This window comes from Odocoileus virginianus, chromosome 29 (assembly GCF_023699985.2).
Source record: "Odocoileus virginianus isolate 20LAN1187 ecotype Illinois chromosome 29, Ovbor_1.2, whole genome shotgun sequence".
Classification (NCBI taxonomy): domain Eukaryota; kingdom Metazoa; phylum Chordata; class Mammalia; order Artiodactyla; family Cervidae; genus Odocoileus; species Odocoileus virginianus.
Window position 1 is genome coordinate 6,950,782 of NC_069702.1, and position 58,691 is coordinate 7,009,472.

General features: G+C 45.1%; 2 long non-coding RNA genes across 2 annotated transcripts; one reads left to right on the forward strand and one right to left on the reverse strand.

Annotated features, from left to right (window-relative positions):
* Positions 1-514: 514 nt before the first annotated feature.
* LOC139032021 (uncharacterized) lies at positions 515-24,937 on the reverse strand. The gene is made up of 3 exons (XR_011484555.1): positions 24,804-24,937; positions 16,572-17,836; positions 515-3,656 (listed from the first exon to the last, which is right to left on the reverse strand). It is a non-coding gene; the product is annotated as an uncharacterized lncRNA (long non-coding RNA).
* A 3,488-nt stretch (positions 24,938-28,425) lies between these two features.
* Positions 28,426-39,205, forward strand: LOC110135885 (uncharacterized). Its single transcript, XR_002313481.2, has 4 exons — positions 28,426-28,440; positions 31,745-31,859; positions 33,897-34,005; positions 37,960-39,205. It is a non-coding gene; the product is annotated as an uncharacterized lncRNA (long non-coding RNA).
* The last annotated feature ends 19,486 nt before the right edge of the window (positions 39,206-58,691 follow it).

Consider the following 58,691-nt stretch of genomic DNA (forward strand, 5'->3'; position numbering starts at 1 on the left):
AGAAAAGATATATCAGTAATGAAGATTCTGCAATGCAGGAGACCCAGGTTCCATCCCTGGGCCAGGAAGATCCCCTGGAGAAGGAAATGGCAATCTACACCAGTATTCTTGCCTGGAGAATCCCATGGAGAGAGGAATCTGGTGGGCTACAGTCTATTGGGGTGCAAAGAGTTGGAGACGACTGAGCAACTAACACACACAATGAAGACTATATTACAAAGTACTGATAGAGTAAAAAAGTTAACAAGGGGTATGGAAGAAAAAATTTTCAGAGGGAAAGTGAGTGAAATGCAAAGTAATTGGCAAAGGTGGCCCAGCCTACCTATGACCTGAGAAGAGAATCAAAACAATGGACCAGAACGAGTATTTAAAACTGGAAGTCCAGAAAAGTCCCATAACCTACATGCTGCTGTTGAGTGCATGCTCGGTCATGTCCGACTCTTTGTGACCCCATGGACTGTAGCCCGCCAGGCTCCTCTGTCCATGGGATTCTCCAAGAATACTGGAGTGGGTTTCCATTTCCTCCTTTAGGGGATCTTCCTGACCCAGAGATTGAAACTGAGTCACCTGTATCTCCTGCATTGGCAGGTGGATTATTTACCACCGGGCCACCTGGGAAGCTCTAATCTACAAGTGATAGAGTTAAAGATACTAGGAAAAATTTATCGGAAACAATCAACTGTGAACAATCAACTAGCTAAGTGAATGAAGTTCAAAGAAGAAATCTTCAAGTCTTTCAGGTAAAGAAAAGGATTGGATTCTGGAAGGTGGCTATACTATAGTTCATTTAACCAACTCTGTAACTGGACAATTAGGTCATTTCTCTTTTTGTTTTTAATTTTATTGGAGTAGAGTTGATTTACAATGTTGTGTTAGTTTCAGATGTACAGCAAAGTGAATCAGTTATGCATACGCACGTATCCACTCTTTTTTAGATTCTTTCCCCATATAGGCCATTATGGAGTATTGAGTAGAGGTCCCTGTGCTATATGGCAGGTCCTTATTAGTTATCTATTTTACACATAGCAGTGTGTATATGACAATTCTAATCTCCCAATTTATCCCTCCACCCCTTACCTCCTGGCACTCATCAATCTGTTTTCTACATCTGTAACTCTACTTCTGTCTTACAGGTAAGTTCCTTTGTGCCCCCTTTTTTATATTCCACATATAAGTGATATCATATGGTATTTGTCTTTCTCTGACTGGCTTCACTCAGTATGACAAACTCTAGGCCCATCCATGTTGCTGCAAATGGTAGTATTTCATTCCATTCTATGTGCATCACATTTTCTTTATCCATTCCTCTGTCAATGGGCATTTAGACTGCTTCCACATCCTGGCTATTGTAAATAGTGCTGCAGTGAACTTTGGGGTGCATATATCTTTTGGAATTATGATTTTCTCCAGATATATGTGCATTAATGGGATTGCTGGATCATATGGTAGCTCTATTTTTAGCTCTATTTTCTAAGGAACCTCCATACTGTTCTCCATAGTGGCTGCAACAGTTTATATTTCTACCAACAGTTGGGGTGGGGGTGGTACGTTCCCTTTTTTCCACACCCTCTCCAGCATTTCTTGTTTGTAGATTTTTTTGATAATGGCCATTATGAAAGGTGTGAGGTGATACCTCATTGTGGTTTTGATTTGCATTTCTCTCCTAATTATTGATATCGAGTATCTTCTCATGTGCCTTTTTAGGCATCTGCATGTCTTCTGTGGAGAAATTTCTATTTAGATTTTCCACCCATTTTTTGCTCCTTAGAAGATAAAGCTATAGCCAACCTAGACAGCATATTAAAAAGCAGAGACATTACTTTGCCAACAAAAGTCCACCTAGTCAAAGCTATGGTTTTTCCAGTAGTCATGGATGGATGTGAGAGTTGGACTATAAAGAAAGCTGAGTGCTGAAGAATTGATGCTTTTGAACTGTGGTGTTGGAGAAGACTCTTGAGAGTCCCTTGGACTGCAAGGAGATCCAACCAGTCCATCCTAAAGGAGATCAGTCCTGAGTGTCCATTGGACAGACTGACGCTGAAGCTGAAACTCCAATACTTTGGCCACCTGATGCAAAGATCTGACTCATTTGAAAAGACCCTGATGCTGGGAAAGACTGAAGGCAGAAGGAGAAGGGGATGACAGACGATGAGATGGTTGCATGGCATCACCGACTTGATGGACATTAGTTTGAGTAAGCTCCAGAAGTTGGTGATGGACAGGGAGGCCTGGCGTGCTGCAGTCCATGGGGTTGCAAAGAGTCGGACATGACTGAGCTACTGAGCTGACTGACTAATCCATTTTTTGATTGGGTGCTATTGTTATCATTACTGTTGTAGCCAATATCATGATTATAAGGAGACTGATCCTCAGCTGAGCTCCCCAGTCTCCCCAGAATAGGACTGAGTGGGGAGCAGGTGGGGCCTGGGGCAGCGCCCTCTAGAGGAATCGCTGATCCCACGAGATGTCACGTGTGGGTCTTTCCTCCTGGTTTTAGTTTGTCCTTTGATTTGAAACTTGAGACGATTCCCTGGCTTCAGAACGAAGAGACCCATGCCCTTGATTTTATCGCCCAGGTAGGTACTTCATTTCCCGCTCCTGCCTCCTGTTTCAGGTTTCACAGCGCTGCTATCATCTGACCTCTGCAGAGGGTGCTGTTTCTATGGGACGTTGAGGACCTTCATTTGAGATTGAGGGAAGGAATGATGTGTCTTTTGGGTCAACCCTGCATCCGGCCCACCCCAGCTGGGAAGACCCTGGTAGTCAATCCCAAGACACGCTCTACGGCCAGGCACTCCTAGGGGACACAGAGGCAGGAAACCCAAGTGAGGCGCCTGTCCAGCCCTCCGACTCAGTCAGCGGCTGCTCACACCACTCTCTGTTTTATCTCAGGAAAAAGAAAGCATGACCACATCTTCCTGTCAGCACTGTTCTGTCCTTCAGTTCTCACCGCCCCCACACAAACATTTCACAGGATTCTTGCTCAGAAATGTGCTCTGGGTGGGTCTGAGTTGTGTGAGTATTTTTTTTTTTTAATCTGGGGAAGAATTGGTCATTGTTGAGAAGCAGGTGAGGGTGGTGCTCATGCACCCTGACCCATCACACTTGCAGAACAGGCACCATCCTGTTACGCTGGGGCTGCGGGGCGGGGTTGTCACCCAGCACCCATTGACATGTATCTTTCTAGAACATTCAGGTCCATGGTGAATGTTGATTTCACTGAGCGAATCCCAAGGGCGTTGCTTTTATTTGTGCATGGTTCAGTCCCTAGGTTGTGTCCGACTCCTGAGACCCCATGGACTGTAGCCCGCCAGGCTCCTCTGTCCATAGGGATTCTCCAGGCAAGAATACTGGAGTGGGTTGCCACTTCCTTCTCCAGGGGATCTGCCCGGTTCAGGGATTGAACCCGGGTCTCCTGCATTGCAGGCAAATTCTTTACCGGCTGAGCTACAAGAGAAGCCCCATTTTTGTGCAAGGAAGGCAGCTATGACTTCTGTACTGTGCACACAGATGAGTGATGTGTTTTAGCATCAGACTCTGAAGCGTCCTTGAAAGCTGCTCCTTGTCCCGTTTCTGCTTTAGGTAATAGAAGTATTGATAAGGCAGACATCTTCTGATGACCATTGCTGTAAGAAGAGGCAGACCTCCAGGAGTACCTTAAAATAGAAACAAAACAAAAAGACATCAGAGAAATGGACATTTGCTCCTGCTATTACTTCACATTACCAGAAGATGGAGTCATATCTATTTTTCTATATGCTTTCCCAATCAACAGATACTGTAGGGAAAATCTGTTTGTAAGTTCATTCTGCAGTGTGTGATTGTGGTCTTGACTTTATTTTTGCTCTCTGCCACCCATCCTTCCCCTTTCTTCCCTCCTTCCTTCTGTCTTCTTTGTCAATTTTTTAAAAAAAATGAAAACAGCTTTATTCTTTAGAACCTGTTAGAGAAGTCCCTCTCCCTCCACTTAAAACACACACATATACACACACATAAAGGTTAGTCCTCAGGTTTGGAAAAGATTAATATAGGAGCTATGGCCTTTCTGCTTGGGTGTCAATTCCTTCAGTTTTCTGCTCAGAAAATAGAAGTTCAATAACATCTGCTCTATTTATTTAGTGCATGCGGGCTTCCCAGGCAGCTCAGTGGTAAAGAATCTGCCTGCCGATGCAGGAGACCTAACAGACACAGGTTTGATCCCTGGGTCGGGAAGATCTCCTGGAGAAGGTCATGGCAACCCACTCCAGTATTCTTGCCAGGAGAATCCCATGGACAGAGGAGTCTGGCGGTCTGCAGTCCACGGGGTCGCAAAGAGTCGAACAGGACTGAGTGACTGAGCACACATACTTATTTGGCAGGGCCTTATTCTAGGCCATTGAGAGCTTCAAAAGAAAGATAGACCTTTAGTCCTTTAAGGGCTATTATCTGTCCTTAAGAGTCTGGTTTGTGAGACCTCACCATCCTACAACCTCCACCTCAGGAGGTGATGTATCAAAAGGTACCAGAAGCTAAGGCAACTGTGAGTGTTTTGGGAAAAAGGAGGAGGTGCCTCCAAGGATGAGCAGAAGGAGGTGGAAAATGGGTAGAATTTCAGAGAAATGCCATTTCTTTTCTTTAAGCTTTATAATTTACTGTATTTATCCTCTGAAATGCTCTCTTGTGTTTTTTTCTCTGCTAAAGGCCTCATTTCCCCCATTCATTCAATTCCTCTGCCCTAGTTTAAAAAAGAAAAATAAGTAAATAAATGATTGATTGGAATCGAGTACAGCAATAATTTCCATAACAATACCAACAGTTTCAAAATCAGGCTCATGACTTCCCAGCAAAATTAAATCATGGCTCCTAGAACATCAGCTTCATGGAACAACTTTTGCTAAATAGTAATCTAGCTTCCAATCAAGCGGCACCCAGAGCACCCTTGTCGGCAGAGGGGAAAATGGTCTGATGGGCTTGATAGGCAGGTGGGCCAGCCTCTTTCAGACACCTTGGCAGCTCTACTGGGTACGTGGAACTTACAGATTTAATGTGTGATTTGGTTCCTGGTGAGGGATCTTAGGCAAATGGTCTGACTGTGGTTAAGTCTTGCTTGTCTTGAAACCACTCTCAGTTGGGAACCCGTTCTCTCTGAATCAAATTGCCAGTTTCCTTTTCCACATTTTCCATTTAAGATTTCTTAGTGTCTCTGGGCATCGGTAAAGTCTTGGCTTTGCATAGTCATGCATAAGGTATTCACTGGCTAGAAACACCTGCCTTGTGTATCTTGGTTTGTGGGCAAGCTTCCGAAAGGCTCTTTTGGGCTCCATTCAATACCTTGAGTTCTGAGCTATGCTGCGGTTTGCGGTTTGGAGAGGTCAGCACTGCTGCCAGAAATGCTAAACCCTTGGAAGGTCAGGTCTAGTTAAAGTCCTGCAAGCCCAGTTTTCCTCCAGACTTCAACCAACACAGTCAGAGAGAGAAGAATACATGCCAGCCATGGACATCACAGGCATTGCCATCCAAGCTTTCCATTCTTAGAGGAGATGTAGGTTGACCAGGTGGCTGACCCACCTTGACCAAAAGTTCCGCAGAGGTCATATGCCCTGCTTTATCACTTAGGCTGTCTTCTCATCAAAATGCTGGAGAAGTATGGGCATGCTCCAGCTCCTTACCTATCTCTCTGGACAACCCACAAAAGCCAGGTACAGTAAGTCCCCTACACATGAACCTCCAAGTTGTGAACTTTCAAAGATGCGAACATGCACTCCATCAACATCAGGCGTGAGTGGAATCACAGCTTGCCTCCGTCTCCTATTGCTGACCACCCTTCAGCTCTACCATCTCGTGTCTCCTCTCCCCTCTCCAGTCAGTAACTCTTCTTGCCTGTTCGGTGGGTGCCAGCCCCTGTATGCCAGCTGTTGTCCTGTATTACTGAACTTCTTAATACACTGTACTGTAAGACTAAAAATGTTTTCTCTATTTACATGTGTGTTTGTCTTGGATGTATTATTTGTGTGAAAAATATTATAAACCTATTATAGTACAGTACTATGTTTCAGGTTGTGTTAGTTGGGTACCTATGCTAACTGATGCTGAAGCTGAAGCTCCAATATTTTGGACACCTGTTGCAAACAGCTGACTCATTGGCTGCCTGGTGTGAACAGCTGACTCATTGGAAAAGACCCTGATGCTGGGAAAGATTGAAGGCAGAAGCAGGAGAGGGCAACAGAGGATGAGATGGTTGGATGGCATCACAGATTCAATGGATCTGAACCAGGGCAAACTCTGAGAGATGGTGAGGGACAGGGAAGCCTGGCATGCTGTAGTCCATGGGGTTGCAAAGAGTCTGACTTAATGGACTTACAAACAAATTGGACTTCTGAATGATGTCTCTCAGATGTGAACTTGTTCATATATAGGGGACTTACTGTAATAGCTATTGCACTGGGAATTTACATCTTGACTTTGTTTACCACCATGGGGCCTTAATGCAAACCCTCATGTCTCCTATAAAATGGGGTTAATCAGAGTGTCTGCAGTGGGCACAGTGCCCGGCATATAGTAAGACTCAATACATGCATTCCTTTCCTTTATCCTCAGCAACAAGCAAAAGATAGAAAACAAAAAGACTTTAGAAATAATTAGAGTAATTTTAAAATATTTTAAAACCATGAAGAATGCTTTGTAGGCATGAAACATAAACCTATGAAGTAGATTTAAGAAGAGCATCTCTGCAGAAGGAGTCAGGACCTGGAAGAGGTGGCCCCTACCTCCTGGCTTACCTCCTTTTTTACCCTCTCTCCCAGAATACTCTTGAAATGGTCTCTAGAACTTTAAGAATTCCAAAGTTTATACTCTCGCAGCCCCTCTGGACATGGAACAACTGACTGGTTCAAAATTGGGAGAGGAGTACAACAAAGCTGTTCATTGTCACCCTGCTTATTTAACTTATATGCAGAGTACATCATGTGAAATGCTGGGCTGGGTGAATCACAAGCTGGAATTTAGACTGCCAGGAGAAGTAGCGCCAGTCTCAGATATGTACACAGAAAGTGAGGAGGAACTAAAGAATCTCTTGATGAGGGTGAAAGAGGAGAGTGAAAAAGCTGGCTTGAAACTCAACATTCAAAAAACAATGATCATGGCATCTGGTCCCATGACTTCATGACAAATAGAAGGGAAAAAGTGGAAGCAGTGACAGATTTTATTATCCTGGGCTCCAAAATCACTGCAGATGATGACAGAAGCCATGAAATTAAAAGACACTTGTTTCTTAGAAGGAAAGCTATGACAAACCTAGGAGGCACATTAAAAAATAGAGACATCACTTTGCTGACAAAGGTCCTTATAATCGAAGCTATAGTTTTTCCAGTAGTCATGTACAGATGTGAGAGTTGGACCGTAAGGAAGGCTGAGCGCTGAAGAGTTGATGCTTTTGAACTGTGGTGTTGGAGAAGGCTCTCGAGAGTCCCTTGGACTGCAAGGAGATCAAATCTGTCAATCCTAAAGGAAATCAATCCTGAATATTGATTGGAAGGACTGAGCTGAAGCTGAAGCTCCGGTACTTTGGCCAACAGATGTGAAGAGCTGACTCATTGGAAAAGACCCTGAAGGTTGGAAAGACAGAAGACAAAAGGAGAAGAGGGTGGTAGAGGATGAGATGGTGAGATAGCATCACTGACTCAATGGACATGAATTTGAGCAAACTCTGGGAGATAGTGGAGGACAGAGGAGCCTGGCCTGCTACAATCCTTGGGTTCGCAAAGAGTTGGACATAACTTAGTAACTGAACAACAGCAACAACAACCCCTCTTTTAACCCAACTGCACCATTTAAAAATAGCAGGCCAAGAGAACAAAAGACATACCTGTGGTCATACGGCTAAAGAAAACCTAGTTGGATTTGGCCAATTTTTATTATATACCCTTGCATTAAGCACTGGAGATAAAAATGGGGTATATAGATCTTCATCTACTCTAGTTTCTGAAGTAAAATCAGGGCTTATGATCTTTTAACAAGCACAAGTTTTGATTCACTGTTGTCCTGGAAAATTAGAGATGTTTGGTTACAGCAAAGATCTATTCTGAGTATGTAAACTAGTAGCTGAGACCAGATAACATCGTAAAAGATGACTAAGGCATCCTGGGCTGAGAACCGAATGTGTGGTCCAGAAGCTATTAGAGGAATCAGAAGTGATGAGGATCTGGCTAGGCGGGGTGCGTGGGGAATGCTCCACGGGGGTGCTGTCCTGAAGGAGCTCGAGAAGACAGGCAATGCACTGGCCAGTGGCGGTGTGTTGGTGTTAGTGGCTCAGCCGTGACCGACTCTTTACAACCCTGCGGGCTGTAGCATGCCAGGCTCCTCTGTCCCTGGGATTTTCCAGGCAAGGATACTGGAGTGTGTAACCTTTCCTTTCTCCAGGAGATCTGTTCAACCCAAGGTTCGTACCCAGGCCTCCTGAATTGAAGGTGGATTTTCCTTTTTGACCGCCTGAACCACCAGAAAAGCCTTGGTGGAGAGACAGATCAAAACCATTAACTCCAGAGGAAACTCTATGGAAATGGGGTAAAAAAAATATATATGTTTTTTTCTTTTTCTTGCAAAAAGAAAGCATTACTTTAATCATAGGGAAATACCACATCAGGAAACTGAAAGGCATTTTTTAAAACAACCACTCTGTAGTCTTTTCAAAAGTCATCCATAAAGAAATGGCTAAGGAAGAAATCCAGGTTAAAGAAAATTAAAGATTAGAGATATGACATGGAGTAAGTTTCTTGGCTATTTTGGGTATTAACTTTTTTTTCTTTTTTTTCTTTCTTTCTTTTCTTTTCTTTTTTTTTTTTTAAACCAGATATACAGTTTGCAATTGTTTTCTCCCAGTTTGTAGGTTGCCTTTTCATTTTGTTGATCATTTCCCATGCTGTGCAGAAGGCTTTTAGTTTTACATAATCCCACTTGTCTATGTTTGCCTTTGTTGCCTGTGATTTCAGTGTCATATCCAAGAAATCATTGCCAAGATGAATGTTCCAGAGCTTTTCTAGGCATCTTACTGCTTCATGTCTTACATTTAAATGTTTGATCCATTTCTGAGTTGATTTCTGTGGATGGGGTGCACATCCATTTATCTGCTTGTGGATATCAATTTTCAGAAAAAATTAATAGGTGTCCATGACCACAGGAAGAGAAGCAGTGCAGCACACTGGTAACCCTTGTTGAACCTGCAAACTGTTCTTGCAAGCCTTTAAGTTTCCAATTATTGCATAATACAACGTTATGTCAATCTCATTGAAGTATCGAATCACCTCAGTTTGACCCAACAATATATGTTGAAAAAAGTTGAAGAAACACCCAGCTTGGTGGGAGATGAAGAATCTACTTGAGAAGTTGAAGGTAGATCACATTGGAGTTGCTGGGGAAGGGGGTGAAGGACATGGACTTTATTAAATGAGGCACCCCTGCAGAGTGTAAGCATAGAGAAGCCAGTGTGTGTGAAATGACCTTCTGGGAAGATTAATCACATCATCATAAATACAGATGGACGGAGGTGTCAGGAACACAAATTGGGGAGCAATTACAGTAGTTCAGAGATGATGTCATGAAGGACTGGGCTTGGGGGTGCCAGTGAGACCTCAAAGGGAGGGGAGGGTGTGGAGAACCACAGAAAGGAGGAAGCAGCCGCCTTCAGGGACTCAGCAGGCGCCGTGGGTGAGGAGAGGGAGGAGCTCAGAATGAGCAAGATGTGAGCTGGGTGGACAGCCCACAGGATGGACCTGAGAGTCTGTAAAGAGAGGTGGGCTTCCCTGGTGGCTCAGAATAAACAACACGCCAGCCAACGCAGCAGACGTGGTTCTACCCCTGGGCTGGGAAGATGCCCCGGAGAAGGAAATGGCAACCCACTCCAGTATTCTTGTCTGAAAAATCCCATGGACAGAGGAGTCTGGCGGGCTACAGTCCATGGAAATTCAAACAGCCGAAGAGCCGAACATGACTTAGCAACTGAAGGGAAGTGAAGGTCGTTCAGTCGCGTCCGACTCTTTGCGACCCCATGGACTATAGTCCATGGGATTCTCCAGGCCAGAATACTGGAGTGGGTAGCCTTTCCCTTCTCCAGCGGATCTTCCCAATCCAGGGATCAAACCCTGGTCTCCTGCATTGCAGGCAGATTCTTTACCAGCTGAGCCACAAGGGAAACCCTAGTAATTAAACAGCAAACAGATACACAGAGGCATTTAGGAGGCCCTGTGAGTTTTGGGCTGATTGAGTTTGTGGAGATGGCAGAATGTTAGATAGACCTCTCTAGGTATTTACTGCAGTGATTAAGAGGCCAACGCCAGGGACCTATCCATTCTACCACTCCTACTGGTGTCCCCTTGGACAACCAGTTAACCTGACTTGATGGCTGTGAGGATGAACTGATGTGAGGGATATAATGTGCATAGGACAAGACTGGCCCTTGGTAGGAGCATGCTCTCTGTCTCCCTGTCTATAGCTTTAGCTCTAGCTCTTGAGTTGCCTTGGAAGAAAGATGTAGAGCTATCAAATGTAACAAGGAATAAACAGAAATAATGGAGAAGGAAATGGAAACCCACTCCAGTGTTCTTGCCTGGAAACTCCCATGGACAGAGGAGCCTGGCAGGCTACAGTCCTTGGGGTCACCCAGAGTCAGATACGACTGAGCAACTGAGGATGAAAGATAAGTAAAGGGATGACTCATTGGAAAAAACTCTGAGGTTGGGAAAGATTGAAGGCAAAAGGAGAAGGAGGCGGCAGAGGATGAGATGGTTAGATAACATCACCAACTCAATGGGCATAATAGTGAAGGACAGGGAAACCTGGAGCGCTGCAGTCCATGGGTCATCAAGATTTGGACATGACTTAGCAATTGAACAATGGCATCACCAGTCAAGACCTGGTCTGGGCAGATTCCAGACTCGAATTCCCAGACATGTTCTGAAGTTACCAGCACCTGTGCTCTGGTTCAGGCCCCAAGAGCATCATCGCTCAGGACCACTCATCACCCGTCAGTTATTAATCTCACGGGGTTCACCATTTTGGCATTGGTCACTATTTGCTATAAGAAATGACAGTCATTATGGCAAATACAACAGAGAGTGAGTGTTACAGTTTGGGAGTGATTTAGAAACGAACGGCTACTAAGGCTCTTTATAAAACATTTCACATCTGAATTTTCCTTAATCTGTCTGAAATCTGGCTCCCCAGGTCATAAGATATTAAAACCCCAAGCGTTTTGGAAATTTGGGCCAGAAGGAAGAGTCCTTGGCTGGGAGTCAGGCTTCTGATCCCAGCCATGACCTACTCGCTCCGTGACACTGGCCAGGTGACGACTTCTCTGAGCCCCAGTCTTCTCCACAGTAAGCACAGCAGGGGACATGAATTCTGGGTCTTTCCCAGGTTTGTGGTGAGGAGCGAGCGAAAGAAAGAGGTTCGGGGGGTTCAGGATGGGGAACACATGTACATCCACGGCGGATGTATGTGAATGTATGGCAAAAACCACCACAATATTGTAAAGTAATTAGCCTCCAATTAAAATAAATCAATTTAAAAAAAGGAAGAGGTTGAGAGAACCCCGGTGCCTAAATGTGCGGATTACAAACACGACAGTTTGACAACTCATAGCCATGAGATTCAACAAGCGAATCTGTAGAAAGGGCTCAGGAAGGAGGCCGCAGGGTGTGGACGAAGGCTCCTAGCACCCCAGGGGGGATTCCTGCCTCTCTGGGCCAGGCCTGGCCGGTTCTGCCAGCTGAAATGTCAACACGGGCGGTTCCTGTCTAAAGTCCCAGGGGACAAAGGATGCTTTGGCCCGGGGATGGGAGCAGAGTCCTTTTCTGTTTGCCTTACAGAGGCCTTCCTCTCCGGGCCTGCGGGGTAGGCGGGCTGTAAGCAAGCAGCAGGCTGTTTTCTGCTGAGTCACCCAGCTCGGGCCCCTCCTGGCTGGTGTCGGGGCCCGCAGATTCCTAGCAGGAGGGGCTGGCTCCCCTGAGCTGTTTCTGTTCCGGGGGCACGGCGAATAGCATTTTATTTGGACGATCAAATAGCCTTCCTCAGAAACAATAGAGGTTTTTTTTTTTTTTAAACGGGGTAAGGTGGGCTGCTTGCCAGGGTGGCCTGCCAAATCATGCCAGCGGAGAAGGCCCAGCGGTCTCTGGGCTCCGTGCCACGAATTTGCATCCGTCTAACAGAGCAGGAAGCAACAGCCCAGAAGGGCCTGGGTTCCGCTGATCTTATTTTTACCACTTAAGACAGATGTGCCCTTGGTGGAGGTCTGCAGGCCCTGTTTCACTTCCACAGCTGCCACGCTGCGTAATAATAGTTGCTGACCTTTTACAAGCACTTTCCTGAGCGAAAAGACCCTGATGCTGGGACATATTGAAGGCAGGAGGAGAAGGAGACAACAGAGGATGAGGTGGTTGGATGGCATCACTGATTCCCTGGACATGAGTTTGAGCAAACCCTGGGAGTTAGTGAAGAACAGGGAAGCCTGTGTGTGCTGTAGTCCATGAGGTCGCAAACACTTGGACAGGACTTAGTGACTGAACGACAACGTGAGTGCTTGCCGAGTGCCAAGCTCCTACCGCGCTTTCAAAGCATCTTCTCAGTCAGTCCCGACCAGCCTCTGAACTAGGTTCTCTTTCTTGTTCCTGTTTACCTCTTGAGGACACTGACTCTCAGAGAGGTCAAGTCACTTGATAAAGGTCACACAGCAGTCAGCTGGGGGGAGCAGGGCCCATCCTCTGGACAATTACACCACACAGCAGGCTATATGATGGGCGGGGACGTGTGAGTCTCAGACAGCGGGTGTGCAAATGGATGTGTCCTCGGTTGGTGTTACTACTATTATTTTATTTAACACAACCAGAGAATGCCTTTGAAGACAATGAACGACAGCAGAAAAACGATGCTGTGACGTTGTTCTCCTGGCTGGTTTTTGTCCTGTCTCGCCCCCCCCAATTATGACTTGGAGGGTCTGTGAGCAGAGACCCCCGGGGGTGAAGAGGCCACACCCCAGCTGCATACTCTGGTTATATCTGCTTCTGAACCGTCTCGGGCTGACCTTGTTCTGAAGCAACGTGACCTTCAGCTGCATGTCCTTATTTTGTGGTTTTGGACTGAAATGTGTAGGTTGTAGAAATTGCATGGATTCCAGACAGGCTGACCACACTTCAAATGCCACTGGCAGGTGTGTGACGCCTACTCTCTTAACTCCATGTGGGTCAGACGCACGTTATTCCTCAGAGAGCAAGAACTTTCTCAAACCAACTCGGAACTGGGCTATGTTGCTTGCTAGCGAGTGGCCTGATAACCCCAGGGCTTTTTTTGTTTGTTTTTAAGAGCTTCAAGAGCTTTAAGAGTTGTTTTAAGAGACATTTGCTTCGCTCTCAGTGTCCCTTCCAGTGCCCAGGAACTAGTCCTGGTTGCTGAAGCCAAAAGTACATTCTTCCCTTCGTTGTTCGGCCACTCAGTCCTGTCTGACTCTTTGCGACCCCACGGACTGTAGCCGCCAGGCTCTTCCGTCCGTGGGGATTTCCAGGCAAAAACCCTTGGTCACCATCAAAATCAAATTACTGAGCGAGCAGGTGCTGACGAGACCTGTCACCACACACACTTAATTAAAAAAAAAGTTAAGGGAGCTGGTTTCCTGCAGAGTGACATTTCGGGGCTCCCCCTCCCCTTCCCATTGGGCATTGAAGATGCCGGGATGATGTCACTTTGTGACGGGGTTGGTAGGATCTGCAGCTTGGAGCCTGGGACCTGCCGGCCATGTGGGCTCCTGTCGGAGTCACTGTCAAAACCATTCATCTTCAGCTTACGGCTGCACCTCCTGGGGAGAACTGGGTTTTCTTGTTCTGTTTTGTTCGGCGTGGTGTTCAAGATTCCTTCACAGAAATCTGTGTTGGGGCAAGAAAGTGCTACATGAGTGATGCCCTTGTGAAGTCACCATCTGGCCAATATTCATCTTGCTTTGCAAAATAACAAGGATATCCTTGGGCACAGATGCTGGGCCGGTGATCGAACGCCAGTGATCGCAGTCATAAACCCACACGCAATCGAGTGTAATTAATGCACCTGGTGCCCGCTGCCGAGTTCACATTCCTGCCCGGTGCCTGGCTTTTTGGTCTCATGCGTGGAGCTCGGTTTTATTTCCTTCCCTTTTGGCAAGGCGGGCGGCGGTGGCTGGTTGGGGGGAAGGTGGGGAAAGAAGTTTGCAGCTTGAATCCTTTTCAGCATCTTTGGCGGTAATTAAGTCATTGTCACGGGGCTGGTTAAAAAAAAAAAAGTGGGGGGAGTGTTTGTGTGTGCTCAAGAAGCTGCCTCACACGCAAACAATACAGCACTGAGCGACTTTCTGCGGCTTGAAGAGCCCATTGTCCTGTATGCCTGGAACCCGTCCTGCTGTTGGCCGATCACTGGCTTTGGGAGGCCAGAGCCCTAGGCACTGGTCTCCTGGTGGTTTTGTGCCAGACGAAGAAGCGAGGGATCCCAAGCTTGGAAAAAATAAATGATGAAATCCCCAGCAGCCCGCCATCTTTGGACAAGCAGGATTTCACGATCATCTTCCTCTCTCTCTGTGCAGGGGGCTCTTAAAGTGATGATGGGGCGGGCGGGGAAGCCTCCTGCTTAGGTGCAATTGACATCCTGGGAAGCTATGGATGCTCTCTTTGGACAGAGACCAGGAAGGGTTCATAGGTGGGACAGGGAGGGTGGAGGTGAGCAGAAGTTTGCAGAAAGGCCAACAGTGATGGTGACTGAGGGTTGTGATGGGGTGAGGGGTCCGAGGGTTCCTGCACACTCCTTCCATCCCAAGAGCCACATAGACTGGGGGATATGAGAGGCTGTGAGAACCTTGATCAGGCTTCAGGTATAGGCAGGGGCAGTGACCTGGGCTCCTTCGCAGCCTCCCCCCTCAGCACTTGGGGAAGGGGTGGTGATCTCATGGAGACCTTGCTGTGGGTGGGGCAGCCTGGGAAACAGCAACTCATCCTCTGGGCCTGGCCCGTCACTTTTGCAAGGAAATAGGAAAATTGCAGGCAGCAATTAAAGGTTTCAAAGGCCCTCGTGTGTCGTTAGGGGCTTGTCACCGCCTTTCCCCGAGCTCGGCAATGAATGGCTCCCCATTGTCTCCCATCAAATTAAAGCTCCTTATCATAGGCTGGAGCATCCTCTGCTAATTGACTCCTGCTTTCCTCACTCATCTTTTATGCCACTGCACCTCGTCCCACCGCCGTCTGCGAAAGCCTTCTAATTGCCAGCTCTCTTCAAATCAATTCTATTCAACAGATGTGCGTTGGATTTCCCCTCCAGAGCTGGGCCCTGATGGCAGGGTGGCCATGAAGCAGGTGAATCAAATGTCACCGTCTTTGGAATAGAAAAGGACTTCCACCTGTCTGAGATACTCTTGCCTGGAAAATCCCATGGACAGAGGAGCCTGGTAGGCTGCAGTCCATGGGGTCTTGAAGAGTTGGACATGACTGAGCGACTTCATTTTCACTTTTCACTTTCATGCATTGGAGAAGGAAATGGCAACCCACTCCAGTGTTTTTTTTTTTTTTTTTTTTTCCACTCCAGTGTTCTTGCCTGGAGAATCCCAGGGACGGCGGAGCCTGGTGGGCTGCCGTCTATGGGGTGGCACAAAGCCAGACACGACTGAAGCTACTTAGCAGCAGCAGCAGCCTGTCTGAGAGAGGAAGCGAGAGTTTGAGCCTCAGTCCAAACTCAGATGCTGAATCATCTCGGGAAAGTGAATTAAAGTCTCTAGGCCTCTGTTCTGGAGGCTCAGCAGTAAAACGGGGCTAATAGCTCAGAGTTGCTCTAAGAATTGAGATTTTTGTCTGTCTGTGGCTTCCCAGGTCGCTCAGACAGTTAAGAATCCGCTTGCAATGCAGGAGACCTGGGTTCGATCCCTGGGTTGGGAAGATTCCCTGGAGAAGGGGATGGCAACCCTTTCCAGTATTCTTGCTTGGAGAACCCCATGGACAGAGGAGCCTCGCGGGCTACAGACCATGGGATGGCAAAGAACTGGACACCATTGGTGACTAACACTTTATCTGGCTATCTATTGACCTCTATATAGACCACACACACATACATACACATGTACACAAACACGCACGTGCATGTACACTAAGCCCTCAAGGACACATTGTTCTTTTCACTGCAGTTCAAATGGAGCCTGAAGCAGCACAGTCATCTCTCTCTACAGAAACTGGCAAAGGCCTCATTGAAGAGGAGAGATGGAGCCAATTTTTCTTCTTCCTGTAGACACGGGAGGAAAGGGGCATTCGAGGGAAGGGAGCTCCGTGTACAGAGTCAGGGAGGCAGGAAAGAGCCCAGCATGTTCCAGCAGCAGCAAGTCCACCTGGGGTCCTGGTTTCTGGGAGGGGCCGGAGGTGGAGGATGGGGGAAGGCGGGGGAGGATGACCCCAGAGAGGCAGTCGGTGGGCAGGTCCACACCCACCAAGACCCCGCCTCTTTCATCTGGCAGCTGCTCCGAATGACGCCGCCTCCACTTTCTCTGTGTTTGGTGATTGCTGCTCTTAATATCACTCAGACTCACCCTTTCCATTCAGCCTTACCTGCTTCCGGCTTCAGGACAAGCCCTTAGCACCACTCAGGACTGATCAGACGACGTCAGTCACTTGTCTGGGCTCAGCTTGTGAGGTCCTCCAGGATGGAGGCCTCCTGGAGAATTCCCGTTGTAGCCACGTTTCAGTAGCTCCTTGCAGACAGAGGGAGTTTTGTGAATTCAGTTGCTTCACCAGGTAGATTCTTAATTAGCGGCAGAGGAGTAGGGCTGGGAGGGGCAGAAACCCAGGAGAGATCCAGCACCTTTTTTCCAGTGACCTCCAATGAGTCATCGGTCTCTTTGATCTTGATTTTCTGTATCATCAATACAAGGGCCAGTTGTTTCTGAGGAGGTCCTGAGAAGCAGGGAGCAGCCTCAGGGACTTTGGGAGAAGGGTGCAGCCTAAAGGGAGCCTTTGTTTCCCTAACTGTGGCCGGGAAAGAGCCTGTCAGGTTCTTATGGGCTTGTTTGCCTGATGGGCTTGGAGTCTCGGAAGCTGCACCCCTGCCCTCTAGAGAACAGGGCCCAGGATGGGGCTTTCTCACCAGGCCTGGTGTGTGGGTGTCACACTTCACCCCTGTTTATCAGGCAGTGGTGTGGGCAGTGGCAACCCCTGGGCTGTGGTGGTGACCTTCACAAACCCTGGCAGGAGGGAGCTCGGGATCAGAAACATGGACATACACGACATCTCCCTGCCAGTAAGTGCAGGAGCTGGGGCTGAGGTGGAAGGTTTTCTGACACCACCTCCAGGATCTTTTTTGTCATCCCACCCAGTAAAAGATGCTCACTGTGCTGCCAAGCTTGGAGCACTGTACCACCAAAAGGGCAACGTTCATAGAACCAAGAACCCCATGGCAACGGATCACAAACCTTGTAAGTTTCAGACTTGACCAACGGCAGGGAGGAGACGGAATAGGCAACAGGGAGAGGCGTGGGGGCCCCTGGGCATGGGTGGAGGGGACGGCTGGGAGCCAAGTGCAGAGCTGGAGATCTAGCGACAAAGTCTAGGGTAGCAGAGAGAGGAAACAGACGAGCATGGGCTGGGTGCACAGTTGAGCGTGATCAGTCACGACTCAGTCCCTGATGAGGGAGCCGCCTCTGAGGGTGCCTTCAACATTCAGATGGAGCACTGTCTGTACACAGGAGGCAGAGCCGCGTTCCTGACTTCGCAAAGACGATCTTGCTCTCTGTCTCTCACTTTAATTAATCTCACTGTGAAGAAGGGCGTCTGGACACATCAGTCTGATCCCTGCTGGTCACAGGTACACGGGGAGCCTGGATGAAGATACAAAATGTGTCTTCACCTTCACATCATTTAACCTGTCCTTCTCTGGCAGAATCTACCTAGAAGGGTGACTTAGGCGTCCCATCCTCTCTTGAAACCTCCTTCTTCTCCTCCTCAGTCCTTCTATCTTTGGATTCCAGAGGGACTGCCTTGGAACCTTGAGGCTTCCTGCCGGCTGACTTTCTCCTGCCTGAAAATAGTGATGCTGGATCTTCCAAGCTTCAGATCCTTAGAGGAGCACCCACAATGCAGAGAGATAACTCCCTCATTTTCCTCTCTCTCACTATATGATGTCACCATGCTATTACACCTGAAGAATTACATAAGAGATGCAGTTCTACGCCTGGGTCAGGAAGTCCCCTAGAGGAGGGCAAGGCAACCTACTCCAGTATTCTTGCCTGGAGAATCCCATGGACAGAGGAGCCTGGTGGGCTACAGTCTATAGGGTCACAAAGAGTCGGACACAACTGAAGCGACTTAGCAGGCACTTGGTTATTTTAAAGACTTCTGTATGGACCAAAAAGTTATTCAGTTCAGTTCAATTGCTCAGTCGTGTCCAGCTCTTTGCGACCCCATGGGTGTTAGCATGCCAGGCTTCCCTGTCCATCACCAACTCCCAGAGCTAATTATGGACCAAAACGTTCTATTCCACCACCACCTCCCCCCGACCAATTCATATGTTGAAGAACTAATCCCCAGTGGGATAGTATTTGGAGACAGGGCCTTGGAGAGTTAATCAGGGCTCAATGAGGTCATGAAGGTAGGCACACAGTGCACTTAGTAATCTTATAAGAAGAGGACGCCTTAGACCAGAGCTCCCTCTCTCTGACGTGTGAGGACACGGTGAGAAGGCAGCATTTGCAAGCTGAGAAAAGGGCTCTCTCCAGGACCTGACCCTGCTGACACCTTGACCTCAGCCTCTAGAACTGTACAAAACAAATATCTATTATTTAAGCCACCCAGTCTTTGGTATTTTGTTATGGCACCCCAAGATTATAAAACAAGCTTCTCCAAAGGGTGAGACGAGAAGGAAAATGAGACAGAAGTTAAAGGACGATCCAGAAACACTAATTCTTGAGAAGGATGCCAGATGGGAAGACACATGATCACCTCTTCCACGAAGTCCTCCTTGACCTCCCCAGACTGACACTGACCTCACTTGCACACAAGCTCAGCTGCCATGCCTGCAGTGTTGAGTGGCATTGGTTTGGGTGCCTGTGTCCTTTTCTCAACTAGCTCTGAGGTCCTTACAACTGGACCTTGCTTGCTGGTTCTCTCTGCACATGGCTGACACATACTAGGGCTTCCATGAATGTCTGCAAGCTGAACACACAGTAGGAAGAACTCTAGTTACATCTCCCAGGATATCATTTTCAGGTGTAGACATCTTAGATCCAGCACCACAGTTAAGAGTTCCTGCCCTTCATGAAAATGCCTAGGTTGGAATCCCTCCCCTCCCACTTAGCTTCCTGACCTTAGGCTAATAGCTGACTCTTCCTGAGCCTTAGTTTCTATAGCAATAGCATACAGGTAGGAAAGATGCTTAAGTTTGTGGTGTAGTCAGCTAAGATCACCCATGAAAATAGTACTGGGCTTAGAGTCAATACTCAATGCATGTGTGCACACGCTTAGTCGTGTCTGACCCTTTGTGACCCCGTGGACTGTAGCCCACCAGGCTCTCTGTCCATGGGATTCTCCAGGCAAGAATACTGGAGTGGGTTGCTATTTCTTTCTCCAGGGGATCTTCCCAACCCAGGGGTTGAACCCACTTCTCTTGCATCTCTGGCATTACCAGGTGGATTCTTTACCACTGTACCACCTGGGAAGCCCTCAATACTCAATAAATCTCAACAAATATTATGTTTCCAGGAGGCAGAAGGGAGGGAGATTGCTTTGTGTGATGACCAGGGATAGGGAAGGGGCTGGTCTTGAACTGATCTTAGAGGATGGTTTTCGATAGTACGGCATGCTGGGTGTGTGCTAACACGTGGCATGCATTTGCTTCATTCTCAACACAAGTCTGCAAGGAAGGGATAATTAGCTCCATGGTAAAGAACAGACTGAGGCTCAGGAAAGTTGTGCAAACCTGCCCAAGATCACACAGCTAATAAATTACAGAGCGTGGGATTGACCTCAAGTTTACCTGACCCCATCAGTGTACAGGCAACCTCAGGGGCAGGAAAGCCAACGTCATCCACACTCTGGTTACAAGAGAAGGTGCCTGTAAAGACAGGAGGACAGATGATGAAAGAGAAGACAGTTGGGGTCAAGGGTGCTCTCTAGTGCCAGGCGGGGAACTTGAACTTGTTCCATAAATATTACGATGCCATTTCAGGGGTGGGAACAGGGAAGAAGGCAGATGAAAGGGTGGAGAGAAGCCCAGATTGTAGCATGCTGTGCTCCATCACTCAATCATATCCGACTCTGCAGCCCCGTGGACTGGGGCCCGCCAGGCTCCTCTGTCCATGGGATTTTCCAGGCAAGAGTACTGGAGTCGGTTGCCATTTCCTACTCTAGAAGACCTTCCCAACCCAGGGACCGAACCTGAGTCTCTTGTGCCTCCTGCATTGCTGGCGATTCTTTACCACTGAGTCACCAGGGAAATCCCCAGATTGCAGTAATGCACGCTCAATTGCTCAATTGGGTCTGACTCTCTGCAACCCCAGGGACTGAGGCCCACCAGGCCCCTCTGTCCAGTGGAATTCTCCAGGCAAGAATACTGGAATGTGTTGCCATTTCCTACTCCAGGGGGTCTCCCTGACCCAGGGAGATTGCAGTATAGTCTTTGTGACTTATCATCACAGATCTCAGCAGTGTCACACGTGTGGGAGGTGGGGTGATAAAGAGAGGACTTGGTACCAGCCATGCCTCACCTGGGAGCTCCAGAAATGCCCGTCCTTGGCCTTGTGTCCACTGCAGGTGTTTGTAGAATTTCCAACTCAGACCTCAGCATCTGGATGCTCTTCTACCAGCAGGCCAGGTCCGGTTGGGAGGGAGAGGATGCCCATGAGAATACAGGTAAAGAAGCTACCGCCTCCTCCGAGAATACCCTGAGCTCTGGGAGGGCCTCTGTCCTAAGAGGCTGTGTCCTGGACTCTAAGCTACTCTCTCAGCATTTCTACTGCTCAGGAATCAGCCTTGCACAGGTGCGTCAATCCCTACAACTTCAGTTCCCTTTTGCAAAATTGGGGGATGATAGCGCCATCTGCTCAAACGCACCTGCTGTATCAAGAAAGCCTGTGTTTGTGAAAAAGTGTAAAATCATTGTCCAAGCATTAAATTTGCCACTCAGACACTTTATTCCTTCTGTCTCCACCCCAAATAAATTCCATTAAATTCAATAATTACGCTTAATCCAAGGGGGGAAAAATGTATTGGGCACCAAAATAGTTATTGGACATGCAAAAGTGAATGAGAAAAGTCCATCCTCAAATCTCTCTCTTGTTAATAGAGGAATTCTAGACCTGAGCAAATAAGGCAGTGGGCAACCTGGATGCCATCTGTCAGCTGAGATTCCTCCCGAGTTGTGCCCATTGCTAGTAATGTCACCACGTGAGCACTTTCTATATGCAAGGCATTGACTGCTTATTTCAAGCCCTCATCGTTTTTCACAGAGACGATTTCAATAGCCCGCACCCTGGTCTCCTTTGCTACTGTCCAATCCCTTCCCCCCAACGGCCATTAGAATGAGCCTTCTCAAACACGTATAATCATGTCACCGCTATTTAGACCCTGACTAGATTTCTTTGTCCCCGATACAAGGTCTAAATTCCTTGACAGGCAGTGGAAAGCTTTTTATTTTTGTAACTTAATTTATTTTGAAGCATAGTTGATTTACAGTGTTGCGTTAGTTTCAGCTGAGCAGCAAAGTGAATCACATATACATATACATATACCTATATTTGGGATTCCTTGATGGCTCAGACAGTAAAGAGTCTGCCTGCAGTGTGCGAGACCCAGGTTCAATCCCTGGGTTGGGAAGATCTCCAGGTTGGTATTCTGGCCTGGAGAAGTCCATGGACAGAGGAGCCTGGTGAGCCACAGTCCATGGGGTTGCAAAGAGTCAGACGTGACTGAGTGACTAACACACACCCACATAGATATATTCACTCTTTTCTAGGTTCTAGTCTCATATACCATGGGCTGCCCTGGTAGCTCAGATGGTAAAGAATCTGCCTGCAATGTAGAAGACCTGGGTTCAATCCCCGGATCAGGAAGATCCCCTGGAGAAGGAAATGGCAACCCACTCCAGTATTCTTGCCTGGAGAATCCCATGGACAGAGGGGCCTGGTGGGCTACAGTCCGTGGGGTCACAAAGAGTCGGACACGACTGAGCACACATTCGCATGTAGGTAATTACAGAGTACGGAGCAGAGTTCCCTGTTCTGTACAGGAGGAGACTTATTAGTTTTTAGTTATTATTAGTTACTGTAGTTAGCTATCTATTAGTTATCTATCTGTTATAGGTTAGTTATCTTATTAGTTATCTATTTTATGCTTCGTAGTACGTATATGTCAATCTCAATCATGCAATTTATCCCTCCCCACCCCGTTTCCCTCTCTGTAGCCATAAGCTTGTTTTCAACATCTGTTGACTCTTTCTGTTTTGTAAATAGGTCCATTTGTATCATTTTTTAAAGATCCCACATATAAGTGATACCATATGATACTGGTCTTTCTCTGACTTATTTCACTGAGTATGACAATCTCTAGTTGCATTCATGTGGCTGCAAACAGCACTATTTTGTTCTTTATATGGCTGGCTAATATTCCACTCTGGATCTCTCTATACCACATTTTCTTTGCCCGTTCCTTTGTCAGTGAACACCTAGGTTGCTTCCATGGCCTGGCTGTTGTAAAGCAAAGCTGTTTCTGATTTTAGCTTTGCCACCCACTTTCTGTGCCCGCTAAATACTCCAGCCAAGAGAATAGGAGCACAGTCATGATTCCACCCACCAAGCCTTCTCCAAGTCTCTCTACTGGAATTCCATCCTCCCCTCATTGATCTAGGAAAGCCCAACTCTTGACTCAGAACTGAGGGCTTTCTCTTACAGGAAGCCTCTCTCTGCCATCACGTGCCCAGTTAACACACCCACTACCGTACTGTCTATAGTAATTGCTACTTCTATTATGAGGAAGTAGATCCGAGGAACAGTGATGGCAGGATGCCCCTAACATGAAGAGAGAACAGAGGAGGACCATTTATCTACGGTTGGTCCTGGTTTTTGGGAACACATCACGGAAGAGGTAGAATTCCAAAGCATTTCACAGGAAGAACTGGATGCCTTGAGGTCACCATGCTCTGAATTCCCAGCTGTCACCAAGGAGAAGGTCAGTATTGAAGGCTGTCAAGTAGCAAGAAGGCAAAGTTCATTGAATAAAATCAGGGCAGATGGATGGTGGTAGCTTTTGTTCTCCAGGTCGGTCTGCTGGCTGTTGGCTCCTCTGGCCATGGGCCAGGTGCCCCTGAGCAGGTGACATTTTAAGAGATCTGGCACCAGCAGCGAGTGTGGGTGAATTTGACATTTACGAAGACTCTTTCCCTGCACAAAAGTGAAGTTCCAGCCATCAGGGAGGGGACCGTGGGCTGCAGACGTTATCATTTTACTGGCAGAGACATCTTCTGTTGCCATCGGAAAACAAACATCCACCTTATGACTTTGCTTCCGGCAGCCCTGGGTCTCTCACTGAACAGCGCTTTCTGGGATGTTTTTCTCTAAGGAACCAGAAGCAGGTCCCTTGACCCCTGACTTGACCAGTCAGAGGCAAAGAAAACAAAGAAGCCCCCATCCTCGTCCGCTCACTCTGCATCTTCTGAGCCTCTGTAAGGTTACAGAACCATCTCCTGTTTGTCGTTGTTCAGTTGCGAAATCGCGTCTGACTCTTTGCAACCCCGTGGACCTAAGCATGCCAAGATTCCCCGTCTTTCATTATGTCCTATTTGGTCCTTTCTAACTCCATAAAGAAGGCTGAGCACTGAAGAATTGACGCTTTTGAACTGTGGTGCTGGAGAAGACTTTTGAGAGTCCCTTGGACTGCCAGGAGATCAAATAAGTCAGTTCTGAAGGAAATCAACTTTGAATATTCCTTGGAGGGACTATTGCTGAAGCTGAAGCTCCAATACTTTGGCCACCTGATGTGAAGAGCTGACTCACTGGAAAAGACCCTGATGCCGGGAAAGATTGAAGGCAGGAGGAGAAGCAGGTGGAAGAGGATGAGATGGTTAAATAGCATTGCTGACTCAATGGACACAAATTTGAGCAAACCCCGGGAGATAGTGAAGGACAGAGAAGCCTGGAGTGCCACAGTCCATGGGGTCACAAGGAGTCAGACAGGACTCAGCAGCTGAACAACAGCAACAACTTTAAGCGTATCAACTAATTCCTTATTCCCAGGGAGACAATTCTCTGCTTCCGCAATTCTTATTTCAATCTTACTGCAACCCATTTTCTCCTCCACTTTTTAAATCTCCACCCCATACCTCTTACTCCAGCCTCTCAATCTAGTTTAAATGAGCACTTACTCTGTTGGGTTTTAGATATTTTGAACATGTATGGATGGTAATTGTATCTTCTGCCCCTAAATGCATCTTTTTAAGACTTCAATTCAGTTCAGTTCAGTCACTCAGTCATGTCCTACTCTTTGCGACCCCATGAACCGCAGCATGCCAGGCTTCCCTGTCCATCACCAACTCCTGGAGTTTACCCAAACTCGTGTCCATTGAGTCGCTGATGCCATCCAACCATCTCATCCTCTGTCATCCCCTTGTCCTCCTGCCCTCAATCTTTCCCAGTATCAGGGTCTTTTCAAATGAGTTAGGTTTTTGTTAAGGTCAACTCTTCTAGTCTCTCCTTTTATGTTCAGTGCTTCCCCCCCTTTTAGAATATGGATCTGCTTGAAGGGTTATTAATTCCCTGCCACTGAGGGTGGATTAGGCCACCTGTCCTGAATCCTCACCTGATAGTGATGTTAACAGCAGCTGCCACTGACCGTGGGTTCCATACTGGCCAGACACTGGAGGTGGCCCCTGAGCTGAATCCATGATCTCGTTCATTGTGACAATGAGTCCGAACATTCCATATCACTGCTGTCCCCAGCGTGCAGGTGGGAGAACGAGGCTCAGAGGGGCTACACAGCAGGTGGCAGATCAGACAGACACTGAGTTTCCAAACCTACCTGCCTCTGAAGCCAAAGTTCAGACTCGCATGCCGCCTTATATCCTGAGCTTTTGTTGAGGTCTGTTTTAATTTCTCCTTCTTAAGAAAATGATGATAAATAAAGACAGAGGATGAGATCTGAGAAACAAACATCCTGGACACCCTGAAATTGTCCTCTCCCCTTATTAAGGGCCTCCCAGCAGGAGTGAAATTCAGTTTCCTTAGCTAAACCCATTTGAATTCATTTCCAGGAGCTAAAATTTGACAAGCGGCTTTAACAACGCACTGCGGTGGAGGCCGGGTCTGTAGCCGCCGGCATGCCTGCCACGGTCTAATTTTGTTTCTCTCCCGTTTGCCTGGTGTGATTTGTCCTTTAGAAACCAGCCTCATCTGGGAATAGTGTGCGTTTGTTAATTACCTTTACAGAGCCAGCAGATGGTGCAGGAAGCACTGTATTGTCTGTGGACCCAAGCCAAAACAGAGAGAGAGAGGCATCTGTTTATTTGTTTAATTTCTTTGCAAGGAAATGGTGGGTATAAAAATAAAACCGGTCGTCACTAGGCATTTCAAAACAAGAAACACTTTTGGTGTCGCATAATAATGGTTTAAAATAAAATTCCCTTTTATTTCCCAAAGCCTTTGCAATTCAAAGAAGCCAAGGAACCAGGAACTGGCCGTGCTGGACTCAGAGAAGGATCCATTATGTGTGGGTGCTAAATCATTTCAGTCGTGTCCCATTCTCTGCAACCCTATGGCCTGTAGCCTTCCAGACTCCTCTGTCCATGGGATTCTCTAGGCAAGAATATTAGAGTGGGTTGCCATGCCCTCCTCCAGGGGATTTTCCTGACCCAGGGATCAAACCTGCATCTTTTAGGTCTTCTACATTGGCAGAGGGGTTCTTTGCCATACCTAGGAAGCATTAGCCAGTCTTAGATGCTGGCCACACTTACCTGTTGAGGAAAAGAGGTTTCATCTCGCTGCACTCCATAGGATTGTCTCTGCTCAAGGTCATCAAACCTTGAATTTGTGAAATCCAGTGGTCACTTCATTGGCCTGACCTTTCTCAGCACAGCTAACCACTACCTTCTTCAGATGCATTATTTTCTTAGGGTGCAGGTGCCGCTCTCAAGTGTTCTCCTTCCTTCCTCGGGGCCCCGTCTTGGCTCAGCTTCTCTGCCGTGTCTCTAAACAGTGGCGACCACAAGCCTCCCTTCCTTGACTTCTTCCTCATCATCCAAATTCTTCCCAGGGCTTTAAACATCATCTTCGAACCATCAGCTTCTGACTGTCTCTCTTAAGCACTGATCTTTGCCTTCACATTTGCATGCATTTATCCAACAACTTACCATTTAAAAACCAAACAGATTTCTGGAGCACAGAGTCAGATAAATGGAAATCTTCCAGTCATGACTCACTGTCAGAGTCAATTCATACAACGAAAACCCATGAGCCAAGGGCATCTCCAGAACTAGAACTTTCTACACATTTATGTGGTTTTCACCTGCTATTTTCCTGGTCCTTCTCACCCTAAAATAACCATCGTTCTGTGTATTATTTTGTCATTTCCTTGTCATTGTTTTTTTTTTTTTTTAAGACACAGTTTTATCACATATGTATGTATGTATGCCTAAAAGAGATATCTTTTGTTTTCAGTGGTTATTTGAATTGCATTGAAAAGGCATGCTGTATGTCATTAGGTCACTAAGGTCCACTTCTCTTGTACTCTGTGGCCTTAGCCAATCTTTTTCACTGCTGTACAGATTCTTCACCATCTGAGTCACTAGAGAAGCCCAAGAATACCTGAGTGGGTAGCCTATCCCTTCTCCAGGGGATCTTCCCAACCCAGGAATTGAACCAGGGTCTCCTGCATTGCAAACAGATTCTTTACCAGCTGAGCTACCAGAGAATCCCTCCAAATATACCACCACATTTGTATCCACTTTCCTGTCCGTAGGCATTTGGGTTGTCTCTGGATTGCTATTAAAACTAGCATCATTATGAGCATCTTGTCACATCTGCTGACACATACGTTAGAGATGCATATAGGGGTGTACCTAGGAGTGAACTCCTCATTCATTCAGTTCAATTCAGTCACTCAGTCATGTCCGACTCTTTGCGACCCCATGGACTGCAGTGTGCCAGGCTTCCCTGCCCATCACCAGCTCCCAGAATTTGCAAAAACTCATGTCCATTGAGTCAGTGATGCCATCCATCCATCTCATCCCCTGTCATCCCCTTCTCCTCTTGCTCTCAGTCTTTCCCAGCAACAGGGTCTTTTCTAGGGAGTCAGTTCTTCGCATCAGGTAGCCAAAGTTTTGGGGTTTCAGCTTCAGCATTAGTCCTTCCAATGAATATTCAGGACTGATTTCCTTAAGGATGGACTGGTTAGATCTCTTTGCAGTCCAAGGGACTCTCAGAGCCTTTTCCAACACCACAGTTCAAAAGCATCAATTCTTTGGCTTTCAGCTTTCTTTATAGATAATAAATATTCAACTTTACATATTGATGCCAAACTGTCTTATACAATGATGATACCAGTACACATTCCAACTAGCAGTGTACAATATGCGTTCTTTTTGTTCCACATTCTGATCAACACTTGATATTGTTAGACTTTTAAATTTCTGTCAATTTCTGTCAATTACCTGAACATAAAATTCAATCTCATCAAGATCTTGATTTGCATTTCGCTGATTTTGCATTTTGAGCGGCTCTTCTTAAGTTTATTGCATGTTTTTTTGGTTAGTAGTATGTCTTTCCATGTCTTTTGCTCAGTTTTTCTATTGATTTATTATATTGTTGCACTGTAAGAGTTCTTAAATGTTTTGATATTTGTGTCTTTTTATACTAACCCTTTGCCTGGTGTGTGTAGTATGTATATATTCTAGTTTATAGCTTGATTCTTTTCTTTAATATGTCTTTTTTGATTAACAAAATTTCTTAATTATAATATTCTTAAATTTGTCAGTCTATTATACTTAGTCCTTTTTATCTTTATTTTTTTCCCCTATCCTAAAATGAGAAAGATACTTTTCACTACATTACAGAAGAGTTTGAAAGTTTTTACAGTGACCCTTGGGTCTCTCATTCATCCGAAATTCATTTTTGGTGTGGTGTCAGGCAGTGATCCAATTTCACTTTTTTCCTCCCATGATGAGTGACCATTTTATCACCACCTTTTGGTAAATAGCATCTCATCTCCCCACTGATCTGTCAAACCACCTGCATCCATATATTAGATTCTATATAAACATACCTTAGTTTCTGGGGTCTCTAGTCTATTACAATGGTAGGAATAAATTTTATCATTTTGTCCATCCAACACTTTTCCTTTCATCTCTTTTTAGAGATTTCCCACTCTCTCTCTGTTGGCCTTCCTACGGATGTGGACAGATGACCCAGGCAGGCCAGCAAGCATTCTCCATCTCCTGAGCAAGGTGATTAGTTTAAAATTGGTCATCTGATTAATTAAAAAGTTAAGAAAAGAGAAAGCATCTCAATGTGAGCAGAGGCAGCTGCTTGATGATAACCTTTGAGCACCTGGATCCAGCTATGCCTGAAGCAGGTTACCCTTTGCACTTCCCAGTTACACAGGCCAATGAATGCTCCTTGATAAACTTAAGGAGGGTTTTTACCTCTTGCAATTAACAAAGACACATGGCCACAGCCTCATCTACCTGCAGGTGAATCAAGAGAGTCTATGGGCAGAGTCAGTTTTCTTTTTTCAAACACTGTCTCTCCCTCTATGTGTGTATGTTAGTCACTAGTCATGTCCGATATTTTGTGACCCCATGGACTGTAGCCCACCAGGCTCCTCTGTCCATGGAATTCTCCAGGCAAGAATACTGGAGTGGGGAGCCATGCCCTTCTCCAGGGGATTTTCCTCACCCAGAGATCAAACCTGGGTCTCCTGCATTGCAAGCAGATTCTTTACCATCTGAACCACCAGGAAAACCCATATTTCTCTCTCTGCTCCAACCCAAAGACAAACAGAAGAGAGATTAAGTTCAAAAAGCTCTGAGCAACACTTTTAGGACCTTAATTAAAGCGTAGTACTCATTATTTAGGTAAATTCGATACAGAAATCCCTTATAAAGAACATATAAAAGTGATATCGCTGTGATTGAGAAAAGGCTGAGGATGCATACAGACCTCCTTATGCTGGCCTAAGAGCCATCCATTTCCATAGATTATGAATGTGATCATTATAGCCTGGAGAATTTCCCTAGCAGGTCTTACTAGACCATAAAAAAAACAAACCAAGAAAAAAAAAAGGGATCTTGGTTTTAGAGTGGGTGACTTTAGGCTATTCAGTCTGGAAATAACAGATAACAGGGCAGTTATCTTTGGAGGCCGTTCTTAATCCCTGGCAGTAACAGATGTCATCAGCATGGGGAGAATGCTGACTTTTCCGTCCTCTGGAGCAGCGGGAGAGGAGGCAGTGAGGCTTTTTGCTAGACGGAGAATCATTGTGGATCCAGCTGGGGAACCTGGGAATAGCTGCCTCGAATTTCTTCCTCCCTCCAATCTGCCTTCAAATTTATGACCCTCCCTGCTCCTGCCTCCATTGCCTCAGCACCTAAACAGTCTCCTAGAAGGAGGTGCAAATCAGCCTGTCTTTGCACTTCTGTTTGAAGTCAGATCTCTCCAGGGGAACCCACTTATCAGCTGGAATCCCACAGCCCATTGAAATCTTGGTGCATGGGTGTGTGCTAAGTCATTTCACTCATGTCCGACTCTTTTATGACTCCATAGACTGTAGCCTACCAGGCTCTTCTTTCCCTGGGATACTCCAGGCAAGAATATTGGAGTGGGGTGCCACTTCTTCCTCCAGGGGATCTTCCTTACCCAGGGATCGAGCCTACCTCTCTTATACCTCCTGCATTGGCAGGCGGGTTCTTTACCACTAGCACCACCTGGGAAGCCCTGAAATCTTGGTAGCCTGATTCAAATCCCATAATTCCATGGTCGGTGGGATTCCAAAGTCCTCCCCCACATTTATTTCTTTCCGAAACACTTAAATTATGCCAGGATCCTCTGCCTGGGGGAAAATATGGAAGGTTTATGGGAAAATAAGAAGGAGAAACACACCTGACAGGGAGGTTTATAATAGGGTAAATGATAGGGTAAGTGATAATAAGGTAAATGATAGAATCAAAATTCTACATGATCTTGAAAGATAAAGCCAAGGTAAAATTGGCATTATGAAATTGGACAGGGAGAAATGCAAGATTCTCCATTTCAAGTTTTTTTCTTTTTTTTAAGTTAAGGATAGAATGAATGAATGAATGATATATATGTATGAATGTTGTGGGGCTTCCCAGGTAGCTCTAGTGGTAAAATAAATTCACCTGCCAATGCGGGAGACATGGGTTCAATCCTTTTATCAGGAAGATCCTCTGGTTGAATAAAAAATGGCAACCCACTCCAGTATTCTTGCTGGGAGAATCCCATGGGCAGAGGAGCCAGGCAGGCTCAGTTCAGTTCAGTTCAGTCGCTCAGTCATGTCCAACTCTTCGGACTCCATGGACTGCAGCATGCCAGGCTACCAGTAAACTCGAGGAGTTTACTCAAACTCATGTCCATTGAGTCAGTGATGCCATCCAACCATCTCATCTTCTGTCGCCCCCTTCTCCTCCTGCCTTCAATCTTTCCCAGCATCAGGGTCTTTTCAAATGAGTCAGCTCTTCGCATCAGGTGGCCAAAGTATTGGAGTTTCAGCTTCAACATCAATCCTTCCAATGAACACTCAGGACTGATCTCCTTTAGGATGGACTGGTTGAATCTCCTTGAACTTCAAGCGACTCTCAAGAGACTTCTCCAACACCACAGTTCAAAAGCATCAATTCTTCTGTGCTCAGCTTTCTTTATAGTCCAACTCTCACATCCGTATATGACTACTGGAAAAACCATAGCCTTGACTAGATGGATCTTTGTTGGCAAAGTAATGTCTCTGCTTTTTAATATGCTGTCTAGGTTGGTCAAAACTTTCCTTCCAAGGAGTAAACATCTTTTAATTTCATGGCTGCAGTCACCATCTGCAGGATTTTGGAGCCCCCAAAAACCAGCCACTGTTTCCACTGTTTCCCCATCTATTTGCCATGAAGTGATAGAACTGGATGCCATGATCTTAGTTTCCTGAATGTTGAGCTTTAAGTCAACTTTTTCACTCTTCTCTTTCATTTTCATCAAGAGGTTCTTTAGTACTTCTGTAGCCTGGCAGGCTACAGTCCATGAAATTTCAAAAGAGTTGGACATAACTGAGCATCTGAGCAGAGTACAGCACATGGATGATGTAGCTATGCTTAAAAATAAGAGACGGAAATCTCTTTGCAAGGAGGAAGCCAGTATAGAGTATAATTCAGCCCGTCTCTAGGCCCTGTGGAGCCCCTACAGGATCAAACCCATAGGAGCAACCCCCAATCCAGGGTACAGGCTGGGGCAAATGGAAGCTCCTATATTTTGGTTCAAAAAACTCAGCTGGGAACAAAACTTTTAAGAGATTCAAGACCAATTGACTACAGATCATGCTTTCCACCATCTATAGGTAAGAGTCAAAATACCTTAATACAGCATATGAGCCTCTGTGACTCTGTTCCGTTTACTTTCCATTGTTTATCATGCAAAAAAACCAAGCTTGCAACAAATCAGCTATTTTGAAAACTAACGAAATAGGCGATAGAACTCGGTGTGTACATTTCCAGGTCAAAGGACGTGATCTTTGTGCTTTACTTTGCACAGATTAAACCTTATCTGGAGTTTGCTCCGTGTCCAAACCCAGGGCTTATGTTTCCAAAAAGACAATGACAAGATGGGGAAATAATCCAGCATGAGGAGCTCAGCAGCAAATGAAAAGGTAAGTCTTGTGTGGATCTATTTTGCTCAGAGAAATCTTCCAACCCCCTTGATGGCTATTTTCAAATGTTTGTAAGGTAACCGTAGATGATAGAGCAGGCATGTTTCAGGAAAAAAGCTTAGCGCCGATGTGTGAACCTTGCAGGAAGTCAGACCCAACTCTGTATAAGTACTAGCCCTGACAGGAATTGACTGTTGGGAACAACAGCAAGCCTTCTCTAGCGGGGAGTGTCCATCTACAGAAAACATGCTGTTGTGGGAGACGTGACTCTGTGCATGGAAGAGTCTAACTTACCTGAAATGTACTCCTCTCTTTGCGAGCATCACCATCAGCAGGTGCTAGGATTTCTTAGAGATGTCCAGAAGTCTTGAAAAGAACAGGAATTGTCAAGAATGGAGAAATAAGAGAGAGGAGAATGAGGAAGATGGGATTAACATTAGAGAAACTCTGAAATCTGTTAACTGGGCTTTCTAGAAACTATTTCCTCTTTCTTGCCCAGTGACATACTTCCCCCATCCTCCATGCTATTGTCTTTTACCATTTTCAGGATACTCCTTAATTAAAGGGTTAGCAATAATTCACACTAACATGTAAATGACTTAGAGAAATCCACAGTCTTTTCTGCCTAGAGCCATTGGTTATCAGTAAGTGATAATGCTAAGTAATAAACTATAGAAAGTATAGTCATTAGCAATTTGCAAGGGAGAAATCAAGGATTATGTTTGCGGGTACATATGCCAAGGGTTGATAACAAATAACAGAAATGTCCTTTAACTTCAGCACAAAATGAATCTGTTTGAAGAACACTGGGGAAGCTTTCAGAAATGAGGATGAGTCACTGCACCTTAGGGGAGATATGAACCAGGGAGGCCCTGAGGGCCTGGGGAGTAGAACAGGTGAACCTTCTCTCCCCTGACTGCTGCCAGAAAACTTTGCTCTAACTGCTGCCCTGGCCACCATATGTGTGTCTAACTTAACATTCAGATTCTAAAAAGACAGGGAATGACGGCGGATCTTGGGTCTTGTGACCACCTTGGAGGCTAAGAGAAAAAGTTCTCATGCCAGCTGGTGCAGGTGGAAGCATAAAGGAAAGGCAATCAGTGTGAAAGGTTGAAGGCAAAAGGAGAAGAGGGCCGCAGAGGATGAGATGGTTAGATAACATCACCAATGCAATGGACAGGAATCGTAGCAAACTCCAGGAGATAGCAAAGGGCAGGGAAGCCTGGTGAGCTTGGAGTTGCAAAGAGTCAGACATACTTAGAGACTGAACAAGAAGAAAAAGACAGCTGGATGTAGGAAAATGTGTGAAAGACGGACGGAGGGTCTTCTGAGCAACCTAAAATCACTTCCCACAAAGTCTTGAGAGTTGTCTCACGTCAACAACAAGTCCAGTTACTGTCACCACGATGCTCCCAATACTTGTGTCTCCCAGGTTCCAACAGGAGAAGTCCAAGTTCTGTAACAAGTATCCATGACCCATGAAGCCTTGCTCTTGACTACTTTATTGCAGTGGGAAAAGTTTTTCTTTTTTCTCTTGCCCTTTGCTGGGTTCTTTTTTACTTTAACCATTCCTAGTCTGTAGTCTGTAACTAATCTTTTTTTATTTTAACTGTTCCGAATCTGTAGTTTGTTTTTCGAGAAACTAACCTGACATGTAAATTACATCCTACACCCATCGCCCCCTAACTCTGCATGAGCTGCATTCTGTGCTCACGTGCACATGTGTGTGTATGCTCAGTGGTGTCCGACTCTTTGCGACCCCGTGGACTGTAGCCTGCCAGGCTCCTCCTCCTCCTGGAATCTTCCATGCAAGAATACTGGAATGGGTTGCCATTTCCTTCTCCAGGGGATCTTTCCAACCCAGGGATTGAAACTGCGTCTCTTGAGTCTCCTACGTCAGCAGGCGAATTCTTTACCCCTGCCCCACCTGTATATTATCCTTTAACTCTTTTTCATCACATCTTGTATCTGGAGATCACCTTTACAGCTCTCTGTTTGCAGACCACCCCTTGTAGTTTTTCTCTTTTTGCATTTCAGAAAGAAAGCCGCAGTGCAATAAACAGGAGACAATGGACCCAACAACCGGGCTACCAGACGCCAGCCTATGACTGTGTTTGAAACAATGCAAGAGGAAGAAGAATACAAGGTGCTTACAGCTTTGTCCCTTATCGCCTGCCTCTGATTGTGCACCCTCCTCTATATGATCCTCCAGATTCCTCATGGAAGGCGGGGCACAGATCTAGGGGCATGAGCCTACTGTGTCTTTCTTCCACTGGCTGAAGATTAAAGCCACCTTTCTATTTCCTCCCAACTCTGTCTCCATAATTTTGTATTTGACTTCGGTGGGCAGAGAAAGCCAAGATTTTGGCGATAGCGACTTCACTGGCTGAACGACCGCTGGGTCACATTTCTGGCTGATGCCCAGCCACCATGCACCCTGGCATTCCTGGTCCTAACACCCATTCTCCATGCAGCCCCCTTCCCACTCCTGCCAGCTTTGAGGTTTCCTGTTCGCCCTCCTAGATGATGGAACAACTTGATGGGATGCATCCACAAAGCTCCTGCTCGGTTTGGTGTCTCCATCGACTCGGGTTTTACTTTTGAGGTTTACAGTTTTGTCAAATGTGTTTCCCATGAGTCACCTCATATTTCTGGTAGCACAAGGCAGGATCTAAACAGATATGGTCCTTGGGAGCATCAGAGTCGGGGCAGAAGTAAGAGTGAGGTGCAAAACCATAATCTTTCCCTTTCCTTCTCTCTACTTCCAAGTCAGAGTAAATAGAGCTTCATATTGCCTGCTGCATAGTAGGTGCTCAATAAACACTCACTTGAAGCGCTACCAAGGGCAGAGGGCTTTTACTCCTCATGACCAATGATCGGGCCCAGATCCAGGTCTCATGAAGCCTGAGGCTTACTCAGTTTGCCTGGCCCGCGTGGGAAAAGAATACAAATTCTTATTTTGGAAGTTTTCAAAAAGACAGATGGCAGGAGGAGTGCCTTGAAGTAGACTCCTGTAAGAGAGAGACCTGAGGCACAAATGGTAAATCTCCTGGTAAATCTCCTCTGCTCACACCCACCCATGCCGTTTCACAGAAGAGAGCCAGGTAAGGAGAAGGGTCAGCCTTCATGAAGTCTTTTTTTTTTTTTAATTTAATTTACTTTTTATTGGGGTATAGATGTCTTGGGCTTCCCAGGTGGCTCAGTGGTAAAGAATCTACCTGCAATGCAGGAGATGCGGGTTTGATCCCCAGGTCAGAAAGATGCCCTAAGAGAAGGAAATGCTTGCCTGGGAAATCTCGCAGACAAAAGAGCCTGGCGATCTATAGTCCATGGGATCACAAAGCTCAGTTCAGTTCAGTTCAGTCGCTCAGTCATGTCCAACTCTTTGCGACCCGATGAACTGCAGCATGCCAGGCCTCCCTGTCCATCACCAACCCCTGGAGCCGACCCAACTCAAGAGTTGGGTCTATCTTAGCTACCGCTACCAACAACATTATAGGTGCCTTACAAAGTGGTGTTAGTTTCTGCTGTATAAGAATATGCATCTCCCGTCCCTCTTGGATGTCCCTCTCACCTCCCAACCCCCATCCCATCCACCCAGGTCATCACAGAGCACCGAGCTGAGCTGCCAGAGCAATACGGCAGTTTCCCACTATTGTCGGTTTCACACATGGGAGGGCACGTACGTTAATCCCAACCTCCCAGGTCATCCCTCCTCTTTACCCCCTGACCCTGTGTCCACATGGGCATTCTCTACACCAGTGCCTCTATTCCTGCCCTGAAAATAGGTTCATCTGTACCATCCTCCTAGCTTCCACACACACGTGTCAATATATGATATTGGTTTTTCTCTTTCTGACTTACTTCACTCTGTGTTGCAGACTTTAGGTTCAGCTGTGTCATTACCGATGGCTCAGTTTCATTCCTTTTTATGGCTTAGTAATATCCCATTGTATATAGGTATGTACCGATGAAAGCTACATGTAATCATAGGATAGTTTTTTCAAAAAAAGCACACTTAAGGAATTCCTGGAGTATTTTTAACTTATTTTTCTCACACAATTTGAAATCGCTGTTAAACTGTCTATATAAAACAACACACACACATACGTGCCTTACAGATTACATTTTAACTCATTGATGACTGAGGCCATCAATGAGATACTTTGAGTTGCCAGATTATCTAACTTTGGGGAAGGCTGTAGTAAATCTTTCTTGATAGCTTAAAATGTGAGTCTTTGAATATTTTTGGAATGTAGCATCGGTCTGGAAAGGCTCTGGTTTTCTGTTTGTTTCTTTTCTTTCTTTTTTCCCCTCTAAATTCGGGCTCAATCGGGGCCCTCTCATGTAACATTGCATGCATAGGAACCCTTCTAGAGTACTTCTTCAGTGCACAACTAAGTGCTGGGGGAGGGAAGCTGAGCTGTTGGACCTGGTGTTATGACAACAATCCCAACAGGGAATTTCTCAGATGACTGTCCATTTTAAGAGCTATTGATGTGAATCAGACATTGAAGATAAAGAGTGTGGAGTCACAGTCAAGCTTTTTTAAAAAATATTTTTTTTATGTCGAACATTTTTAATGGCTTTATTGAATTTGTTACAGTATTGCTTTTGTTTTATGGTTTTTTGGCCATGAGACATGTGGGATCTTAGTTCCTCCCGACCAGGGATCCAACCTGCACCCCCCAGCATTGGAAGGTGAAGTCTTAACCACTGGATGAAATCCCATAGCCAAGTATTAGTAACAGTGCAGTTTTGTAATATGTGCACTAGTTTTACTGAAGACCAAAGATGTTGACACTCCAAGATGAGCTCCTGAGGAACTGCCAGCCCTTTGCAGCTACGAATCTGTGTGGAAATGAAATTTATCCAATTCTGTGTAACAAATAAAATTCAAACACACATGACATTCTGAAACTTACAGAAAACTGTGACTGTTGTCTGTACCCTCAACTGTAATTTGCTTGTGTAAATTAGCAGTGACTCATTGGTTTCATTGTTTTTTTTTTAATTTATTTTTTTAATGAAGGATAATTGCTTTCATTTCAGTTTAATTCAGTTGCTCAGCCATGTCTGACTCTGCAACTCCATGGACTGCAGCACACCAGGCCTCCCTGTCCATCACCAACTCCCAGAGTCCACCCAAACCCATGTCCATTGAGTTGGTGATGCCATCCAACCATCTCATCCTCTGTCGTCCCCTTCTCCTCCTGACCTCAATCTTTCCCAGCATCGGGGTCTTTTCAAATGAGTCAGCTCTTTGCATGAGGTGGCCAAAGTATTGGAGTTTCAGTTTCAGCATCAGTCCTTCCAATGAACACCCAGGACTCATCTCCTTTAGGATGGACTGGTTGGATCTCCTTGCAGTCCAAGGGACTTGGCCTTGAACTTGGAAGTCAAGAGTCGTCTCCAACACCACACTTCAAAAGCATCAATTCTTCAGCAATCAGCTTTCTTTATAGTCCAACTATCACATCCATACATGACTACTGGAAAAACCATAATTTTTTGTTTTCTGTCAAACCTCAACATGAATTAGCCATAGGTATACATATATCGCCTCCCTTTGGAACCTCTTTCCCATCTCCCTCCCAGTCCCACCCCTCTAGATTGATGCAGAGACCATTTGAGTTTCCTGAGCCGTACATCAAATTCCCACTGAGTGTCTATTTACATACGGTAATGTAAGTTACCATGTTACTCTTTCCATACATCTCACCCTCTCCTCCCCTTTCCCTGTGTCCATAAGTGATTTCATTGTGTTTTAAACATAGGTTCTGAATTTAAACAAATAGACATTATGTCAGCATGCCACTTTGAGTTTTCAGTATAATTTTCATTTTTGCATTCTATGTACGATTTTATTTGAAAATGAGCCTTCACTGCTGAAAAAAAAAAATAGTGTGTTAGCAGGGAGAATGTGGAGTTTAGAGGTAGGTGGTTCTCAGGTTCAAATTCAAGTGATGTCCAATACTGAGTGGACCCCATAGCTGGCATTTCGCAATTGCTTGCCGGACACAGTCCAGTCATTAAAAGTGCTGCCTACAGATACAGCCTGAGACCCTTGAGGTTCTTAGTCTTTTCTTTTTTCTTTCAGGAAACATCTCACGTGAGGAAGGTGCGCTCTGCATGTCAGTATGGTTAACTGTGTTCAAAGCCCAAGAAGAACCTGGAAGATAAGGGACATTCGAGAAAAAAAAAAAAGTGCTAGGTAATTGGATCAGCCTGGCTCTGAGCCCAAGTGAATTCAGTAATTGAAGAGTTTTGTTTCTCCAAGAAGCCCTCGAGACAATGCAGGCCTTATGCTGAATCCACTGCCCAGACCTTACCTCCCAGCACTGCCCTGGCCCCAGCTTTGGGGACCTCCCGTAATCTCCTCCTGTGGACAAATGAACAAAGGCCAGTCTATTTCCCTCCGCCCCGGAGATGCCATCAGGGGAAAACAGAGCATGTTTTCTTCAAAGTCCAAAACACTCAGTTTTTGGCCAGGAGGACAAACTTGTTGAACTGGGGGAGATGGGGCTCCGATCGGAGGCTGGGAGGCGTTGGCAGGTTTCCTGACTTCGGGTGGAGTGTGCTGGGCTCCGGGTGAGAGCCTTGGTGGGAGCTGGACTGCAGGAGGAAGAAGGGGAGCTTGCCAGAACTGGCTGGCTCCAACCTCGCATTCTTGGCAAGGAGAGAGAGTCCTCGGAGGGGGAGGTCTCCAGAAGCTGCAGGGAGGTTGCCTTTCCTCTGCCTGTGTGTTTGCAGAACCGTAAAGGCAATCACATGCTTTATTAGACGTTAAGCCAGAGTTGACGCTCGGCAAAAATAAGCAAAGCCAAGGAACAAAACCCAAACGTCTCAATTAGGTCATCAGAAAGATGTCTCCTTGGTATCAACAATCAAAGTTCCTATTCATGTTTCACTGGCAGACATGAAATCTGCCTTGTTTCAGAGCTGGGGTGGTCTCCTATGCGGTCTCTCTGACCCTCGGATCATTCTTTTTTTCATTTTTAAATTGGAGGATAATTGCTTTGTAGTCTTGTGTTGGTTTCGGCCATACAGCAATGAGAATCAGCTGTAACTATATCCTCCCCTCTCTCTTGAGCCCCCCACCCCCGCCCCCCGCTCCCAATCCATCCCTCTAGGTGATCACAGAGCTGGGCTCCCTATGGTAGAGCAGCTTCCCACTAGCCATCTATTCTACATATGGCAGTGTATACCTGTCAGGGCGTTTGTCTGCTTTGCACATGGCAGGCAGAGTGGCCACCTTAGGTAGCATCTTGAAGGTGCCTTTTCTTGGCATTAACTTTCTGTTTCTCCCCATTGTCTATGAAATAAACTTCAACTCATCCCTGTCACTCAAAGCCTTCCACAATCTGTCCCTAAAGGATTTGTTTAATCTTAGTTTTACTGTAAATGATCTATCCCCTGATCAGTTTCACATTGTTTCCCATTCATGTTCTTTACTCCACGTCTTTCTTCCTGATGTTCACACACTCCCCCCCAACCTTTCCAAGTTCTACCTACTCTAAAATACAAGCCTCAGACACTGCACATTCTGTAAAAGCTCCCTGAGAAATAGTCATTAAGAAAATCAGACTTACTCTAGACTTGCCCTTTCATCCACTAGTGCTATGGTTTGGGACTAGAACAGCAACTTCTCTGAACCTCAATTTTCTCAGCTATAAAATGAGGAAAACTTACAGGGAGTGTAAAATTTTGCAGAGAAAATCACAGAGTTCTTAGCACAGGCTTACCTAGCATATAGTGTTTAAAACTCCATTTTTGAATTTACAATTAGGCTTACCCTGTTCTATCTTATTTATGATAAGGAGAAGTGTACTCCTATTGTTTCATTCTGCATTTGAAAGAATTCCTGCAAGGGAAAAGAAAGCCTGTGAAAAAACTCATGAAATCAGTAGACAACTTCACAATTACAACCTTATCACCACCTGCCTCTCTGCATTATTTCACATATGGAATCCTGGTGGTAAGTCTAATTTACCAAAGACATTTTAACTAACCATTATATCTTACCTGCTTCCCAAAGGAGCAGTAAAATCAGCATTTGCAATAGTGTAGACATTGTATTCTCTGCTCAGGTTTCCAGAACATAGAGCTATCATCTCATATTTACAGGGGACTTCAGTTTTCAAACACTGTCTTATTTGGTCACCAAAACAATCCTGGAAGTTAGGAGTACTCAGCATTTTCTCACAAAGGAAGGAAGAAGGACTCATAATGACAAAGTGAGGCCACCAGGCTAATGTCACGGTCAGTGCAGAAGCAAGTCACGTGGGCACAGGGTAGAGACCCAATAAGATTTCATAAAGCAAATGAATGAATGAATGAACAAACAGACAAGTGAGCAAAGTAACCTGCCTTCCTCTTTGGCCGAGACATACAATTCTTCAGGAGTGATGGGAGGATAATGCTCTGCGGTGACTTAAATGGGAAGGAGAGACAAAAACGACGGCTGCATATATACGTACAGAGGATTCAATTTGCTGTGAGCAGAAACAGTGTGAAGCAGCTGTACTCCAATGAAAACCAAAGCAAATAAAACATTCAGAGCAACGCCTTCAAGAAAATACAGTCTTTTAAAATTTAGAGGGACTGGATCTGCCAGACCTTTTCAGTTTCGACAGAGATCCTACATACTTTGCTTAAGGAAAAGTGAGATTTATTGGCTTCTGTAAATGAGAAGCACAAGGACCAAGGTGTCTTTTAAGAGTTGATTCTGGGCTCAAGTCATCTTACCAGTTCTTCTCTCTCTCTCTCTCTCTCTCTCTCTCTCTCTCTCTCTAACACACACACACACACACACATACACACACACACACACACTCTGTCTCTCCTCTGCAAGACAAACTCCCCCCACTGAGCAGGGAAGATAGCAGTGTCTCAAGCTCCACATCCTTCCTGTTCTACCCTCAGGATAACAAAGAAGCGAGGATGTGCTGGGCTTCAAATTCACTGGCTAAAACAGGGCTTGACAACCCTAGGTGAAAGTGATTTTAGAACTACTTGCGGAGTATCCCAGTGACCACGTGTATTTCATAGTGGTTCGGGCTTCTGATTGCCCCCTCCAGCCCTACCTACACCAAGAAGCTGTAATAACTCATTCCTGTGAGTACTTATTCATGGTCAGCCCCTGCTCTTTGTCCCTGTGTGGTCTCTCCTTAAGTCCTGTGAGCAACTCTACAACGTAGTTCTTTCATTATCATCACTTATCAATAAGGAAAGTGAGACACAGACAGTTTAAGTAGCTGCTTCAAAGTTTTGTGGCCATTGGGTAGCAGGAATAGATTCCTGGGTCTAAATGTTCTAACTCCAGAGACCATGCACATAACCACCACACGACTGCCTCTCACTTACTTCTGTGTGACTCGAACATTCCACTGTTGTTCAGTTGCTGAGTTGTGTCCGATTTTTTGTGACCCCATGGACTGCCGCATGCAGGCTTCCCTGTCCTTCCCTATTTCCCAGAGTTTGCTCAAACTCAGGTACATTGAGTCAGTGATGCCATCCAACCATCTCATCCTCTGTCATCCCCTTCTCCTCCTGCCCTCAATCTTTCCCAGCATCAGGGTCTTTTCCAATGAGTCGGCTCTTTGCATCAGGTGGCCAAGGTATTGGAGCTTCAGCTTCAACATCAGTCCTACCAATGGATACTTAGGGTTGATTTCCTTTAGGATCAATAATTGTTGCAAAGAATAGGGACAATGAATGTATTCACAATGCCAAGTAGGGACTCAATCAACAATAGCTAATGCTCCATTCCAGGAAGATGCTCATTTAAAGATTCTAGCTAGTTCAGGGAGCTCATAAGGATGACCAGGATCAGAACTATCAACCATTTTGAGATCTTTGTGTTAACAAGCCCAGGTCTCTGATGCAAGGTTTATACTTTAGTCAAGATTGTGAACAATATTTGGGGTTCAAGGGACAGAAATCCAACAAGTTGACTTAAACCTAAAAGACGAATATTTACTATCATTAATGAAATATGCAGACTAGAGCCAGTGCATTTTCAAATGCACTTTCTAGAAATCAGTCTTTCTTTATCTCCCGGTTTTACCTTCCTCCATGTTGGTTTATTTTTCCAGTTTGGCAGAGGTGGTATCAGTCTTTCCACACTGATACCAGTTTAGCATATTGACCTCCCCACTACCATCCCCAGATGAAGAGGGTATCTCTTTCATGAAACTTTCATCAAAAGCCCCGGGGAACCTCTCACTGGTCTGGCTTGAGTCACACGCCTGCCCCTGAACCAGTGCCTTGGCCATAGAGACACAGTGTTCTGGTTGCCCCCAAACAGCTGGCTCTGCCCACAAATGGAAACCAAGGTGCAGTTACCAAAAGCAGGGGAAAAAGATCCAGGGCAGCTGCGATGATTCTTCTCCTCTAGAGCACTGTAAACAAAGGTGGACAATTCCAATCAGGGCTTCCCTTGTAGCTCAGTCAGTAGAGAATCTGCCTGTAATGCAGGAGACCTGGGTTCGATTCCTGGGTTAGGAAGATCCCCTGGGTAAGGAAATGGCAACCCACTCCAGTATTCTTGCCTGGAAAACTCCACAGACACAGGGGCCTGGCAGGAGCCCCATAGTCTATGGGGTCACGAGAGTCAGACACGACTGAACGACTAAGCTCCCTAAGCACACATTCAGTGAAGAAAGAGTGCTTGTTTCATCTCAGGAGGGCAAGCCTCATTTGAATGGCAGAAAGAAAAATTTAGTCTCAACAACTTTTCATTGTACCGTCCCTATTCGTTCAATACGTATTTATTAAGCACCTACTATGAATCAGATGGGCTTCCCCAGTGGCTCAGCAGTAAAGAATCTGCCTGCAATGCAGGAGCTGCAGGAGACGCAGGTTCAACCCCTGGGTCATTAAGACCCCCTGGAGGAGGGCATGGCAACCCACTCCAGTATTCTTGCCTGGAGAATCCCGTGGAGAATCCCATGGACAGAGGTGCCTGGTGGGCTATAGTCCATAGGGTCACAAAGAATCGGACAGGACTGAAGCGACTGACCACGCATGTATGCCTGCGTCAGACACCGTGAGAGGAACTGAAGATACAAAAAGGATACAAACACTTCTGCTACCCTCTACAGCTCCCTGTCTAGTGATGGTTTTTGTAGATGGAGACAAGAATTTTAATAGTTATCTTATAGTTTTATGCTCCAGACACAAAAATAACTTCCAAATAGCATAAATATTCAAATATTAAGTATTAAACAGTATTAATCACTACAAGAAAATATGGTAACAGATTTACATGATTGGATTTGTGCAATTTATGGCTTGGAGAAAAATGTATTCACCAAAATGTTTCAGAGGACAGCAACATACTTGTTTGGCAGAATTTTTGTTTGTTTTGTTTTAGTTTGGCTGTGTTGGGTCTTAGCTGTGGGATCTTTGTTTGGTGCCTGGACTCTCTAGTGGCCTTAATTGTGGGCTTAGTTGCCCCGAGACATGTGGGATCTTAGTTCCCTGAACAGAGTTCGAACCTGCTTCCCCTGCAAGAGGGGACCACCAGGAACTCCTGCAGGCAGAAATGTTTGATAAACTTCTTGGGGTACAGGTCAGGACCCTTGAAGAATACTCACCTATCAAAAGATGGTTCATTGCTTGCTTTACATAATAAAAGAACGTTGGGTGCTCCCTAGAGACAGACATTAAAGGGAGATTTGGCAAAAGAGGAAAAGATGGTGTGATGCTTTGCACTTAATGGTGGTGTTTCCTTCCTCCTGAAGCCTCCCTCCCTGCCCTCTGCCAGCCTCCACCAAACAATTGGTGTGAGTGGATTTATTGGGGAAACCAGTGAATGGACTGAGCTTCCTCCGCACGGAGCCTGTGGCTGCAGTCGCCACGGCTGGACAGACTGCAATGACATCTGGTTTACATTGATCTAATCGCAGGGTGGGGACAGACGCTCAAGCCTGACCCTGAAGGCAGGAACCATAAAAGAGACAGGGGCTAAATATGACTGCATCACACGAAACAGATTCCAAAAATTTTAAAACGCCATAAACAAAGTTAGCGTGTCAAAGACAAACTGGAATGAGTTTTGTTTGCTGCGTAAATGACAGAAGTTTATTTTTATAAATATCTTTTTATTTATCATTAAGAAAACAAAGGCAAATACCCCAATAGAAATATAGGCAGAGAGCTGGGCATTTCCAAAAGGAAAAAAAATATAAATGATCAATTAACACATGAAGAAGATTGTTGTTGTTGTTGTGTCTTCCAATTGTGTCTGACTTTTGTTGTGTCTGACTCCAATTGTGTCTGCAACCCCATGGACTGCAGCACTCCAGACCTCCCTGTCCTTCACCATCTCCCAAATCTTGCTCAACCTCGTGTCCATTGAGTCAGTAATGCTATCCAACCATCTCAGCTTCTGTTACCTCGTCTCCTCCCGCCCTCAATCTTTCCCAGCATCAGAGTCTTTTCCAGTGAGTCGGCTCTTCGCATCAGGTGGCCAAAGTATTGGGGCATCAGCTTCAGCATCAGTCCTTCCCATGAATATTCAGGGTTGATTCCCATGAATATTCAAGATTGACTCATTTAATCTCCTTGCAGTCCAAGAGATGCTCATCTATAGCAAAAAAAAAAAAAAATCCACCACAATTCACCATAAAATAATAACTTAATCCCATGGTTTGCTTATTACCGTGGGAGAAAAAAAAAATTCATAATTCCCAGTGTTTGCTAGACTGTGGGGGAAATGGGCACCTTCAGATACTGCTCAACAGAGATAAACTTTCCAAAGTATAATTTAGCAGTATGTTCTAAATCCTTAATTGTATATATCTTTAATGAAACAAATTCACTTCTGGGGATGTATCCTAAAATAATATTTAGACAAATGTGAAAAGGTATGTGTTCAGGGGTACTCACTGTACCTTATTTATAAAAATGAACGATTTGAAACAACCTAATATTTCAGAGGCCACAGATTGGTGACCAAAACTATGCTGTGAAACACCAGGCAGCTGCTAAATGCTATGGTATAGGTGGATACGAGTGAATATCGGCATGCAGTTCCAATATAAACATTGTGAGGTGAAAAAAATCAGGCTGGAAAAGGACATGTATATTTTGAAGCCAATTTTGACTGCAGACACCACACACAAAGGAACACGTAGGAAAAAATGCCCAAAGGACATTCACCGAGTGGTTTACAGAGCTTCTTTGCTGGGGGGTGGGGGTGGGGTGGGCAAGGATTGGACTATAGGTGATTTGCAGAGTTTTTTGTTAGTTTAAATCTAACCAGTCTTGGGACTTCACTGGTGGTCCAGTGGCTAAGAATGTGCCTCCAACACAGGAGACCTGAGTTCGATCCCTGGTCAGGGAACTAGATCGCACATGCCACAATGGAGTTTGCATGCCAAAATTAAAAATCTTGCATGCACAACTAAGACTGGGTGCAGCCAACTAAATAAATTAATAAAATAAATTCAACTGGTCTCTAGGCTCTGAGTATCCTAGAAAGAAAGCTAGACTCTCACACCATGAAACAATAAACAGAAATACAGAACTTCAGTGGTAGGCCGTGCGGTGGAAGAGGTGAGCTTGGGGTGCCAGGGGACCCAGAAGAGAGACCCATGGGAAGTCTCAGGGGCAGATTCTGAACCGCCTTCCCCTGGGGCACCCTCTCCCCCTCAAGTATCCCCATGGTAGAGTGTTGCAGCGTGGCGTCCCCGCTCCAGACGTGTGTCTCTACATTCCAAGTGTGACTCCTTCTGACCATCACCAGTGATCAGACCATCCTTCATTCCTGAGCTCCAGGAGCCCATCACAACTTACCAGTGTATCCACTGCCCGCCCACCTCTCCCCAACACCCCAGCCCTGGAGCCCTGCTTTTGCGCCTTGTACCCAGGCTCTGCTCTCCACCTGAAAAGTCAGCCCCTGTTGCTTGTTTGGTGACCTCCTTAAAGATTGCTCAGTTGCAGAATTCTCCATGAACCCTCCTCAGACCTACTGGATTGCTCTTTCCTCTGAGTTCTAGCCATAACTGTGTCTGACTCTTTGCCACCCCATGGATGGTAGCCCTCAAAGCTCCTACATCCAGGGGATTCTCCAAGTAAGAATGCTGGAGTGAGTAGCCATTCCTTTCTCCAGGGGATTTTCCTGATCCAGGGATGGAACCCCGGGTCTCCTGCACTAGATGCAGATTCTTTACCATCTGAGCTACCAGGCTCTATTCTAGTATATTCTAGAATATACTAGAATATACTAGAATACATATCTAGTATAAATATATTCTAGAATTTATACTAGAATAAACCCGACTTCTATTCTAGCATATTCTAGGCCCTCGTCTTTGCTGTTGGATGCCAGGATCCTGTCTGCAGGCCTGATCCAGTTCTCCATCCTGCCCTTCAAGATGGGATTGTGGTTCTGCTGTCCCACAGGCCAACCTCAAAGGTGAACTGCTCACCTGAGCTGCGGGCGATTGCCCAGGAACCCTCTCTGCTTTGCTGCTTAGTATGAAGCCCACTCCCTTCACCACAACCTTGACGCCCTCTTAGCTCTGACGTTGCCTTGTGGGCATGCTCCCCACTTTTGATTCTATTTCCCCACCTCTGGAATGTGGTCCCCATGGTGGAAACTGGAGTAGTTGCCAGGGCGATAGGGGAGTCCCTGGTTCCAAGTGTGCTGCCCAGGGCCATGACCGTGCATGTATGCGCCTGGTTGTCAGGCACAACCCTGGTGTCAGGGCCATGCAAGGAGGCTCAGCCATCCCTCATCATTCACGGCTGAAATTTCTCTCTCTCTCTCTCTTTATTTGAATTGAGGTTTAGTTGGGCTTCCCTTGTAGCTCAATTGGTAAAGAATCTGCCTGCAGTGCAGGAGATGCAGTTTCGATCCCTGAGTTGGGAAGATCCCATGGAGAAGGAAATGGCAACCCACTCCAGTATCCTTGCCTAGAAAAATCTCATGGACAGAGGAGCCTGGTGGGCTGCAGTCCATGGGGTCGCAAAGAGTTGGGCACGACTGAGTGACTAACACTTAATTACTTACTTACTTAGTTGCTTTACAATGTAGTGTTAGCTTCTTCTGGACAGCAGAGTGACCGGTCATATGTATACATACGCCCCCTCGCTCTTGGACCTCCCTCCTCCCACCCCTCCAGCCCACCCTCCTCGGTCATCCCAGAGCACCTCGCGAGGGAAGCTCTCTGTACTGTAGGGCAGGTTCCCACTAGCCATCTGCTTTACACATGTATGCATGTTGATCTCCATCTCCCAGTCCATCCCTTCCCTTCCCCTCTCGACGTGTTCTTTTTCAACATCTATGTCTCTATTCCTGCCTTGCAAATAGGTTTGCCTGTACCATCTTTCTAGATTCCACATATAAGTGCCCACATATGATATTTTTTAGTATTTCCAAGCTATGAAATTGGTGGCCACAAAATCTTTGAAACTAATATTAGATAGCATTTCTTAGCCCATTTTCTAAGATTAACTAGAAATGCGTGTACCCTGATGACACGACTGGGTATCATTCAGGCATATACCTGTTGGGATTTTGGTGTTAAGGAGTTGCTTGGACTGAGTGGAAGTTAGGACGTTTGTTTCAGAGCTGGTTTGTTAAGGACCAACAAGAATGGGCATGGGGAAACGTAGGTCACTTGGGAATGTCTGCGGGAGGTGTCATTAACAAGATTGGCTGTGTGTGCAGTTCATGGAGGGGAGGATGGAAAGGGGAAGTCATGGAAGGGTCCTTGTTTTTGGATGGAGCCATTGCATGCAGGGATATGGTGGCACAGAATATCTGTGCCAGTCTGAGAGATGCCAACAGGGACTGTGCTTGTTGGTGAAAATCTTAAGACTTAGGGAAGGGACATCCTGAGCTCAGCCAAAGGCGTGGGTAGAATTTGGAGAATGGAAAGGAAAAAGGTAAGACAACTTGACAAACCACCATACTGGTGTCCACTTAGTCTACAAGTAGATCTTTACAACCAATGCTATTCTAGAAACCATGTATGTGGCTGGGGATACCAAGGTGATCTTCCTGTTCTCTTTGGCTCTTAAGTTCAGTAGACACAGATCTAAACAGATCTAAACAGGTTAATATGAAGTTATAGGGCTCCACGGGGGCATTTTGCCAGGATAAAAATTTCTAGACATATGCAAATGTATAAAAATAACAGTGAATATTATACACCCAAGTAAAGGAATGAAGCATTGTTAATACAGTGGGAACTCTGTGTTCTTCTTCCAGCTGGCACCTCTCTGACAAGTGGAAAGTTGTTCACAAAGAAATGTTTAAAAAGAGGAGAAATGACTGGCCCAGGCTGCCACATCCATCCTTCCACAACAGAAACAGGCAAGTATAGACTTGTGTTGTCTGATGATGTTGTCACTTTTCAAGCAAAGGAAACAGACTATTAGTCTAAAGGTTTCATTCAGTGTGAATGATCCTTTTCTTCCTTCCCTGAACCCTATATCTAAGGTAGTGTTATTCTATTTAATAACAATGTCACAAAAAATTTAGGATAAGGAAGCTCCAGTCTCTCCCATGCTACATGAAACCTCCAAAAAAGAAGATCAAGCATCATGCCCGGGGAATCCCTGAGAGGTGGCAGAATTAGCCTCTCTCTCGATATTTGCCCAAGCATCATGCCGCAACACTCCTCAAGCTGTGAGAATGAGACCAGAGAACACAGAAGATGAGAAGAAACATCCACCCTCTTTGGAAGCCAAGTTAAACAGGTGAATTAAGAGCATCTCTTTTGAAGGCCAAGGGCATCTTACTTGCCAACTGGACATCACTGAACTGTAAAACTTTGAGGCCTTATCTGGTGCTATTATTGGAGAGGAGGGAAGCATGGTGTGGTGAGCAGAATTTTAAGGTGGCCCATTGGAAAAGACCCTGATGCTGGGAAAGACTGAAGGCAGGAGGAAAAGGGGATGATTGAAGATGAGATGGTTGGACAGTATCACCGACTCAATGGACTTGAGTTTGAGCAAGCTCTGGGAGATGACGAAAGACAGGGGAGCCTGGCAAGCTGCAGTCCATGGGGTCTCAAAGAGTCAGGCGTGACTTAGTGATTGAATAGCAACTACTGGGCTTCTCAGACCCCAGTGTACACACACCTCCCCCTAGTCTCCAGTGAGCACTAATCTAAGTCCTGATGTGAAGGGATTTTTCAGATATAATAAAGGTCTTGAATTAGTTTTCATTAAGATGAGGAGGTTATCTGGAGCCTGGCCTAATCACAGCTGAGTTTAATGGTCAAAGGCAGAGGAAGACAGAGATTCAAAGTATGAGGGAGGCTGAGCACACAAAAAATTCTCCTCTGACGACTTGACGATGGAGGGGGCACATGGAAAGGTATTCAGATGGCCTCTAAAAGGTGCGAGTGAGTCTGGCTGACAGTCAAAAACAAAACGGGGACCTCAGTCCTACAACCACAAGGAAGTGAATTCTGCCAGGAGACTGAATTTGTTTGGAAGCAGATTTTTCCCCACAGCCTCCAGTGAGAACTCAGACTGGTCGACACCTCCATTTCAGTCTTAAGATAAACTAAGCAAAGGAACTTTAAATCTACAGAACTATGAGAAAATAAGTGAGTATTGTTTTAGGCTGAAATACTGTGGTAATTTTCATGTAGCTAGCTACTTTAAGAAAATATAGACTGGGTGGTTAAAACAGCATAAATCTATTTCTTACAGTCTGGAAACTGGGAAATCCAAGGTCAAGTTTCTGGCCTATTTGGTTCCTGGTGAGAATTTTCTGCAGAAGGCTGTCTGTTTACTTTATCCTTACATGGTTAAGAGGAAGAGAGAGAGAAAGCAAGCTCCATGATCCCTTCTTATAAGGGCACTCACTGCATCACAAAGGCACCATCCTCATCACCACATCACCTCATCTGATATCCTAATTACCTCCCAAAGGCCTTATCTCCTAATACCATCACTTTGGGAGCTAATGGTTCAACATAAAAATTTGAGGAAGACACAAACATTCAGTTCACAGGAGGATTCTCAAGGGTTGGAGATATGCCACTCAACACCATAGTCAAAGACCCCATGTCCTCTGAGCCAAATGCCTTGCAAATGAAAATAAACTGAAATCCTGGATGGGGGCAAGGAGCCAGCCAGCCTGTTGGGCGCTCTCACCGTTCATGTCATCTTGAGGCCAGAGCTCCATTGAACATCAGGAGTTCCTGCTCACTAATCCCAGACCAGCCATTCAGGCCCAGATCAGCACAGTCTGAGCCAAGGACATCTTCATCACCCGGGAGACTATGCAGTCTCTTCTGTGGGAGCACATTCCGAGGCCAGGGAACGGGCAGAGGTGGAGAGTCGGCACACAAAGAGACACTTCTCAGAAAGCAGCCCCAAAGAAAGTCACAAAAGCCACATTTGCCTCGGCCTAATATTTGCCTTTCCCGAATTTCACATAGGCAAACAGTAGGGATGAACCCGTGGCCATGGACACAGCCTGGGGTGAGAGGTGCTTCTTGCTCTTTATGGCTTTTGCAAGAAACCTGCTGGGTTCGGCAGACACAACGTGGCTTGTCTTTGGAGTCTCTGTCTCTCTTGCTCTCTCTCTTTCCTCCTTCTCCCACTCTCTCGCCACACCATACAAAAAGATTTGAAAGAAGGCATTAACAAGTTAATATTTATTGAACTCTGACTGTGTCCTATATATCATGTTGCTGTATTAACTGATCTTCAGGATAATCCCACAAAAAAGTATATTACACCCATTGGTGGGAAAGAGTAGTTATGTTCAGAGATGCTGATTAAAATGTCCAGAATCACACAGCCCATAAGCAGTAAAATTGGATTAGAACTCCTGCCCAGATGCCCTCAGATCCCTGCTCTGGCCACCTTGTCTTTTCAGCAGAAAGCTAAATTCAGGAAGCAGATTCTATAGGTGAGGCAATGGATCCCCCTCCAGACAAGAACTCAGTATATAAAACTCCTTTCCTCTTACTGCCAATCTAGGACCCAACCCACAGTGTCCATCTAAAGGACAACCTGGGGGAAGGTGGGTGGGAACAATGTCTTATCTTTCCTGATACCTTTAAACAAACATCTTCTGAGGTCCTAAGGATCACCTGTGAAATGAGTGAGGTTAAAAGACAAGAGATTCCACTCAATCATTTTTACAAACATCAACAAATCTCCTGCCATTGTTTCATTGCTAAACCTAAAAAAGATGAACAGGACCATCTTTACCCTTAAACTAATAATGGTTTATGCTATTACCAAGCTTTTAAAGTATTATAGTCTCTTCTTACTTATTTTTCACAAGGATCCTATTAGGAAGCCATTAGTACATCTGTTTTATAGAAGAGTCAGTTGACTGTCCAAGAATCCATAGGAAGGATGGACACAGCTGTGGCCAAAGTTCATAGAAGTTGTACATTGTCTGTGGGTACTCAGTCCATCCCAGCAGTGGGAGAGGCTCATCCTGGATCAGGCAGTAAAAGGGTCCATTATCTGAAGACAACCTAAAAACCTAAAACTGATGGGAAGTGGTCTGTAGCAACTCTGTTTCAAGATAAATAAGGACGTAGAAACGGAAGGTCAGAGAAACTAGATAACCAGACCATGGACACATTGTAAGTTAGGACTAGAAGCAGAATCCTATGATGCATGATTCACTGTTCTTTTTACTCTAGCATAATGCCTCTACAACCATAATGTTAATAATGCAGGTAGTAATTCTCATTTACTGGATATCCAGCATTTTTCATGCTCATCTTGTTAAATCCTCAGGAGAACCCTGTGCAGCCATGATTATCCTCATTTTCCAGGTGGGAGAAGAGGTAGAGAAACTTATTTGTATGACAGAAGTGGGAAAGGGGGTCCTAGGGACGGAACCCACATGTGAATCCATGTTCTCAACCTCAATTGAAAACCTTCTTTTGATGGTGTCAGCAATTCTGTGCTCTTGGTAAGCATTTGCTGTGTTGAAGGAAACAGCCTAGCCATGCCACAAGAATTAACTCATGTTAGCCTCCTCATCTGGTCAGGCTGCAATTCTTATTTCTGTAAAAGAGAAACAAACTGGCTAGTAGAAGTCAAGGAACTTGACGAGGTCAAAGTTAGGTGGGACCACTGTTTCTTTTCCTGACTTCCAAGAAGCATCCTCTGTACGTGGCCTCCCCAATGGTGGCCTTGTGAATATTATGAGTGGGGTAGCAACCATTAACATGAATCAGAGCTGACTGTAGCAGCAGCTATGGTCACTGAAAATCATCTCTGTGGCCAACAGATCAGAGAGGAACCAGGAGCAAAATTGTAAAAGTAATTTTTAAAATGCCATCAACCAGATCAAGGGGGCTTCCCTGGTGGCTCAATTGGTAGAGTCTGCCTGCAATACGGGAGACTTGGATTCAATCCCTGGGCTGGGAAGATTCCCTGGAGAAGGAAAGGGCAACCACTCCAGTATTCTTGCCTGGAGAATCCCATGGACAGAGATCCCTGGCAGGCTGCAGTCCATGGGGTCTCAAAGAGTCAGACATGACTGAGCAACTAACACTTTCAATTTCTATCAAAAACACACAAAACCCACAAATATCAGTATGCTGAGAGATACAAATATTTCTTCAATGAAAAACAGATTTGTAGCTTGAAAAACTTTGTACAATAATGGTATAAAATCAAATTGATATATATATATTTGTGAGCTCACACACATATATGTATGTTTTATCTTTATAGAGGATGCCAGATTTTTTCTTTTTTTTTTACTCAGAGTAAAATTTAAATTTTTACCAGGAGTTATACCACTTCTTGAGCTTTTTTGATGGTAGAATCGCTTCTTCCCTTTTCTTTTTTCTCAGAAGGCAGATTGGTATTTATAACAGGTGAACTTCTCTGTAAGGCCTAGTTAGTAAATATTTTTTGCTATGTGGGCCATACCATCTATTTTGCAATTACTTAATTCTTCGTATAAGGCAAAAACAGCCATTGATGACTCCTGTGTGAATGGATATCAGTGACTGATCCATAGGCACAGACACTCTGGAAAACAACTTAGCGACATCTTACAAAGCAGAACAGGCACGTGCTTTATTATTCCCGGGTTCTGCTTCTAGAATCTGCTGTCCACGTGCATCTGGAGACTCATGTAAGAATGTTCATAGCAGTCTTTTTTGTCATAACGAGAAAACTAGGAACAAATCAAGCTGGCAGAGTGGAATGATAAATTGTGATATATTAGTGTGATGGAAAACTACACATTAGGGAAAATAAATGAACTACAACAGAACATTCACCTGGGTAAATATTAGAAGCATCATATTCAGTTGAAAAATGGAGAGCAATTTCATTCTTATAAAAGTCATAAATGAGCAAAATTAGATAATGCACTGTTTGGGGACACATACACACATGGAAAAATTGCCTCCCCAAAGGCAAGGAAGTCATTAACACCAGTTTCAGAGGAATATTTACATTTAAGAGGGAGGAAGAGGATATGGGAGGAGCACTGGGATGATGTTTAAATCACCAGTGGGATTTATTTTGTTTGTTTTATTATCATGACTATGATTTTCACAAATATTACACATTTTCTTTTGTACAAAAAGTTACGTGATGAAGCAAAAAATAAAAAAGATTGTGTTCTAATAAAACCATATTTACAAAAACCAGTGGTAAGGAATGGGATTTAGCCCGTGGGTCATAGATTCCTGACCCTTATACGGTGGGACATTTGTTTCCTAAAACACAGCTTGTGTGATGTCACTGACTGTTTACAAAGTGCTAGAGCAGACCTTGCGGTTTATCTGGTTTCACCTGCTGCAAGCAGCAGAACCTCAATCTGTTAGTAAGGTAGAGCTCATGCAATAAAGATACCTGTCAAAATATCTGGAAGGGTTCTTAATCTGTTTTTGTTGTTGTTCCGTCTCTAAGTCATGTCCACCTCTTTGCAATCCCACGACTGCAGCATGCCAGTCTCCTCTGTCCTTCATATCTCCTGGAGTTTCTTCAAATTCATGTCTATTGAGTCAGTGATGCCATCCAACCACCTCCTCCTCTGTCATCCCCTTCTCCTCCTGCCCTCAATCTTTCCCAGCATCATGGTCTTTTGAAATGAGTCAGTTCTTCACATCTGGTGGCCAAAGTATTGGAGCTTCACCTTCAGCATGAGTCCTTCCAATGAAAATTCAGGGTTGATTTCCTCCAGGATTGACTGATTGGAACTCCTTGTGATCCAAAGGACTCTCAAGAGTCTTCTCCAACACCACAATTCAAAAGCAGCAGTTCCCTGGCGCTCAGCCTTCTTTAACGTCCACCTCTCACATCCCTACATAACTACTGGAAAAAATGTAGCTTTGACTGCAAGCACCTTCGATTTTATAAAAACGATAGAATTGACTGTTAAAGATGACCCCACATTCTAGAAAGATAACTCCAAGGCATACTACTTTTATACAAAAAATACAAAATAAATTCTGTTACTAGCTTCCTAAAGATAAATAACATGCAAAAATTAAAGATGTTAAATACCAATAAATAAAAGTTAACATAGATTAACAATAAAAATGCTAAATATGTAAGAACTTGAAGTCTACACCATTAGCATGGCAAAGCATTTCAAAACAGCCAGTGTTGTGCTTAATGATAAAGCACCAGAAGTTTTGGTATTGACAAGAATAAAATCAAGCTACTATTTAATTTTATTCTTCATGTCCAGAACAGTCTAATAAAGCCTAAGCCAGAAATAAGGGCTGCAAGTATTAAAAAAGATATCATTATATGAGGATGATACTTTAGTACTTTAAAAAATCCAAATAAATCAACCAAAATGCTATTAGAATTAATGAGTTCATGAGTAAAGAAGCCAAAGAGAAAATAAATATATAAAAATCAGTGGCATTTGTCCAAGCCAGCAATTAAGAGTTTGAAACATAAGGGAAACATAAGTAAAAAGCAGAATGGCAGTTAATTACAAAATATCAAGCAATAACTTTAACCAAAAGAATTGTGCATATTTATACATCTTTACTAGAATATTCATACAATTTGAATAAAAATCTCCCTTGTTCCCATGTAGGAACAGAAAAAAAGATTAGAGATAACCACAAACCAGTCAATCCAAAAGGAGACCAACCCTGAATATACATTGGAAGGACTGATGTTGAAGCTGAAGCACCAATACTTTGGCCACTTGATGCGAAGAGCCAACTCATTAGAAAAGATCCTGATGATGGGCAATATTGAGGGCAGGAGGAGAAGGGGGCAACAGAGGATAAGATGGTTGGATGCATCACCGACTCAATGGTCATAAATTTGAGCAGACTCTGGGAGATAGTGGAGGACAGGGAAGTCTGATGTGCTGCAGTCCATGGGGTTGCAAAGAGTCAGACACAACTTAGCATCTGAACAACAGTAGTCACAGGCTCAGTGGGAAATCTTTCTTCCCAGTAGTTGTCATATCATAGAGAACAGAAGTCATAAAAATGGACCATTAATCCAGGTGGTAGCACTGTCTGTGGTAAAGAGAGAGCATTCTTGGGATGTCAACAGACATGAACTGGTGCTGCAGAGTTAATTATTTGTCTGATTTTTGTCCAGAGTTCCTAGTATTGAGCTTCTAAAACTCTTGTAATTTCCCAAGTGATAAAATTGTCTGTTTTGCCATGGATCCCTTGGGCCACACCTTAACTTAAAATCATGAGATGACTCATGTTTGGCCTCTAGATACTTCAAGATGAGGACTGGTCCCTGCAAAGACCAACCACATGATTAGAGGGTTGAGACTTTGAGCCAGCTTGATCTTCTAGAGAAGGAAAGCATGCTGGAGGCTGAGTTTAGTCATGTGGCCATGATTTGTCAATCATGGCTACACAATGGTGGTGATTAGTCACTAAATTGTATCCACCTCTTGCGACCCCATGGAGTGTAGCCAGGCTCCTCTATCCATGGAATTCTCCAGGTGAAATTACTGGAGTCGGTTGCCATTTCCTTCTCCAGAGGACCTTCCCAACCCAGGAATCGAACTCAGGTCTCCTGCATTGAGGGCAGATTCTTTACTGACTGAACTACAAGGGAAGCTCTTAAGGCTTCAGTATAAAGCTGGATAGTGAAGCTTGTTGGAGCATCCTGGGTGGGGAAGACATTTGTTGGGAGAGTGACAGGTCCTGATTCAATGGGGAGAAAGCACAGGAGCTTTGCATTCAGGACTCTCTTGGTCCCTGCCCTATTTACATCTTCATCTGGCTGTTCTGAACTCTGTCCTTTATAAAACTGCTGTTATAAGTATTGCACCCTCCTGAGTTCTGTGAGTCATTCTAGGAAGCTATGGAGCAAAGAGGAGTCATGGGAACCTCCAAAATGTACCCCAGATTGAAGAATGCATGACTCCATGATTTCGACCCAGTCAATGAGCTGGCCAAAGGAGAACATGCCTTCTGTGGTGCTGGGTGGTGGGAGGACAATGTGATGCCTGGATCTGGGGTTGCAGCAGCTGCCTGCCTGACTCACTGAGGATGGACCAAATGGAAAAACACAAAGCTTTTTAGAGAAAGCCCCACCTCAGGATTTCCTCTTGGCTAGGGAATGACTCACTGCCCAACGTCTAGGCCATTTCACAGATGTGTGTTCTGCTGCTTGGAGTAGAAAGCCTTGGGACGCAGTGAGAAAGCCAGCAAAGGAGACCCAGAGGTTTCCTGGGACTTCCAGAGATGAGATTCTCCCAATATATGTGGTCATTCGATTTCATCCTGGGAGAGAGCTTACTGGGAGAGAATTTACAATGTGTGTGCAATGGACAGGCTCATATTCTGTTTGGGAGAATATAAATTGAAAAGATCTCTTTAGAAAACTTTGTGGAAGTTTGTAGCAAGAGCCTTAAGTAAAGCAGTATGCTTTGATGCAATTGTTCCACTTTTGACAATTTATCTTCAGGAAATAATTCTAAATATGGAAAATGCTTTATGTCAGCAGATGTTTATTGCAGTAATAATGAAAAATGGAAACAAATTAAATTTTCAACAAGCAGGGGGAATTTAAATCAATGATGGCACATATACTCTCCACTTGGAAGATATTAGAAATGATGGTTATGAAGACTAAACGAGCAATGAGAAGTGTCTATAATTTAATATGAAAAAATGATGATATAAAATTATATACAGTATAATTACATCTTGAAAAGCAACAATTGTATGGGTAGAGAATTGCTGGAAGGAAATGCAATAGAGCACGTATAATAGTTGGATTTGAATAGTGGGGTTATCAAGATTTCTTTTTTAGGTCTTCCGTGGTGGTTCAGTGGTAAAGAACCTGCCTGCCAATGCCAGAGACACGGGTTCAATCCCTGATCTGAAAAGATACCACATGTCACGGGGGAGCAAAGCCCCTGTATCACAACTACTGAGTCTGTGCTCTAGAGCCCAGGAACTGCAATTGCTGAAACCTGGGTGCCCTAGATCCTGTGCTCTGCCCCAAGAGAAGCCACTGCAATGAGACGCCCTGGCATCACAGCTAAGGAGTAGCCCCCCACCCCTTGATGCAACTGCAGAAAAGCCTGGGCAGCAACAAAGACCCAGCACACCCATAAATAAAAAAATAAAAATATACATTTTTTAAAAGTTCTTTTAACTTTCTAAATTTCTACATAATACTACATATATATTTTTAGTTGCTATTTTTCATTCCCCCAGTCGTGTCTAACTCTGTGACCCCATGGACGGCAGCACGTAGGACTTACCTGTCCTTCATCATCTCCCAAATCTTCCTCAAACTCACGTCCATTGAGTCAGTGATGCCATTCAGTCATCTCATCCTCTGTCATCCCCTTCTCCTCCTGCCTTCCATCTTTCCCAGCATCAGGGCCTTTTCCAATTAGTTGGCTCTTCTCATCAGGTGGCCAAAGTACTGGAGCTTCAGCTTCAGTATCGTTTTTGCAATGAAAATTTAGGATTGACTTCCTCTAAGACTGACTGGTTTGATCTCCTTGCAGTCCAAGGGACTCTCAAGAGTCTTCAGCACTGCTGTTCAAAGGCATCAGTTCTCTGGCTCTCAGCCTTCTTTATGGTCCAGCTCTCAGAGTCATACACGACTACTTTTATAATACATAATTTAAAAAAGATCAGAGTAATTGCCTTAAAAACTATAAAATATGTTATGTTAGGGTTCTCCGGAAATACAGAGTCAATAAGAGATAGACATTATGGTGAGAGAGATTTATTACAAAGGTTTGTCTTGGGTGATGAAGGAGGACGAAAAGACCCATAATCTGCCATATCTAAACTAATGGCCCAAGAGAGCCAGTGGTGTGGTTCCGGTCCATGTCCAAAGGCCTGGAGCCAGGAGTGGTGATGGTGTAAGTTCCAGTCCAAGTGCCATAGGCACTCAATGTCCCAGCTTGAAACCAGGCAGAGAGTGAATTCTCCCTCACCCAGACTCTCTTCCATCCAGGTCTTCAGTAGATTGGGTGAGGCCCACCCACGTGGTGAAGGGCAATCTGCTCTACTCAGTCTATTGACTCAAATGTTAATCTCACTCAGAAACGCCCTCCAAGACACACTCAGAATAATGTTCAAGCAAATACCTGGACCCTGCATGGCTCAGTCAAGTTGACCATAAAATTAACCATCATTGCAGCCATGAAATTAAAAGATGATTGCTCTTTGGAAGAAAAGTTATGACCAACCCAGACAGCATATTAAAAAGTAGAGACATTATTTTGCCAGCAAAGGTCTGCCTAGTCAAAGTTATGATTTTTCCAGTAGTCATGTATGAATATGAGAGTTGGACTATAAAGAAAGCTGAGTGCTGAAGAATTAACGCTTTTGAACTGTGGTGTTGGAGAGGACTCTTAAAGAGTCCCTTGGATTGCAAGGAGATCGAAGCAGCCCA